Source organism: Mustela lutreola, chromosome 3, assembly GCF_030435805.1.
Source record: "Mustela lutreola isolate mMusLut2 chromosome 3, mMusLut2.pri, whole genome shotgun sequence".
Lineage (NCBI taxonomy): Eukaryota > Metazoa > Chordata > Mammalia > Carnivora > Mustelidae > Mustela > Mustela lutreola.
Window position 1 is genome coordinate 100,695,669 of NC_081292.1, and position 71,612 is coordinate 100,767,280.

The window sequence follows — 71,612 nt, forward strand, 5'->3', positions numbered from 1 at the left end:
ATTCTGAAAAATTGCCCCACTCTGTTTCCTCTCTTTATAGAAATCTGATTAGATGTATATCAGATCTCCTTACTGAATCCTTTATATATATTTTTTGGGGGTATCTATTTTTCATTTCCTAGATAATTTTCACTCAGTACATTGTAGACAATCCATTGCTTTCTGATTTTCTCAGCTGTTGTTAAGATGTCATCTGCTAGCCCAATTGTTATTCTGTTGGAGGCAATCTTTTTTTCCCATTCTCTGTGATTTTATTAGGATGTGTCAGGGTGTGAACTTACTTTTGCTTATCCTTCTTGGTTCTGAGGACCAGTTGTCTCTGAAAGGCTTTCTAATCTCTGTGTCTCCCTTTCTAGGTGAATGCTTTTATTCTCTATTACTTGGCCAGACTTCTATTACTTGGCCAGATTTTCTATTACTTGGCCAGACCAAGTGTACACAACAAGCTGGTGCCTCTGTCTACCTCTATTCCTTTTCTGACGCCACAGAAACATCTTCCTTGCTTCTGAGGCTGCTTTCTCTCTTTTGGGCTTTACTTTATATTACTATATGATGGATCTAAGGAGGGAATTAACTTGTACCATCTTGATTGGACCATGACTTCTAAAAGTACATAAAAATAATATTAAAAATAAATTAAATGAATTTTCTATGCTGCATGATCTTAGGGCCTTGATTTCCTTGGTCACTTAATCTGAAAAAGGGGTCCAGGCTTATATGCTATAGGTGTTTTTGTGTTGGTGGATGCTAGTGTGTTAGTAGGTGAATGTTAAGAAATTATCCAGGAAGATATGGTGAAACACCCAGGGAACATATTTACATGCTGTTAACTTCTTCTCTGGAGATAAAGTATTCTTCTCAATCCAGAATTTTTAAAAAGTGGTGGGAATTGCATGGTGCAAAAATAATGAATACTATTATGCTGAAAATAAATAAAAAATAAATTTAGGGACGCCTAGGTGGCTCAGTTGGTTAAGCAGCTGCCTTCGGCTCAGGTCATGATCCCAGCGTCCTGGGATCGAGTCCCACATCGGGCTCCTTGCTCCGCGGGGGGCCTGCTTCTCCCTCTGACTCTGCCTGCCTCTCTGTCTGCCTGTGCTCGCTCTCACTCACTGTCTCTCTGACAAAAAAAAAAAAAAAAAAAAAAAAAAAAAAAATCTTAAATAAAAAATAAATTTAAAAAAAAGTGGTGGGAATTTTCATGGATTTGGCTTGTGGAAGGGGAAGAGTCCATCTTGCCCATCTGTCGTGACACTAAAAGTGATATTTCTAAATTTCAAATCTGATCAGGCCTTCCCCGCTCAGAGTCCTCCAGAGTGTCCCACTGATTATTGATCAAAATGTACACTTCAGAGTTTGATCTTCAAAGCTATTAATGAGTATTCTTTTAGGACTCTGCTCATCACCCTTCTCTTTCTGAGATTCTCTTTTGTTAATTCAAATGCTGATAACTCAGTAATTCCTACTTATTCTTTCAGACTAACAAGTAGACCTTTCCTGACCAATTTCTCTCTTCTTTTCTATCCATTTCTTTGCCTTCCCCTTGCTTCTCTCTCCATCACACTCTCTTGGGTCATGTGTGGAAACATCCTGGGGTCCCTTCTGTCTCTGTATTCAGTAAGCTGTGTTGACATTTTCAATTTCCTTTATATTAATGCCTACCTTTGTGACCTCCCTCATTCGTCCCTGTAGATCAAGTGTACACATAGAAGCAGGCACAGAGTAGGTTCTCTGTATGTGTTTTGTGACACAGAATGGAGGCACGTTCTCCTACCATGGTATACAAGTGGTGCTCTGCCTTCGTAGGGCTCCAGGATTTTATTTTGTCATGACCCATGAACAAAGTTCCCTGACGTGGCTCCTGGGCAACATAATTTTCAGAGTTTTCCATTATTCTGAGGATTGAGCATGGCATCCAGGTAGAATGTTTCTGGAAGGCAGTACCCTTCCTTCCTCCAGTGCCCCAACCCCTGCAGACATCCCAGGGAAAGCAGGGATGTCCTGAAGGAACAGATGTCTTGTGGGATATTTCTGAGAATCTGTTTGCCTGGCCTCTAAGAATTTGATTGGGAAAACACTTACCTCAGTTGGAATAATTGCGAGTTCTGTGGATAGAGATGCTGACTTGACTGGGTCAGGGTTGCAGATGAGTCCACTCACCTCATGCCAGACAGAGAGGGTATCTAGGCTACAGCAAATCTCCTGCAGGCTCACAAGCCGCATGTTCCCAGAAACTCAGTGCAGCTCCTTCATTTCAGAATCAACACTTTCTGAAAAACTGTGTGGTGATTAAGTGAATGGGCTGAGGCCTGGGTTCAAATCTGGCTCTCTCTCATGTCATGTTATGCAGTCTGGAGGGCCTCCTTCACATCCCTATATCTCAGTTTCCTTACCTATAAAATGGAGTCCTACCTCAAAGGACTGTTGTGAGGATTAAATGAGTTAATAGATCATACCTAGAACATTTTCAGTGATTAGAAAACTTAGGAAGGTTAGTCATAGCTCAATATAATGTATTGTGTTTTATCCAACAAGGCCTTATCTCATCTCTCCTTAGTGTTCCCATCTGTTCAGTGAGACAGCTGGACTGTATAACCTCATCTGTACCTTCTAGCAACAGGAGCCCCCAAATGTCTTCCGTTTGCTAGCTCCGTGCCCAGTGCTTCCAAACATGGATGGTATGTTCATCGACTAGTATGGCTAGGCATTGATGTAAATCACTTTTCACATGGCCTTGTTTCTGGTTTGGACAATACTCTTGCACTGTGTCTCTGTTTGGCTCTAAAGACTACCCTTTCTGGGGTGATAACCTTCACTAGGGAATTCATACAGGAATTTGTATCCTGAGGGCTCAGGGAGGAGGGTGTTCTGTAGAATACTCTGAATTTTACAGCAGAGCCAATTCATGGCTGAGGTTCATTTAATTTATACTACATTTTCCCGCCCCCTCTGATTGTATATTTTTTGTAGAGGACTTGGAAAAGCACTTGATAGGAAGGAAATAGCAGAAAATGATGACTCATACCTATTACTGTTTGCTGCAGAACCTCTGCTCCTCTGGAGGAGCTGAGATCCTCTGCAGTTGCTGGGATCGAGAAGGTGACGTCTCGTTTGCAGTGTCTCAGTGTGAACTCACTTGCCACAGTGTTAACCCCTTGACAGGAGATACACAGTGGGACAAGGGAGCCTATGAAGGTGCCGTATCCTGAGGGTGAAGAGGGAACGGGCCACAGTGAACCTCTGGTCTCGGCCTCCCTAGGGTGAGTAGTCTCAGAAAAGCTTGCTTGATTCTTGTGGAAACTTCTCTCAATGGTCTTAGTACCCTGAGTGGTTACTGTTCACATGCAGGTGGGCTTTCCAATCTTGCCTGTGCCTTTTTAGCCTGACTGAGTTTGCACTGGGTATATTGTGTAATTTAGTGTTTTTCACTTAACATTCTATCACAAGCATTTCCTGAACTTATTAACAATTCTCTGTAATATCATTTTATTGCTTCAGAATATCTAATTGCAAGTCCACATCATAATTTTCTTAACATTCTCCTAATGATAAACACCTAAGCAGTTTTATATTTTCCTTACTTTAAATAGAGCTATTATGGGCACTTTTTAACTGAAATCCTGATGTGCATTTCAGGATATTTTCTCAGAATAGACTTCTAGAGGTAGAATTTCAGGGTCAAAGAATATGAACATTTATGAGATTCTTGGTACACTGCCAAAGGGACTGCCAAGTCTGTTCCTGCCAGCGTATGCCCATTGCACCCTTGATGGCTTTGGGTAAGCTTCTTTTAGATAATCTCTGCCTTAATTAATAAAATAAAATGGGCATACATATTTCTTTGATTAGTAATTCAGCAGCACATTTTTTCCTCTTAGAATCATTTTTCAATAGCAGGTGATTAATAATAAGTGGGATAAACAAGTTAGAGAACTTCCTTCTACGTCCCTGGGGGAAGCTGCTGCTGGCTGCCAAGAATTCCAGTTCAGCCTGGCTGTTGAAACTCTCTAGCTTTTTTATTTTGAAAAGTGAACATGTCTGTGTGTGTTGGGGGGGGGAATTCTCTATATAAGCAACCCAAACACATTTTTGGCATGGTACATTTCAACAGGGTATTGAAAAGGATGGGAAAAACTCATGGTGGAGGTATTCCAAACATCACACATTAACACCTCGGTCTCAGGACCAGCTAATTCTGACAGCTCCATGAAGAAGGAGGCAAGGACTTTTCTCCTCTTTTTACTAATGAGGAAATATAGGGGCAAAGAGACAAGACTCCTGATTCTGTTCCATGTCAATTCCCAAGAACGAACTCATCTTTCTCAGCTAGTGAAAAACAACTGCAAGGTGCCAGCAATTCACTTCAATTGTCAGACCACATCTGGGTTTGGCTCAGGCTGTGGGAGTGAGGTGTGGAGGTGATGGTGAAGCCAGGCTGGCTCCGGTAGGAGAGCAATTTAATCAGTTAGCAGTACCTGCCAGGGACACAGGGAGTGGGAGGATTTCACAAGTGCCCACTACTGCCCAGGTATCTAGTATTGCCCAGGTATCAGTATTACCTGGATGCTAGAATTGCATCGTTGCTAGTATGGCACGGGTGCTGGTATTTACCAAATATGTGGACCCCACCTCCCTTCGAGTCTCCTAGATCCCATTTTTCCTCTCTCAGGAAAATTAGAAGGTTAAACGTAAGTACACAGATTGGTTTCTGTGACCTTGTCTGGTACATGTCTACTTATTCTGCCTGACTTCGAGCATAACCTCTTTTCTGTATCACAGTCCTATGTGGGCTAGAATGGGGTTCTGACCTGAGAAAGGTCTCAGAGCTGAGCCTTATAGAGTAATGAAGTCAGAAATGTCTTTCTTATCTACCTTCCTGTCTCTGTCCCACCCTGCACTACATAAACATTCCTCAGCACTCCATTCTGCTGTCCCATCTCCAGGCTCTCATGCCTTGCATCTCTGGCCAGAGATAGGATGCACAGAGGATTAGGATTCCCTTTGTTTCCCCCCATGCCTAGAAAGATGTGCATAACAGAGGGCTTTGCAATGCTTCATCCTGAAGAATAAAATTTGAACAATGGAATTTCTGACTTACTCGGGGTTAAAAGTTTAGGTAGAATGCCTTCCCATGGTATCTCAAATGCCATATGGGCAGGCTTTAAGAGCTTTCAGGCTTCTGAATCCATTGCTATTCCCTCTGGGCTTGTAGTCAGTTATTTTTTGTCCCAGAGGAGATACAGGTGTGACTATAGGATGCTGAAGGCTTTCGTTCATTCCATGCAGAATTTAGTGACAAAGATTGATGAACAGTCTACATCTTTAAACCCAACACATCTAGTGTGAACTTCCCCTCCAGGAGCTGTAGGGTTATATATGCATGACATCCCAGAACAAGTACGGGAGTCAGGTGAATTCACAATTGTGTTGAAAGGATTTGGCTTCTATCCCAAGGGATCTGTTATAAGGTGCTTTTCCCTATTCAGGCTTCAACAATTCCTAGGCTATCTTTCTCCCCAGAGTACACCTCTAATTCATCTTCAACATTGGCTACCGATATGATTTGCAAACCAGACATCTGGGTCCCATCCCTTCAAGGGCTTTCCACCACCTACAAGGCAACATCCAGACTCCAAGCATGACAGCCAGGCTCCTCATTACCTGGTTCTTTGCAGTCTGTGGGGTTAGCCTCACCCTTCAGGGCTTCTGCAGACTACATGCCCCAGGAACAGCAGCACACTGAAAATTTCTGGGCTCACCTTTACTTCTCTGCATTTCCCACCCCTATGACTGGTTGACTCCTTTCAAACCAGGCTCAGAGTTCCTTCTCCAAGAATGCTTCCTTGGCCTCCCTACTTTAATGTGCTTCAGTATTCTTCTACTGTGGGCTCTGTGCAACTTGAGCTGTTTTAATGCATTTCCTACTGTGATGAGTGTCCTCCAGAGCAGTGGCAGGGCCTTGCTCACCTTGTCTCTGGCATTGTACTTACCACTTGGGATAAACTCAGAGAACATTTGTGGACTGAACGAAGGTGTTCACTGCCTAGATGCCCAGGTCTGGATGCTCACCATCATTTTGTCCTAATGTCTCCACTTGTCACCCTTAGAGGACAATATCTGATAAACGGCAGCTGTGAACTAACTGGTCCTCCCCTGGAGGAAGGAGTGGTCTGCCCCTGGGGCATCTAAGGGGGACCACAGAGGGCTTTTATCGTCAGAGAACTGAATGTAAAACTTTTTCTTACTTTTTGATGTGGAGAGAAAGAGAAGAATTTCAGCTATTTGAGAAATAAAAGATGGCCAAAGTGTTTGGTTTAAAGTTAAAGACTGGGTGGGGGGTCCACCTCTCTTAAGCATCCTTGGAGATCTATAATGTTGTCAAGAGACACCTCTTGATCACTGGATAACCTTAGAAATAGAAGCTGGAGAATTCCATCTAGCCTTATTGTCAGGGCTCTGGATTTATGAGTTCACCCATGAACTAAGACATTCCCATAGCATATACCTCTATTTGTTCCTGTGACAGTAAACCAATAAAATCCAGAAAATCTGCAGCCATATCTCTCTGGGATTTGCAAAAAGATGGAGAAAAGTTTTCTCCTTTAAACTCTCTCATGTGCCTTAAGAAGCAGAATATGCTTTTTGGTTTGCTGGTGACAAGGTAGAGATACTTTAATGTTCTCCAAGCCCAGCTACTTGGCACATTACTTGGGTTTAATGTATGTACATACTTACTCAACAGATATTGAGCACTCATGGGAAGCAGGCGCTGTTAGGCAGTGTCTACCTTGTTGGGAACAATGCTCCATGGGTCTCTCAAATTTGTCACATCTTGTGAGGAGTGAACTGGGCTATCTTTGCAAGGCTGTTTTTATAGCAAGCAGCTTTGGAGAGTGGAGATAATGCCTTTCTCCAGAGCAGAGAGGCAAGCATGCTTACTGTCCATCAGAAAGACTCTGGTTCTCTTAGCTCAAGTCTCTTTTTCTAGAATTCAACCTACCTTGTGGGCAAGCATCTAGCAGGGACCATCCACATTGCCCACATGGGGTTAGGGGACAAGAAGTGCTGACACAAGTGTGTTGATGTTCATGCCCTAGCTGTGAGCAGTAAAGCCCTCTATCCTGTGTCTTCTGTCAACATCTGTGGAACTGTTATAGGTTTGGCTTACCTCACAAGCAAGCAAAATCTCAGCACCTTTATATTTCCTGACCAGCTTATATCCTTACTGAATTTCATATTCAAAAAACCCCCAAATTAAAATATCTTTATTTCATTTCATGGATTAGAACTGAAGCAGAGAAGTTAACTCTTCCTAGGTCACAGAGCTAGTTAGCGGTAGAGAGGAGATAATTGCTCAAGTCTGTCCAGTTCCAGAACCATGACTTTCCATAATATTTTGGTTCAATTGCAGATGTGAAGGTGCCTATAGTTCTATGTGTGGTACTCTTCCCTCTATTCCCTAACCCCTTGGCCACTAAATGAGCTCTGTTGCTATAATGATAAAAAAGCTCAAGCAAGGAGTGGAAACCAATCGAGCAGCATCTTCTCCAAAGGAACATAAACAAGGTATGATCAGGAGTGACTTCCATGAAAGAAGTTCTCCAATATTTACCTAACAGTTGGCTCAAAGCTCTACTTACTGCCCTTTCTTCTGATGCGCAGATGAGATCAATTTCCCCATGAGCAGGATGGGCTGAGTCATGTGAATTTCATACAAAATGATGTGTAGCTGGAGTAATGGGCGTGCTCTAGGATGACAGATGTCTCCAGCCCCTTCGCAGGGTCCAAAACTTGATAAGCGTATAGAAGCTCCCTTGTACATTTCCACAGTGCATTTTCATCTGTGCCATTTAATTTGATCATTGCCTTATCCTTATGATAGTGACCTGCTTCTCTGGTGGCTCCATATGGTCTGTGGCACAAAGCCCCATTTCTTAGTCTAAGGGCCCAAGATTTTCTGTGGTCCAGCCCTAGTCTACTCTGTGGCCAAACAAAGTTTCCTTTCCCCTCAGAAGCCTTCCTAATCCATTCCATACCTTCGGTGGAACTGGCTTCTCCTTCCATGGTGCTCACAGTTACCTGTATCTCTTCACTCACAGCATCTGTAACTGTGGGCTGAATACACTGACATGTTCATCTTCTCCTTCAAGCCATGGGCCTTTGAGGCAAGGCTGGCGATATCTAGATAAACCACCCATGTCACACAGAATCTATCTCTAGGTTTGAAATTTCATCATTAAATCCTCTTATTTGGGGCTTAAAAACTTTTTTAAAGCCACAAATCATCCCAGGAGTAAGTAGTACAGATGTTTTGCACATGTTTTGACATGATTTAACCTATCTGATCATTTTCTTCCTTGATAAGCGTGACCTGGTGGTAAGATTCATGGGTGTTAGTACATGAATGAGATGTGATCAACCTGAAAGTACTTACTGTCTTTATCTTGCTAATCATCCTGCAGGGGGCCAACAGTTCAGGATTCCACTTGGTCACTGACTCGCACCATTGAGAGCTACCTCTGTCCCAGGCCAGCCCTTGCCAGGGATGGAGATGTTGGCATAAGAGCCCTGGTCATTGTTGGCAGGAGCCAGGCCTGGAGTGCTCTGACCCCAGCACTGGGTCACTTCGGGGTCCTTGAGTCCTGGTACCACCTGCTCCACTCCCATGAAGAGCTCTTGCTGATGCTCCTCAACCTGCAGAAGGAAGGAGCCTCCTATCTCTAGCCTGCTAGTCAGACAGGCCTGGGTTCAAACGCTCCGGTAGCCATTAGAAGCTGTGTGACCTCCAGAGATCACTCCAAGCTTTCTGAGCCTGTTTCTACAGGGCTGAAAGGTGGATAAGGCCACTGGCCTGCAAGGACTGTGGTGAGGACAAGAAGAGCACATGCAAAGCAGCTGGCATTTCATACAGAGTGTGCTAGCTCCCCCTCCCTCTTCTTCTAGCCCTCCTCTCCACTTCTCTCCCTTTTCTCTCCCCTTTCTGCCTTTCCTCTCCACTTCCATCTGTTCTCAAGAGCTTTTGAAGAACTGGTGCATGCATCTGTGCACATTTGCCCCCATCTGCATTTGTGGCAGACATGCTACCTTGTGACTCTATGCACCATCCTTTGGGGGAGGGATCAAAGATAAAGAAAGTGTGCTCCCTTCTCAGATGGTGCACCATTTATTTGCATACCAGTGTGTTTTAGATGCCCGAGGGAATGTGTGCATGCCTGTGCTCACTGGCCTGGTGCTCTGCAGTTAGCCTGTGACAGCTTCCTCCTCCTGGGGGCATCTGGATAGGCCACCTTGGATGAATCAGCTGGCAGCATCCATATCACCCCTGTGCCTGGTTCTGGCTAGGCCTGAGGGCTGAGACTAAGCTGTGCTTCAATACAGTCTTCTAGGACATTGGATCGGCACGGGGGGCAAGGACCAGGGGAAGGAGGTGCCAGTTCTCAGAGAGTAGTCAACACAGGTGGCTCTGGGGCTTTTGCAGAGGATGTGGGGAGGACATCTGTTGTGGCATCAGGGGGCCCAGGTACTCTGGGTTCATCCTTTTCCTGGAGACTTTTTTAAAGCAAGACATGCCTGTGTATGGGTTCAGGGAGCCTCCTCTGTGCCCACTGGGCAGTGACCTGTGCTCACAGTCCTTCAAGATGAGGCCATATGCCCACATTTTCTCAAAACCCTGAAGTGATGTCACAACAGGAAGGGATGTTGGTAGTTGGTTAGTTCAGTGTTTCCCAAATATGTTCTGGGGACTCTTGGCCCACAAGCATGTAAAAGGTGTCTGGGGAAGAAATCGGGTCTCTGGAAACATACATTTGAGGAATGCTGCATTCAACCTCCTACCCTCCCATACTCCAAGAGTCACTGCACACATTAGAACACTAAGGATGCCTGAAGCTTTGCACAGCTTTAACTTTGCTTAACATGTCATTTACACATTTATTTGCACAAGGGACATCCTTTTTGTTTGGGCTGTTTATCACTATTTTGCCAGGCTGTTACTTTATAGGTTAGAGTTTGGGACACATGGATGGTTGTAGCTAAATGCTTGATTTTATAGATGAAGTGTGGTGGGCCAGCGAACTCAGGTTACTCAGGGGAAGGTCTCACCTTTTGGCTATCATTAACTTCTTTTCTTCTATTTCTCCCCCAACACCCATGACAACCCTAGAACATCCAGCTATTTTGCTTGGTGGCAATTTGGGACAGAACTTGGATCCTGCTCTTCTCCTAGGGGGAATGGTGGAGGACCTTTTTGCTGACTCCTGGTAGTAGAAGGTGCAGCCTCAAGAGATCTGAGTCACAGAGGGTTCCTGGCAGCCTGGGCTGTAGTCTTAAACCTGGACTTGCTGATCTCTGAGTGACTGCTGAGTTGCTGGGAGTCTTAGAAAGACCCTTAAAAAGGACGATGGTTAGTAAGTTCATCTTCTCTTCCTGTTACTCATTTTAAATGACAGTTCCTCTTCTTCTGGAAATGTTTAGAAGTGGTGCAGTAAGGAAATTCCATTATCTATACATATGTACTGCGTATCTAGCACCAATTATTGACTCTGGATGGCAGCACTGAGCGCCTGATACACTTGTTCTTACTACCAACCCTGAGACTTGGTACTGCAGGGGTTCAGAATGAGTCCCTCAGCATGGACCACTTTGGCACACAGATTATTTTGAGCTGGAAAGAATCAAGACCCAAAAGACTCAGAAGAATCTCTTACCTTCCCCTTAACTGCCCAAAAGAATTGAGACAGAGGACCTGCTCCAGGAAGGGAACTATCACCATAGATAACTATGTTATGATATAACCAGAGGAGGTGGACAGGGAAGAGTTTAGCAAAGTCTGTGTTAAAATTCCTCTCTGTGTCCTATTGTTCCTGAGGGGCCCAGCCAACCTTTCTTTACCAAGCATTTACTCTTTTCCACATTCCTATGAATGGACCTTCCTTCCCTTCAAAATCCCATCCACCGACCCTCTTCCCCTTAGTCAGGATGGCAGATATACCTCATCTTGCCTGACTGTTTTTGGAATCCCATGTTTATGTGGATTCTCAGGAATTATGAGATTAAATTTGATTTTTCCAGTCTGTTTCATGTCAACTTGATTCTTAGACCAGCCAGAAGGATCTTGAAGAGCAGAATAAAATTTTTCCTTCTCAACACTACCATGGAATCATGTCCATTTGAGGGATAAGAACACGGAAGCCAGAAAGGTCAAGTAAGTTGCCCAAGTTCCCAGGACCAGGCAAGGGGATCCAGGGCCCAAACCCAGAGGGATGGCACTCTGCAGTCTATGCCCTAGCCACTGTTATTAAGGGAAGGATTGGTTCACTCATAGTTATTTAACAGGTGTAGTTTTCCTAATATCACACATTAAAAAAATCAATGCTTCAGCCAGTGTCCTGTCAGCTGGTAAGCCCATTATTTCTACGGGAACATTCCACTCTTACATTTATTTCATGAAGCTGGTGCCTGCAGAGGGAGAAAAAGAAATCTTGTCACTGGGCCCTCCTTCCCTCAGGGCCTCAGGAACCCTCTCCACTGTCTATGTTGAGGACAGGACAATGGGGCTGGAAGTGGATGGTTCCAGCCCCACGCATGCAGATTTAGCGGATAACACAAAGTCGCACCTGTGAAATGCAAGGTCTGGGTGGTGGTTATCTTTCCCTAGACAATTGCAGTAATGCTGTTTGATTCTGAATGCTTGGTTACATTTCAAATTTATTTCCAATCATTTAGAGCTGGATCAATGGGAGACAAAGGTGCCTTTTAGCTCTGGCACCTGCTGTTCCCCCCAAATGTCAAGGACTGACATTTGATGCCATTATCCCCAGTCAGCTTACAGATGACTCACTTCCTTGCTTCCCCAGCCCTCAGGCCCACCCGCCCAGCAAGGACTTTCACACCATGCTGATAACAAACTGCACTGTCCAGGAGAACCCAGACTTTCTCCCTCTGGCAGAGCAAAGGCAGAACTCCTGGGTGGCCACTGCATCCCTGGGTGCCTGGGAGAGGCCGCTTGTGGCTCAGTTCCTTCTTCCCTCTCTCTCCCCAGGCTAACACCTAGTGTTCCCAGGCCAGGTGCATATCTTGGGATGAGGTGGGCACTCTCATGATCTGTCTGGTGGTACAGATAGCAGGTGGGGTTGTGGGGTGCATCTTCTCTCATGGAGTTGAAGGAGGCACTGGGGGAGGTGAGGCCTGGTGTTCCTCAGATGAAGTACTCCTTTCTGCTGTTGTCACCTGTGTCCTGGAGGGAGGGGTCGTCCTGCAGGGCTGCGTCTGCACTCTCAGCAAACTCTGTGCCCTTGGCCTCATTGGTGTGGTACGTCCCCTTGTGTCTGTACATGTAGCGTAGCATGACGATGAGGAGGCAGATCAGGACGATGGCTACAGCAGCGATCACGCCTGCAGGAGGGAAGCAGTGCATGGTTCTGTCTGAGACAGGCTTGTGGGAGGGGGTCAGGACACACAGGGCTTGTGGCAGAACAGACACTCTGCTGCAATAAACACCACCCCCAGACAGGCTGGCTCATTCCTGCCCAGTGTGCACTCACCCTTATCTGTGCCCATTGAGTTACCCCTCTCTCACTTCCTGCTCCCTCTCCCTCCACTCACTGTGGTGCAGACTGAGGCTGGAAGAGGATTCCAGAACTGAGCCTCACTCAGGGAAGCTCAGTCTACTGAGGAAGACAGACCTCTGTGCATAACTTGCAGAATGAACTATGTGAGTTTATCCAAAACTGAGGGGCTCATGAACCTCAGGACTTTCAGTTTTAAAACCAGAACAATCCCAACTGAGAAGTGCCCTGGGGCATGAGACTTGGTGCTGAAACCAGGAGAGTGGCCAGAAGGCTGGGCCCTGGTGGGTGCCCCCTGTGTACTACTGGGGGTCCAGAACAGGGCCATGGGAAACCCTTGAGACAGGTTGGATGGAGTGGGGTTCACTGCTTATCACCCTACCTGAGCTCCAGCACATTCTCCAGAGGTGAGAGCTGCATGAGTCTGGCTGGGGAGCAGTGACCAGGCAAGCAAAGGACTAAAGGGGGAGAGGATTCTGGAGGACGCCACGTAAAGGCATCCTTGTAAGGCATCCATGTGAAGGGTGGAAGTCAGCCCTTCATTTCTGTTGGGGCTCATGCGCAGTTGGGAGAAGAGACTTGAAATCTGGGCAGTAGGGCCCAGGTCACTCAGAGCCTGGGAGTGCTGGGGCGAGGAGGACGCTGGCAAGCTTTAGAGGGGCTTAGGCTCCTCATGCAGCCTCACCCTCATTCAGGCATTTGCTCTGAAGCCTCAGGCGGGTTCTCCCTGGGGAGTTCCCTCGACCCCTCCTGGCTTGGAGTCCCAGAACAGCTCACCTGCAATGATGGCGATGTTCGCCCCCAGAGAGGGGAAAAGTGGGCCAGGGTCGAGTTCTGCAAACAGAAGAGAAAAGCCTTAGTGGGGAGAGAAAATCTTCCCATACTTGGCAGCACCCCAGCCTTGCCTGCACCCCCTGCTCACAGGTGCACAGCTCTTGAGCAGGCCGAGTGGACAGGAGGCAGCGTGTGCCTGGCCAGGCTTCTGGCTCTGCCTCGTCACTGGCAGGTCTGGAGAGAACGTGTGAACCGCAATGGAAAGGACCCAGTTCTGGTGTCTCTGCAACCCTGCGAGTGGGATGAGGGATGGGCTCCTGCACTGGGCAGACCCTGGGTAGACATGCCTGGTGGTGGACATGAAGGTGGGAATATGCCTGGTGCCAGCACCACCGGACTTTGGGCCTCAGCTTTTCTCACCATAATGGCCAAAACAGAGCATTTGTGAAGTGTCCCCACATGTGGAGGGTCTATACATGCCAGGTGTTGGTTTAGCTGCCTTTCACCCATCCCGTCATTTGGTCTTCGCAGCCGTCCCATGAGGTGTGTGGTATTACTGGCCATTTCACAGGTGTGACCCTGAGCATCAGAGAACGACATGCCCAGAGTCACACAGCTCGCCAAGTGGTGGGCCTGAACTTAGCTCACACTTTCACCTCTGGGGTGTACTTTCTCTTTTCTCTCTTGAAGATGCCCCTCCAAGGGGGGCTCCTGTCTGGAGGCTCCTCCCAGAGTCCCCTCTGTGGTCTCTGATCGGCTCTTCTGTGGGAAGGGCCACCTGGGGTGCTACCAAATTATTGAGTGTGTTTTCCCATAGGGCTCTGGTCTGGCCGCAGGGCTAGCATCTCAAGGACAGCAGGCACCTGCACATCACCTCCAGTGGCTTCACAGAGTGTCTCCTCTCTCCTCTGGGAGATGAGTGAGAGGAAGGATTTATTAGACCGCAGAAATATCAATGTTAACATGGAAATCCCATGTTCCCATTACAACGGCTATGCATATTAAAACAGAGAAGGCTACTTCATAATAGTCCTTTCCGCTCAGATAATCACTTTAATTATAGTCGGATGAGGTCATTCTCCCCAGCGCAGCTTCCAGATGCCTTTTTCTGATAAGAAACCAGCTGTGGTGCCAGAAAGGACAGTGCGGGGAGCCAAGCAAAGGCTCCAGGCTGGAGACAGAGGAGGAGAAGAACAGCCTGGGGGGTGGAAAGAGGTTAAAAGAGGTCCTCAGGTCAGCAAGGAGAGAAGGCACAAGCAGGAGTCAGGGCAGCAGGGGGAGGGGAAGGCAAGAGGAGCAGTCAGGTCAGCTTCTAGGTGCTTCACCGCAGTGAGAACTGAGGCTGGAGGGGCAGGAAGTTAAAGTAGCATCGGACACTGAGATCTAGGGTGGACAGGAGCAAGCTAGAATTTAGTATGAAGTCCACAGAAGGTGCTCCATGGACACGCACTGAATGATACCGCAGAAAGAAATGCCTGTACGTGTGTATACACCCACACAAGTGAGCGGATTCAGACGCTAGCCTTGTAGACCTTCCTCAATCACGAAGCACTTCATGCTTCAGTAAGAAGAAAGAGTGGCCTCTTCCTTAAGTCTGTGTGGACAGTCACAGAAGTTCAAATATCCAGAATTGCCACTTGGAATGTTCCAGGCCAAGACCAACATTTCTTATGCCAGTTTATCCAACCCAGTCAGGGATAGAAGGGACTCCTGTTCCGTTTTCTTTTAAAAACAATTCACAGTTGATCACCACGTGCCAGGTACTGTCCTCAGCATTTACCAGATTTTAACTCATTTAGTCCCCACGGCAGTCCCATTCAGAAGCAGTCACTATTTTTCCCATTGTACAGATCTGGAAGCTGAGCCCCAGAAAAGCATTACTGTTTTTCCTGAATCATACAGCTAAGAGAGTTAGGAGTCCACCAACTCAGGCCAAGGCTACTCGGAGTCAGTGTGCTTTCCCCTGCAGGCACTGCCCAGGGAGGGGGTCCGGGTTGGCAGCTTAAGGAATAGTTGAGGTATTTGGCTTGAATCCCTTGGGGTGAACTTCTTAGCTTGTGTTTGGAACCCTGTACCCAAACCCATATACCAGAACACCGGAAGCCCTCCCAGCAGGCCAGTGGTCTGGGGGCATGAGGGACCTCCGGCCTTTGAGGGGTCATTAGTTGAGCCCCTAGCAGGGCTCCCTCTGAACTCATGCACACTCAGGAGCACAGTGGGCAGGGATGCCTGATCTCCATGCCCCAGCCCTCCAGCTGTGTGGAGCTGAATTTGCACACTGTGAGCGCCCCCAGACACTTCAGCATGACAAGAACGGCCACAGAGGTCAGAATCGACACAGAAGAGGCAGCTCAGGCCTGTCTGGGAAGATGGGGATGGTATAAGAAGCGGTTCTCAAAGTGTGGTCCTGGGGCCAGCAGCATTTCCTAGGAGTCTGCTAGAAAGGCAAATTCTTGGGCCTCATCTCAGACCTGTGGAATCAGGGGAGGGTGCCCCGCAATCTGTGGTCACAGGCCTTTAGGTGGTTTGATGATTGTTCCGTGTTGAGAACTGCGGGTGGCGAGAAAGCTCCCAGAGGGAAGTCCTTACGATTGGCCCTTGAAAGATGATTGAGAGTTTCTGCACAGACAGGAGTGTAAGCATTCCGAGCAGAGATCGCAGCACCCAGAACAGCGCTCATCTCTCCCGAGCCCTCACTTTCTCCCTGAATGTCCGCTCACCGTCCATGGTGCTGAGGCTCTGGAAGGCTGTGCTTTGATCTCTCACTTCTGGAGATGGTGGGGTGAGGACCATCATTGGCTCTGCTCCCTTGTCCTGCTTCCTTTTAGCGAGTAGCAATGATAAGGGACATTTGAAAAGGCTAGCTGGAGTGAGCTCCATTCTGTCCAGGAAAGTGGCAGGTTAGTGTGCAAGCAGATTGCAACCCTGGAATGAAAGCCCACCTCTAGCTGGGGTTGAAGGGTGAGTATGTGATTGGAGTTAGCATCATTCTGAGCCCAGGAACTGGGGTAAGGGGTTAATGGGTAGCCTTAGTGGGTGCATTTATGGCAGAGCAAGGTGTTACTTACGTCTAGGCATGGGACTGAGATCAGAAGTAATCCATTGTGTAGCCCTCAGATTGGACAGGCATAGGAGCCCTCCACCCTTCTGTAGAGATCCAGGGTATGCTGTGATTTTCCTTCTTGGCTCCCCTCAAGGTTGTAATGCTCCCCACCAGAGAGAATACAAGCCCCAGAAGCACAGTGACCCCAGTGTGCACAAGCCCCAGAGACACACTGGCTACAGCTCTATGCTCCACATCTAGCTATGCTCCTGGGACCCAAGAACAGTTGTTGAATGGTATTTGTAAGCCTGGTCCCTTCGGGGGAACAGAGAGTCAAACTGCACTTTGCATTGTCCACCTTATTGTGAGGACAGCTTTTGGTTCAAGTCTTGGCGTGAGTTTTGCAGCAGTGTATTCAGCAAAGTACTTGTTATTGACTGGCTTTAGCTTCTTTGTATGTAAAACAAGATTAGCAATACCCACCCTGTGGTAGGGATTAGAAATGACATGCCCACACATGATAAATATTATATATGTTTACTGAGTTGTAGTCACTGTTGTTTTTTTTTTTTTTTTTTTTTTTTTAAAGAAAGGCAGACTGCCACATGTGGCACCTCATTTGGACGTGTCTGGAGTCTTGGAAGCTTGACCACCCTACATTCCCCTAAAAATAGTCCTCGAGAGCTTGACTGAAGGTTCTAGCAGGGGAACTCAGCTACTCATATACCTTCAACTGAAGAATCGCCCTCCTCTATCAGGGAAGGTCGTCCTCTTCTACCAAGGGCGTGGCTTTGGGAGGGAAGCACAGGGAGCCTTGAGGAAGGAAGGGGACACCGTCTCGATAGCCAGATCCACTGAATCAACCCTGGTGATCAGCAGGGTGATAGATGTTGCAGCGAGATTGCCCTCACATCCTGTCACCACTAGTTTGATCTCATTCTTATTATTACTCTGCTTTGCACATAATTCAGGGCCAGTGAACTAAGCAACCTGCTAACAGATGCTGCGAGTCCAGGCAGAGGATGGATGCTGGTCATGGATTCCCAGTGCAGTCTTGGCTGACAGTCAATCACCATCTGGGTGCTGAGTGTCTCTGTGCTCCCAGCAATACCATAGGGACGGAGGAGATTCCAGGAAACAAAATGAGTCTCGAACCTCAGGGGGCTTATGGTCTCCCTGGGAGATTTGACAGTGACATACAACTTATTTAAGTTAGTGTTGTCAAACAGTAAATCCCAACCCACTGGTGGTCCCAACTAGAGGGAGTAGGGTGGGGAGAGAGAGAGAAGTAGAGGAAGAGAGAGAGAGAGAAAGAAGGAATGGGTGGGTGGGGGGGGGGAGAGATGTTCAGAAACCATCAAGCCCTATCAGAGGCAGCCAGGGGAAATACTGTTTGGTGGGGCTTTGATTTCATTTGTGCGCATACAACAAAAGCATCCACCATACTGTTTGGAGGCCTTGGCTTAAACCACGGCACTATAAGAGAGAATAAAACAAATCCCTAGTCCTGCAGTGCTGGTTCAAGTAAGCCCAACTACAAACAGGCAGATAGCCAAGAAAGCACGGCTTCACCCTGACAAAAGCTGGTATGGTTACGGCAGTAAGGTGGCCATGTTGTGTGACAGCTCTGGGCTTCTGAACCCCTGATATGGCCAGCCATAGTCCTCACCACAAGGCTAGGGCCTGGGTCATGTGCCAAGTGCAGGGATAACAGATGCTTCCTGTGAGCTGAGCTGGTAAATCTTCAGAGGGAGAGGAAAAGGAAGGGCTGTTATAGCCCCAAACTCCTGTTCAGGGAAACTGCCCTCCCACGGGGGAAGGGGTAGGATGGTGAGTGGGAGAAATGCTCCCTGATTATGGAGATGAGACTGCATAGCCTGGGGTTCAGCCTTGTGAGCCTCTGGAGGAGGAGAAACACTCTGCAGGTTCTCTGTGCATAGAAACTCTGGGCAAAGTTTCTGTGGAAGCTACCGCATTTAATCCTGCAGCAAGCCTGCAAAAGGGGAGTTTCCTCCCTCTTTTAACTCACAGATAATCAACGCATGCCTAAAGAAGTCAAATAACATGTTAAAAATCTCACTGCCAACAAAAAGCAGAACCTGTGTTCAAAGCCAGGATTCCGTAGTCCCAGAATGTGTGCCCTTCAAAGCACTGGCACTGGCTTTTCTCCTGTGAAATCTACAACCTGGCTGTGGCCACACACGTGCTGATTCTACATGTGGTCCACAGGGTGGCCAGCTGCCTCTCCTCTGGTCGAGGGCAGCAGGGAACACAGGTGCTGCCCCTTGTTAAAGGTGACATTCCCAGTTCCAGCTGGCAGTTGGGCACAGCCAACAGGGTGCAGGACATTAGCAGCAGCTGGACCCTGGAGGTTCTCAGATGTTGACAGAGAGCAGTGGTCAGGTGCTGGCTCCAGAGACACAGGTCGACCCTCTGGGACCACCAAGAATTTTTCTTCTTCCATGTTTTCTGATGAAGCTGTGCCAGGAGTTCTCTTCTTTTGGGCAAGGTTTTGTCTTTACACCTCTTGCCCACCTCTAATGGATTTTCCTTGTGCCTCAGGAGTTATGGAGGAAGAGCCTGCTCCCAGTTTCCCATGTCCACCTGGACCAACAAAATCACAAGAATTCTGGCCAGGGCAGAGCCCTCTGGGGAAGTCAGTTACTTAGAGTCGAGAGGGAGAATGCCTTTGAACCAGGGTGCCTAAGTGTTGTGGGAAGAGGAATATTATTTCAGTTTTAAAACCATGAAGGGGAATAGAGGTTTGTCGTGTAGTCCTCAGAGAGATCCCACCATAACAACCGTGTGGATAACAGCAACACAAAGGGGTCCACACTGTTGCCTGATGATTTGCCAAGCTCCAGGCTGCTTACCCAGAGCATTCCATTTCAAAGAAACTACAGATCTGGTTAGAAAAGTCACTCTCCAGTGGCCATGACTTTGCGTGAGTCTGATTTGGGTTCAGGAGGAGGACAGCTATTGGGGGAGGGAGAGGAAACTACATGGCCACAGAAATTTCTCCTTGGCTCCCACTGGAGTTTCTTCTTCCTGTGCTAGATTCTTGCCTCCAAGTTCTTATGCCGGTCAAGCAGAAAGCAGCTGACAACTGAAGTTTATTAACTGACTTTTCTTTTTGGGTAGGAAAAAGGTCAACCACGTTTCCTTTTCTTTGATGGTTTGTTGTTATCAGACTCTGAAAGGATATAGCATTTAAGCTACAACTGGGGAAGAATTGGTCTCAGGATAGTAGTGCTACAAAATAATAAATGGATAGCTTATTATTCACTGTCTATCCATCTCTCTTGCAAGCCATCAATGTTGGCTGAGCAGGTAGCATTTACCTAGCCTGGGATGTGGAGAAGATGGGGTGTGCCCCCAGGGAGCTTATGACTTGGTTGAGGAGATTTAATATATTTATGTGAAAAGAGACTGCCAACACTGTCTGTGTGGTAAAGTGTCAAAATGAGCAATAAAGATATGCCTAGGGGTGTGGCAGAGGGGACTCAACTATCAGACTCAGCCCCAGGATTCCCAGGCTCTCTGAAAATGCGGGTGGTCATGATTCTCTTTGTTTATTTCTGTGTCCTCAGCCACATTTCTCTAGCACCTACTGTTTTGCAGCAATGTGCTCTCTACTTAAGCCAGGAACCTTACCTGGAAGGAGCTTACTGTGTAATAGAGACAAAGGCATGCACATAAGTTTAGAAAGATTAGCTCTCTGATGTTTTCAGGAATGGGTTCCTGGAGGAAGAGGGGGCTCCCAAGAGGGACCTACTAAGACGGTGTACTGGGCAATACCAGCAGGGGGAGCTGGGCGCAGTGGTGAGAGGATGCGGGGTGCAAGTCCATAGCAGAGTGGTCATGACTTCTACGTGGGGCAGGAGGACCGCTGTGTGGGCCCAACTGCTGTGGTGTCTGGTCATTGTATGTCAGATACAAAGCCCCATGACATAGAACTACACCTAGGCCGGAGGGCAGAACTTCTCTGGCAACTTAGCTCACTTCTTGGAGCTTCCTTTTACTTCCTTTAGAGAGTAAAACCTCTTCCTGATAGGGCTAGAGGGGGCTGATCGTGGGTTCTCAGTCTGAGTGTGCATCAGTATTTCCTGGGGGATTTGTGACACCACAGATCACTGCACCCACCTCGGATTCTGACTCAGCACACCAAGAGCGGGCCGAGAATTTGCATTGTTAATTATGTTCCCAGGTGCTGCTGATGCTGCTGGTCCAAGGAGCCTGTCTTTGAGAACCACTGAGCTTGTGACAGTGAGAGTGGCTTACAGATCGCGTGCTCAGTTCCAATGCTTTCACACACCTCCTCTTTGCAAGGAGGTGATATAAGGCTTCAGTAAATGGAAGTTGTAGGAGGATGGTCCTCTCTTAGCAATGAAAATAAGAAGTCATACTCTCAGCTGCCTAGCATCTGAGCGACTCTGAGCTTAGTGTCCTTTCTTTCAGGAGCCAGCTGCTGTAGTTTCAGACCTGGCATAGTGGTTACTGTGAGAATTTGTCACCTGTGCTGGCTTCCTTGCCTGCCCCCATGACTGGAGTTGGGTGAGAGGACAGAGGGCCCCATGCCAGCATCTGGTAGGTGCACTTGGCCTCTGATCAATGCCAGATCAGAAGACTAGTCTCCTGTGCCTTGTTCTTTGGAAACTTTTAAAGTCTCAACTGCCCGTTGGATATCCATCTGTATACTGAGTGCCTGCAGTGAGACCTACGGAATACAAACAACCTCTGTCGATATTTTTCAGTATCCCTGGGCTCTGATGATGCATCAAGGAAGTGATTCTCCAAAAAAAGGTGTTTGGGGCACCAAAGTGGCAAAGGGAATAGATGCTTGCAGAAATTTTGAGAAACCAAGAGGGGACAGTGTATCCCAATCAGTATTTGCCTGACTTCCTAGCTCTGAGCTTGGGCAGAAGTGACTGGAGCACAGAAGGCCCTGGATACACTGATTCCAGCCCCAGCTCCGTCCAGACTGGGGGAGAGTGAGGGCACAGAAAGCCTCTGCCCGCCAGGCTCGTGGCGGGGTGCCTGCTTCCCTGCATACCTGTGAGGTGTGCACCTTGGCTGTGTCAGCCAGGCTTGGGAGTGAACAGGTGAAGGAGTGAGGTCCAGAGGCAAGGGGCAGTCCCTCAGCACGACTGAGCTCCTGCCTAGACCACACCTGGACCGTCCTGGGGAGTGCTGTGGCCTTTCTAACCTCACCTTCCTCACACGTGAAATGTGATGGCACAGCTATGTAGGCTCCTTGTCAGCTAGTGTGTGGTGAGCACCTGGGGCAGTGGCCAGTACAGGCTGGCTGTTGGATTATCACCATTGTCACCAGGATCACCACTGTCAACAATGTCAAAAGAGTCCCCAAGTGAGATTTTCAAAAATGGTCACCTTTAATTCTCTTGTATACTGTTTGGCAAATGTGTCACCCTGAGAATCAAAAATTCCATTTCTAGTATGATCCTAGTGAAATAGTCTGAAAAGGGAGCAAAAATTCATGCTTAGGAAAGTATACTGCAATTTGGTATAAAATAGAAAATAAAAGAGAGAGAACAATCTAAATGTTCTACATTAGGGAATTGGTCATGTAAATTCAGATATGCTTATATCATAGAATATTATGCAGTTATTGAAGTGATGCATGGAAATCCTCAGTGACAGGAGGAAAATGCTTACAGTATGATTTAAGAGGAGAAAAAGGACCCTGTAAATATAAATTACATTAAATATTAAAAAAAAAAACTATGAAAAAGGAATCAAAGGAAATAGCATGTAGGGGTAGTGGCTTTTGGGTGATCGGTGGGGTTTAGGAATGGTATTATTTTCTCCTAATATACAGTTTTCTACATTTTCCAAATCATCTATGATAAACATGATACTTTTAAGGTCAGGAATTGGAAGTGGATCTATAGACCCAGCTATCATCACAGAATCTTCAAAGTTCCCTCCAACTTTACTCATCTGCCTGCCCCACCCTAAACCCCATGGGATGTCTGCGTCCTTTCGCAGTGTTCCCCACAAAAGCCACTGTGGGCCATCACTGGACAGTAGGACTATGACTGTGCTTTCTCAATGATCTAAGTCTTGTGTCCACATATCCTTTGCTTGACCTGGTAGACATTTTCCCTTCCAATAAAGAGGTGCATGCTGGGGAAAGCTGCAAGTGTATTCAATGCCCCCAGCTCATCTTGCCTTTTCCATGGGCTGTAGATGTGGATGGAGGAGTTCCAGGTGTGGCTTGAGTCCGAAAGTCCTCACAGACATCCTTGTTTCTGCAGGTGGAAACAAAGGTACTGGCCCTCTCCAGAAATGAGTCAGAGCCTGGATATGGGAAATTCTGCAGCTTCTAGACTACAGGTTTTGTTTTTGTCTAAAGGAGTGCTATCCAGAGCAAGGAGCAGTCCCGCAGCACAACTGAGCTCCTGCCTAGACCACACCTGGACTGTCCTGGGGAGTGCTCTGGCTTCCTCACATGTGAAATGTGATGGCACAGGTGCATTGCTTCTGCTTGGTTTCCTCAGAGAAGCTGCATAACTTCTCTTGAGTCATTGTGGGTGTTCTACTCAGCTGAGCTCTCAAGGATTCCTGGATTTGAGCATCTTCCTAAAGACACTGAAGGGTCCCTCTCACTTCCTAGACTGGTTGAGAGCCTTCTTTGAAGGGAGGCCTCAGTTATCCTTCTAATCTCAGTCTCAGGGGAAGTAACCTTATAATGGAATGCACAGACTCAGTTTCGCCTCTTGGCTTCATCTCCCTCCATCTCTTCCTTTTTTCCTTATCACTGTGGCCATCTTCAGTCACTTCATGCTCATCCATATTTCTTGTGTTTTTTTTTTCCCCCCAAGTACAGTGAATCTTCCATCAATGATTTTACCCCTTCACTTTTGGAGTCTGTATCTATCCTTAGCACCTGGAGGTGATGACTTCTAGTTTGCCTGGCAGAAAGGCACCTTAGTTGTGTGGGTGTCAGAGAGCTCAATTGGAGAAGATTCTTGTAGTCCCTGAAAGCCAACCATTGTAACCTCAGGAGAGCTGGTATTATACCTCAAGGTCACAGAATGCCTCATCTTTCAAAATGTCTGTGGGAAGGGTGTTGGAGGAGTTCGTGTCATCTAGTATAGACATTGTAGTGAGCATGTACGTATCAGTTGCTTGGTTCCCAGCAGCTTTGGGTTGGAAATGACCCTGAATGCTCATCCTGGTCAGCTTTGGATTAGAAATGAACTTGAATGCTCCTCCTGGTCAGCTTTTGGGTAGAAATAACCTTGAATGCTCATCCTGGCCACCATTGTCTTGTTCTTCATTGGTCTAAAGCCTTTTTGACCACAACACCTATACTGCATCCACAGCTTCCTGGGGTTATCAACCCAGCCCTGGATTCTACCTCTTTCCACCTGAGCTAAGTGGTCAGCTAGCCCCAAGACAAGCTTTCCACTTGGGCTTGTCTTGTTACCTGATCTGTTCAGGAGAGCTCCGTGAGCTGGCATTGGGTTGCCATCACTACGTCATGTTGTTTTGTGGGGGAAACAAGATACACATGGGCAATGGCTATGCTTTGTCAGCAAGTTTATACATTCTCTCATCCAGTTAAGCCCATGGATAGTCAACGCAACTACTCAGTCACAATGTAAATTTCTTTCTGGTCTCCTACAGGTAATGCCTGCTGCGGGCAGGCCCTGAGTTGAACAGGTGTGGGAGGAGGGCACTGTGGTGTAGGAGAGGCAGGCAGGGGAAGGATCGGGCTGTACAATGGGGACACAGCTTCTGTCCCCCCTCTAAACTGTCAGAACATGCTCTGTGTAGCTGCTCTTGGCCGGGGACTGCATCGTGGGTCGATTCTTTAACTTTCCAGTCCCTCCCAGGGGAATCCAGTCCACAACAAAAGCTTTGGTCTCATACCCATTTTAAAAGTCCTAAGTGAAATAAGCTAGTCCTAGAAACACAGATACTGCATGATTCCACTTACATGAGGAAACTAAAATAGTCAAATTCATAGAATCCAAGCATGGAATGGTGGTTGCTAGGTCCTGGGGTTAAAGGGGACTTGCTAATCAATGAACATAGTTTCAGAAAAGGAAGGTGGAAAGCTCTAGAGCTGTGTCATATGATACTGTGTCCACAATCAACTGCTTGGTACCCTGGAACATTGGTTAAGTGGGTAGGTCTCATAGTAAGTGTTCATACCATAATAAGATAAAATGTTTTTTAAAAAGCTCTCACTATGCTCAGCTTGCCCAGCAGGGGAAAGGGGGCCTGGCCTTCTCTCATTAATTCCTCTCTCCTCACCAGTTCTGAGTTTGGCCCCTCCAGAGCTGCAGTGGGAAGGAGATATGAGGCCAGGAGGAACCACCTTTCTACCCCCTAATGGGCGACATGGGTTGTTTGGTGTTGGTGGGGAGCTCTGGACTGGGAAGGCTCTTTCTGAGGGTAGAGTGATGGCCACTGGGATGAACTGAGGAAGGTGTGTCCACCCCTGACCCTGGTGGGCCTTGAGCTGATGGACCCTTCAGCAGGCCCCTGTCCGGACTGGATGGAGCTCCTGTGAGTGGGCTGCTTTGAGGATGTTCACACCCAACTCCTCTGGGCCTTGTCCTGCAGAGCAGGGGAGATTTAGGATGTGCTGCCGCTGCCCCTATTGCACAGATGGATGCAGAGCCAGCTTCTCTGTGGCATCAGCTCTGCATGCTCTGGGGACTCTCTCAGGTTCTCTTCACTTGGCCAGAGGTGGAGAGATGCTGAAGGCCACTTAGAGAGATAAGGACAATGCAGTGTTGTATTCTCCCACAACTGCCCTCAAGGATGCTCTGGGTGGCTATCTAGCTTCTCTGAAACCACAATTTATGGGTGACCATGCTTGTCCCAGTGTGGACTCCACTTAGGATATGTCTAGTGTCTGTTTAGAATGTAAGTGTTCTACTGTTCCCTTTCCTCGATTTTGACTCTTTATGGAAATTCCTGTATTATTTTTATTAAATATTTTATTTATTTATTTGAGAGGGGGAGAGAGGGAGAGAGAGCACACACATGAGCAGGGAGAGGGAGAAGCAGATTCCCTGCTGAGCAGGAAGCCCAATATGGGGCTTGATCCCAGGACCCTGGGATCATCTGAGATGAGGGCAGACGCTTAATCGACTGAACAAACCAAGGCACCCAAAATTCCTGTATTATATTACACACAAGTGCACAGACACAAACACAGCCCTTCAGGATGTGCAGTCCTATAGGGCCCCTCTTCGAGCTGATGCAGCTGCTTCTCTAAGGCATGGTCCCTACCACTGATGGTGGGTTGTGAGCTTCCCAGCTATTATCTGTTCTAGCCCAAGGTCAAGCACATGGATGATAAGCAAGATCCATAATGGGGAAAATAATTCTGTAAGTAGCTCTCAGTGAGGCATGAGGCTCAGAATGACAGTGCATCCGGGAAGTGAGCCAGTGATAAGTCTTCCCAATCCTGATTTCAGGCACAGGGACCTAGGGAGGACCTCATCTTTTCAGCTTAGGAAATAACAGAGGCTGGTGTTATAAAGCCTTTCTCTGCAGTCACCCTGCCTCAGAAGCTTTTCTGAAGACAAGGTCACCTTCTCAGACTTCCCCAAACCTTCATGGGTCTGCTTGGCCTTTGTGTGCTCTCTCTTTCACACCCTGAGGCCTAGGTTTCCTGTCTTGCCTCCACATCCTCTACTTCCCCAGGAATCCTGATTGCCCAAGGCTCTCTTTTCCTGCTTGAAACTCTCCTTTCCTGATGTGGATAATGATGCCATTGCCACCACTTGGGGCTCATTTTATAATTGATTGATTATAATTTTATAATCATTGAATCGGATGTTATAATGCCTATTACTTCACAGTTAAAGAAACTGAGGCTCAGAGATGTTGGGTAACTTGCCCAAGTTTAAACAATGGATAAGTTCTGGGATTGGAATCCAGGTCTAATTCCAAAGCTCATTCCAGAATCATTCATCCAACGAAAGTCTCTGAATGGCTACTGTGTTCCTGTCCTAGAGGCTGAGGATTTCACAGTGCACAGCACAAAACCTGTCCTCAGCATCTTCCATTCTAGAGGAGGGAGCAACCGATAGCTCATGAAAGATGTGGATCCATGCTACAGGGCCTGGTGGTGATAGATGCTATGAGGCATAAAAAGGGAGAAGAGAGAGAGAGTAATCAGAGAGGCCTTTCAGAGGAAATGCTTTTGGGTTGTGCTAGAGACCGAATATTTGCATCCTCCCAAAATTCATATGTTGAAAGCCCTCACTGGGATGGCATTAGGAGGTCGGGCCTTTGGGAGGTGGAGCCATCATAAATGGGGTTAGTGCCTTAATAAAAAGACTCTGAGAGCTCCCTCACCCCTCCTGCCATGTGACGACCCAGAGAGAAGATGGTCACCTATGAACTGGGAAGCAGGCAGGCTCTCACCAGATACAGGATCTGTCAGTGCCTTGATCTTGGGTTCCCAGTCTCTAAAACCCTGAGTAAATGTCTGCTGTTGAAGTCCTCCAGGCCACAGCACAGTGCTCTGTGGTAGCAGCCCGATCCCATTAATACAGTGTGAAGCAGGGAGAGAATGAGCCTTGCTCATTCTGAGTCTGAAAGAGGAGTGTTCCAGCTGGACATTGGCCAGTGTGAAGGCCGGGGGCAGGCTAGCTTGGTGAGCTCTGGGGTGAGCCAGAGACTGTGGGCCTAGAAGGTGTGGCACACTACTGTAGAAAGAAGTATGGCTTTCATCTGTGAGGGGTGGGAGGCCAGGGAGGGTCTCCCGCAGGACTGTTTGCGAAGTTTCTATCTGAGCAGTGTCACCATGGCTGCCGTGCTGAGGAGAGATGTTGGGGTGAGGATGGGACCCCTACAGTTGGGGTCCAGAGAAGTGCTTAGGCCTGCACAGCGGTGGTGCTGGTGAGAAAGAATGGAGGTATTTTGGACACGTCTGGAATTGGAGTCAATAGGAGTTGCTGCTGGATTAGATGTAAAATGAACAAATTAAAGAAGGAAGGAAAGAAAGAGAAACTAAGAAAGAAAGAAAGAAAGAAAGAAAGAAAGAAAGAAAGAAAAAAACAAACAAGAGAGGAGTAAGAGTCAAGGGTTTGGCCCCAGCAAGAGGGCTGGGCTGCATTCACTATGGGCAGGGGGTGAGTGGGGGATCACTGGGGTTGGGGGGGGGTTGTTGCTATGCCCAGAGAGACTTCAGGTTGCAGCATAGGCACAAGGTAGGCCACTGTGCACAGGGCCTGGGGTTCAGGGGAGAGGTAAGGGCTGGAGCCCCAGCTGGGGCTTCCAGGGCCTCGATGGCATTAACAGCCAAGGGCAGGGAGAAGAGGAAAAGAGCTGAGCCAGGGGATTTCCACAGGGCATCCTGGGAGGGATCAGGAGAGGACTAGGAGGAAAGCAGGGAGCACCATATCAGGAACATCTCAGCTTTCCATCTGATGCTGTCCAGGGCTGTCTGGGCTCCCTACCACTACACCTTTGTGTGTGTACTAGACCCATCTCTTACTGGACTCTGCTGAGATCCTCCCTTCTCCCCTGCATCACTGAATCAGTCCCTCCACCCGATCACTTCTGGCAGCATGACCATCCCAAATTTAAGAGAAGGAAAACCTTCCCTGATACCCTGTCTCCCTCTTGCTCCTGGCCCCTTTCTCTGTGCCCTTCGTGGCAAAGCTCCACTAAAACATTCCTATACATGCTTTTGGTATTTGAAGTGTTTTTTCTTTTTTGTTTCCCAGTGAGATAAACTGAAACAGAACCTTCTACAGAATGTGGGAAGCTGGAGAGAGTGGAGGCAGGGAGAGGGGATGGATTGCTGGGCAGCACGCTGGGGCTCTGGTTGAAGCGCTGAGGTGGGGCTGGTCAGTGTGAGTGTGTGTGAGTGGGAAAGTGTGTAAGCATGTGTTTGTGTGTGAGTTAGTAGGGTGTGCTTGCAGCCATGGGCATGTTTGGATGCAGGCATGCAGCACGAAGGAGATGGATCATCTAGACTGAGCCAACAGGAGAAAATGAGAAAAGACGAGAAGAGCATTTGGCCCGAACCAGCTGGGTGACAGCAGTGGACAAACAGCTCAGAGATCTGGTCCTCCTGGAGTTCATGTTCTAGGGAAGAAATGCAGATGATGCAAAGGAGAAATTAATAAGCTCTATAGTGTGCTAGATGGTGCTAATAGAAACAATGAAGCAGAAAAAAAGGGTGGGGCTCCGGGGGAGGGGGGTGCTGCAAGTTTAAACAGTGCAGCTGGGAGGGCATCAGGAAACAGGTGGCATGTGGCTGAGGTCTGACCCAGGCTATGAAGGCAGGATGAGAGTATCTGGGGAACAGTGCTGTACACAGAGGGAGCAGCTTTGCATATTTCAGGAACACCCAGATGGCCAGTGTGGCCGTGGTGAAATGAGCTGTAGAAGACAGGGTTGGAGCATGAACTGGGGCCACGTAGGGCCTTGAGATCCCGGGATGGCCACTAGGTCTCACCCTGAGGTAGATGGGAGCCATGGGAGGATTCTGAGAAAAGGAATGACATGAACTGAGACGTTGACAGGATTACACTGTGCAAGGGAAGGGGACCATGGTAGGCTGTGGTAAAACCCAGGGTGGAGAGAATGGTGGCTTGGACCCTAGTGGAAGAGGTGAGAAGTAGTGGGCTTGAACATACTTCCTAGCAATTACTGGCAGGAGTTGAGGACATACAACAAAAGCCACAGCAATGGGCCGCAGAATCTGAGCTGTGGAAGGGAGGTGAGAAAGGAAGAGAGGTGGCCAGGCTGCAGGGCCCGGGGAGCTTCTGGGCTGAGGAATTGCCTGAGTGGAGATATGGAATGGATATGGGCAGGAGCTAGGAGTACCAGGGGCTTTGGAGGGCAGGGTGACTGAAATGGAGACTGGGGTCATTCTTAGTATCCCTTGTCAGTGAGTGACTGTAGGAGCTAGTGGCTGATGCCAGTTGCAGTTGAGGTAAGTCACCTTTGAGGGTGAACGGCATTAAGAATGACAGTGGCCATGTGTGTGAGAGAGGCAGCAGAGGCAAGGGCTTCAGAGAACAGATGTGTGCTTTTTAGAAGCAAGGAAGTAACAGTACTTTGGAAGTAACCTTTGTTTCCACACTGCCCAGTGGCACAAGAACATGGGAGAGAAACACAATGTCCTCCAGAAGCCAGGCTGATCTTCCTCCAAGGGAGAAGAAGCTGAGGGAAGGGGGCTTGGTGATGCAGTCTGGAGGCTTAGGAACAGAGATGCCAGGCAGTGCTGAGGACCTGGTCAGGGGGAAAGCCCTGAGCCACAGAGAAGAGGGCTAGGAAACTTCGTGTCCTTGGTGTCTGTGTGTGGGAGGTCAGGGGCCCTCGTAGAGCTGTGTGTCTGTGTGTGTCTCTCTCTTCCATGCAGCTGCTCTTCTCTCCCCAGTCACTCAGTCCCAAGAGGGACCCTGTGATGATTCAGAGCTAAGTCTATGGCCTCTAGGCTAGAAGGGGCCTGAGAAGCTGAGTCATCTGTCCCTTCCCTCTGACTGATGTTGGGGCATGTTAGTGTGTCTGGGCAAATGCCTGTTGGTTCTTCTGCTGAATATCCAGTCCAAGTTCTACTGTCTGACATTTCAGAACTTCTGGATGCCTACAGCCCTTATTTCAGTTAGAAATCCTCTCGATTTGTCCTTAATCTTTGTTTTTCATGTTCCAGCCGCCAGGCTGGAAGGGAGCTCCTGGGAGGCCTGAGTGCTGCGCCAAGTCTCAGGGCCTTTCCAAACTCCAGTTCTGCAAACAGGTTTAGATCATGTCACCTTCTCTGGGAAGCCTTTTGTGACTTCTGCAAAGGGCTGTGTGCTCCTTCCTCTATCCCTGCAGAAGGTAGCAAACTTTCTCATAAATATTTTAGGCTATACATAGACCACATATATTCTTCTTTGTTTGTCCTATTCATTGGTTTGTTTGTCTGCTTTTTTACAATATTTTAAAAATGTAAAAACCATGACTCTATCAAAACAGGCCAGAGGCTGGGTTTAAGCCTGAAGGCTGCAGTTTGCTGAACAACTTGTTCAAATCACCATTAACCTGCTTTGCAGTTGTCTGTCTCCACACTGAGGGCAAGGACTGTATTTTATATACCTCAATGTCTGACACAATGCTACGTGAATGAGTAAGTAATGTTGCGTAAAATATCCTCTGACATGTCCCAGCTGACTCTTTTATCATTTTTCTGCACACCTGCTTTTCTCATGTTAAATAAATTACCTCCTTAAGAGTCTCCAAGTCAGTCATTAAACAATCCCTCCACAGATGCACACTAAGCTTTCAATGATATTAATGGATGTCATTTATTAAGCTCCTGGTATGCAGCAGGCCAGTGTGGAGTCCTGGGAACACAGAAGTGAAGCCAACAGACTGTGTGTGTGTGTGTGTGTGTGCTCACACAAGTGACTCAGGTACAGGTCACTCAGTCTCTGCACAGCCCAGGGTCACACTGACGTGCTCTCTACTGTCCCTGCTCTCTAGCTGGATCATGTGCACTAATCCTTACCACTTCTCTGGAGGAGTTAATTCACTTAAAAAAAATCATATAATTGCATTTTCAGCATAATTAGGTACCTAATTACATGACTAAATGTCCTCAATCAGGCTGCATGTGTAAATAATGATGATTTAGTTAGCCATGCTTTGTTATTGGCTTTCCAGAAGGCTCATCAGTTGGCGAACAGGATGGAGAAAATGTTTTTCTCTTTCCTTCACCAGGTTTGACAGGCAGGAGCAGCAGAGCTCTTTCCTATTAGGAGAGGAGCTGGGTGGCAAGGAGAATAGGAGGTAGAGGGGACTCCTGCTGCTTGGGGATCTTGGTTCAAAGCCTCAGGGAAATCCTGTCAGATGAGGGCATGAGTGCCCACATTCTAAAGACAGACAAGACCACTTGCCCCCAAGAACTGCCATGGGAGGCCCAAGTGGCCCTGAGACAGTAGAACCTCCAGATTCCAGACCAGAAGGGTAGAGCTGTGGTGAGGATTCTAGAAGGAAGGAAAGCCACAGGAGTAAGAGGCATGCATGGCTCCTCTTCCATTCCCTGGAATAGTTCTCCTCCTCTTAAGTCAGTGAGGGCATCTACACCAAAAGATGCAGCTTTCTCCCGATCCTGGGTTGAGGTGTGCTGAGGCTCACTGTTCCTACCTATGCAGTGGATCATGAGAGAACTTACCTCAGAGGAAAGTTGTGAGAATGACATGAGATGATGCATATAGATGGCACAGTATGATTTAATATGTAACACCTGTTAGCTAGTATTGTGAATGATACTGTGGTGCTTCATTTTTTTAAGCTGGACTAGTGTTTGAAAGGGAGGGTACATTTTGACCTAGATATTGGGCGTATATTGCTTGGGGGCAGTGACGAAGAGAAGGGCAAACGTACATCAACACAGTGCTCTATAGAAGTTATCTTTTTTTTTTTTTTTTTTTTATTTTTTATAAACATATATTTTTTATATACATATATTTTTATCCCCAGGTCTGTGAATCACCAGGTTTACACACTTCACAGCACTCACCAAATCACATACCCTCCCCAATGTCCATAATCCCACCCCCTTCTCCCCAACCCCCTCCCCCCGGCAACCCTCAGTTTGTTTTGTGAGATTATAGAAGTTATCTTAAAGTGATTGAAGGGGGCGTTGTGATGCACAGCACAGGGAGTGTGGATTGTGGCACCAGAAAGGTACGGCTATAGGTACCTGAGTCCCACCTGCATATGACTGTCTCTAATGCTCAGCTAAGGTGCCTCCTTAGTGCAGTAGGCAGCACGTCAGTCTCATAATCTAATGCTCAGCTAACTCAACAATACAGAAGGATGTACCTTCATGGCACCAAGAGAGGCACTTCCCAATACAAGCAAGCTCTTCTTATCATTCCCATTTATTTGAGTATAGCTCCTGCACATGTGTGTTCACACATATGGCCCCTGGATGCAGGGCCCCTGTGGGGAAGCAGAGCGATACAGTGCTTATGACTTGAGGAGTAGGGAGTCCTTGTTTATCTCCTGGGATAGCTGGGCTTCCAGATGCTTCCCACTATGCTGTTAGCCCTCCTTTGTCCTCTGGGTATTAGAGCAGAAAGGGGGCTTCAGGAAGTCACCAGTTCACCTCATTTTGTACCCAGCACTACAGCCAGGAAGCTGGCTGCCCCCAGTCAAGCCCCTGTGCTGTGTTTGTACTCGGGGAGGAAAAGCTATTTCTCTTCACCACACGTGACCCACCACCCCTCCACTCCATCCTCCCACTGTATTTCTGGCTTATGAAGACACTCTATAATACGTCTCAATCCATCACCCTGGCACTCTCCTGTTCTATCTTCCCAGCCCCCCGATCAGGTCTTGTGATTTATATTTCCCCAACATTAATCTTTTAAAAGCAAAGAAGCTATAAACACATACATAATTCTTCCTCCTGTCAGTTGAAATCCCATGACACAAATCAACTGCCATCTAAATTAAATGTTTCTTTCACAGAAAGTGATAAATGCCCTGGAGACCAATCAAGAAAGCCAACAAACTTAGACTTCGTTTCACTTGGGAATTTTGCAGGTAGTATGGCTAAAGTCCAATAACTGGTTATCTCTCATAACCAACAGGAGTGGTGAATTGGATGTTTTAATACAGCTGTATGGACAGGAGACATTGTGCATCTTTCCTCATTAGGGATCTTAGCTTATCAATTGCAGGGTTGAAATCTAACACATAATCTTAGAGCAAAAGGGTAAATACAGACAAAATATACTATTCTATCAGACCAAGTGACAGAATGAAAACAGAGTTACCAAAAGAGACATCAGCCTGTTACAGAGATGGATCTGTTTAACTAGTTAGGATTCGGGCTCCCAGATATGTCAGATGGTCTAAGAGCAGATTTCAAATAATTTTGTCTTTTTTAGCAGAGATGGTTTCATATTTTTAAAAATGCAGTTTTTAATTCTACACCTTTCACATACCTATTTTTTGGGGAAATATAGAAGTTATGATTTTAGGAGAAGGAAGGAGAAATGAATGGCTAAATCCGGTACATATCTTGGGTTTATTTTCCTCTCTTCTTTTTCCGTGTCTTATTACTTCTTCCACAATCACTACTGGATTCAAAATCATTAATAAACTTCATTATTCATCTCATTATAGGAAGAAAAGAGTCCTTTTTTTTCCCTTTTTGAGATAGAGAGCAGAGCACGAGTGGGGGTGGAGGGGTAGAGGGAGAGGGAAAGAGAGACAATGATAGAGCCAGATGCTGGGCTCGATCTCAGGACCCTGAGATCATGACCTGAGCTGATATCAAGAGTAAATGTTTAACTGCTTGAGCCACTCTGGGGCCCCAGGAAGTAGATAATCTTAAAGGTCAGATTAAAGAAACTATACCTTCTATTGTAGGCCATGAGCAGGTGAAAGATTATGAAAAAGGAGATTCTCTAGATATTCTGAAGTAGTACGGGGAGGGAGAGGAGAGCCTTTTCTCTTCCAAGTTTAGAAGAACACTTAGAAGCCACCAAGAAAAGAAAGGATCAGCATGACACAACGAGAGGCTATCAAGGCTGAGAGTAGTGGACATGAGCAGAGAGGTGTGAGGTGTGTGTGGTGGGGGGGAAGGCCAGCAAGTTACACTTGACAAGGCTAGGCATCTTGAGGGTTAAAGAATTTGAGGTTCTGACAGGAGTGTGATTAGAAGTTAAGTGAAGAAGACGGTGTGATAGAAGAGGTAGGAGGATTATGAACAGTGATTTATTATTTTGTACTAAAATATATACAGTTAATGAATAGGTTCCATAATTATATAATTATGTAAAACAAATGCTTACAAAATACATAAATCTCTTAAAGTATTAAATATCAGGATGTGTTTCAGATCTTCTAATTTATGTAAAAAATAGGTTTTTGACCATTGTGGGAAGCATCCATGTGTGGCTGGGATGAATGAGTCAGAAGGGGATCTTGAAAATGTTTGAAATAAGGATAGTTTTTAAGACTAGGAGTGCTCCATTTACCCAGAGGGCTTTGCACCCAGGCACCTGGCCTGGGAGTTGAGGCACTGAGTATGTGGGTTCTTCCCTCAAAGCAAGAACTTCTTGTTTATGGTTCTCAACTCTGGCTGCACATCAGAATCACATGGAACTCTTTAAAAAACACCCATGCCCAGGTCCCATCCTCCTAGGGTTGCCAGATAAAATGCAGAACACCAGTTAAATTTGAATGTTAGATAAACAACAACAAATTTCTTGGTGAAAGTATGTCCTACATATTGCAAGACAGCTCCAGAGACTATTTGGTTCTTTGTCAGCTCATGATAGACTGGCAGGGGAATGCACCCGGGGGAGAGCTCAGAGCCACAGACACAAGCCAGCCTGAATTTTCACATTATTATTTCATGTGTTCATTTCATGCAGGGTAGTTCATTTCATGCAGGGTAGTAGCAGAGCCCACTGTATGTGGGCCCACTGTATGTCACATGGATTCTAATTCCACTTCATACCTCCTGGCTTTGGGCTTATGCTGTTCCCTCTGCCTGAAGTTCAGTCCACCTGGGGCCTACCTTGTGAATGAATGTCTACACATCAAGGAGGATGTCTCTCCTGACCTCCCAGTGGAAGTGACCTCCTGTTACTATGCACAGACTCATCAAGTATGTGAAAACTACCTTGGGGGTAGGGAGGGCCACGGCATCTTTGTCTCAGTATCCTGGCATTTTTCAAGGTGGCTTACACATAGTAAGTCAGGTCATCAAAAGCTTACTGAGTGAGAGAGAGGTCTTCTCAGCAGACCGGATTGAAATGTAGCAGGAAAAAAATCATATAAAAGAGAGCTTCTGAAAGCAGGAGTTGTATAGTGATTGCTAAAACAATTGCTGAGGACCTACTAGGTGCAGGTGTAAAACCATCTTTTGCATTTATCTCTCCACATTGCACAGAAATTTTATATATACTAATCCTTCGGCTAATGATTAGAGAATGATTACAGTGATGGTTTGGTTGGTTCCAGGGAAGAGATTGGAGGAGGCCTCCTTTGTGTCCCCCCAACCCTGGCTATCCTACTGCTCTTTCCCTTGATCTCTAGCTCTTCAGACTTTGTCAGCCTTGGTGTCTGAGAGCTGCTCATATCTTGATATTCTAGTGATAATCTCCTTGAGCTCAGTCTCCAGGTGAGGGCGCACCACCAGCACAGTCCCAATTTGGGTATCTGTCAAGAGCTGCAACTTGCCCACGAGTCTGCTTTGATGGAGCCATCCTGGCAGGTCGTCTGAAGGCTCAGGCCTCAGGCCTCCCAGAGAACTCGGAGTTGGCTCAATCCATAGATGTAGTCCGGATATCTCCATGGGAGGCACCAGGTCCATTGTCATGTCCATCTCCCCCAAAAGTCTCTACCATCCCCTTCTCCATCAACCCTCCTTGCCAAACATTTACCCCAGTTGCTCCTCATTGGGTCTTGCTGCCTGTGGCCACCAGGAGTCTATCTGGTGCTTAAGAATGGAGAGAAGCTTCCTGGGTCTCACTGTTCCTGTTTCTGAGGGTTTGGGCCCTGGGGATGGGTCTGAGAAAGCAAGTGGTGAACGGCTGGGCCCAGACCCACTTTATCAGCCCCAGGCCCACCAGGCAGGCACCAGATCTCCCTGCAACTCCCTGATAAGAGGCTCAGCTCAGCGCCTCGAGTCTCTTATCAGAGGCAGGCCTGGGTGAAGGTTCCATTTCCTTCAGTGTGAATAAAGGGGAAGGAAAAAGGCTGGGGAAGAAATAGAATGTCTTCGCACTCAGACATAGTCAAGCTGGCTACCTGCCTGTGAGTCTGGGCCCTACTGGTACAAATGGAGAGGGGCTCAGGACAAGGAACCCCAGGCTTCCCTATGTAAGAGTGAGTGGGGAACCTTATACCCACTGGGTCTGAAGCTTACAAAGACCTGAGCCCAGTGAGGGTGCGTGCTGCCTTGCAGCTCTCCTGACTTGGGTGTCTATGTTTATGTGCATGTGTATTGGGGGGAGCAGGGAGTATTTAAGCTTGAAGCATTTTCCCCCTTAGAACTGTGGCACATAAAACACATGGTGTTATAGACAGGGGTGCACTGCCTGCCTACCCATGAACCTGGCGAGTTGCAGAGGTTGTGTGATCAAGTTATACCTGAATCCTAGTGCGGACTCCACCATGTGCTATGGGTGTGCCCTTGAGACAGACTTTACATCTACCCCAGGAACACTCAGGATACTGAGCTGTGTGAGAACCCTAAGTTCCTCATCTAGGCAGGTGTGTAATAGTGCCGTCCTTCCCGGTGGGCACATGAACAGCCTGCCCTGGCACGCAGGCACAGAGAGAGTTCAATAAATGCTAATGTCCTGTCCACCCCTCCCTCCTCCGCAGTACCAGGCTGGGTGAGGACAGAGTGAGATAGGAAGTGTGAATGGCTTTGCTATGTGCCAGTGATTCCAAGCACAAACAGTTGCTCAGGAGGCGTGATTTCCAACAGGGCCCTCAGGTGGAGATGAGAAGCCAGTCACTCCCATAGAAGCTGGATTCTCATGCTGGGATCATATTCTCTGAGGGGAGGAGGCATACAGGATGAATTTGTATGTATGTGTTTAAGTGGCTTTGGTCACTTAACTGAATTGCTGTTTGGACTGCTTATCAGACTAAACAGAAAAGTGTGCAAATATAAAGCAGGTGCAAACAACCTCTTAACATCTTTCCCATGCTTATGACCCTGACTATTAATGTGGCTGGCCTGCGGGGAGAATTGCATGAATTTCTATCTTGCATATGGGTGGTGGGGTGGTGGGGAGAGAGCCTGAGGTGGTGGAATCCTGGGCTCTAACCTAAGCTGTCTGAACCTGAGCTGGTCTCTTCAGTTCTCTGATTTCCAGAAGGAGCCTGCATTTCTGGTCTGTGCTTTCATTATGCCAGCGAAAACGAGGTGAGGCTGAATATGGCATGAGGACCTCCTTCCCCAGCAAGGTGGCAACTTGAACATCAGGAACAGCAGGGTGGACCTCCTTTGTCCACACTCTTTCATGGTTCTCTCTTCACCCCCTTCTAGGCCAGACCCTCCACTGCAGGGGAGAAGGTTGCTGCTCTGTGCTCTCTGCCGGGTCGGTACCCACAGAGCTTCCATGTACCCAGAGCTGCAGGTGAGGGGCTGATTCACATCCCTTTTGCTCCCAACTTCCCTGTGAACTGCAGGTACTTGGGGCTCTGGGCCCTGCACTCACACTTAGTCCTTGCAGAAAACCTTCAGACCCAGAAGATGCAACTAGCAATATCAGAAAGGCTTCTGGAAGCTGGCCTCTGTGTGTACACACACCTGTGCACTCAACTAAAGCATCTCTCAGGATGGCTGAGGACAAATGGGGGGTCTTGGTATTACAGTACCCCACGTCTCCCATTCCCCTGCATTTCAGGCACTCCTCCAGAATTCCCTAGCTTCTTCTCCCCTCCCAGTCATTCTCACCGGATGCCATGGCTCCAGGTCTTCGCTCTTAGTCTTTTGCTGGAGCATTAGCTGAATGCTCAAGGGTTCCTCTCGTAGGGGCAGAAGCGTTCTACCAAGAGGTTTGGAAGTCCCCAAACTTGGGAGGATTGTGGAATTCCACAACAGGTGCTGGGAGATAGTCCCATTGTCTTTCTGCTACCTCCCCTGTTGGTCTTTGTCTCTTTCTTACTATTTTCCACCATTCTCTTCTAGTCACACTGCCTCCTCAGTGTTCCTTGATCAGACCAGGTCTCCTCCTACCTCAGGGCCTTTGTACCTGCTATGCTCTCTGCTTATTTTGTACTCTCTCAGATATTCCTTTTTGACTCCCTGCTTCCTTTCAAACATTATCTCTCCCAATGAAGACTTCTTTGGCCATGCTCTCTAAAATGATATCTCCCTCATCTCCCTCACATCTCTGGGTTCAGACCTAGTTTGCTGCAACATGGCTAAATCTTCCAAGAATGTCAGAATTGTGGGTAAACATAGGACCCTTTATGGAGCTTCCCTCAGGAAAAAGAAGACTGAAATGAGCTGGTATGCCATCTACACTTGTTCTTTCTGTGGCAAGGTGTCACCTTGATGAAAAGGCAAGCTGTGGGATCTGGCATTGTGGCTCCTGCATGGGATCCATGGCTGGTGGTGCCTGGACCTACGATCCCATTTCTGCTGTCACAGTAAAGTCTGCCATCAGAAGACTGAAGAAGTGGGGTGCCTGGGTAGCTCAATTGGTTAAATCTTCAGTTTGGGTTGTGATCCCGGGGTCCTGGGATCAAGCCCCACATCAATTTCCCTGCTCAGCGGGGAGCCTGTTTCTCTCTCTCTCTCTCTCGCCTGCTTGTGCTCTCCCCTTCTCACTCTCTCTCAAATAAATAAATAATATCTTAAAAGCAAAACAAAACAAAACAAAACAAAAAAAGAAGATGAAGGAGTTGAAAGACCAGTAGAAGTTCCACCATTTGAAACACTGCTGGCCTATAATAAAGGAGTTAGTTTATGTAACAAAACAAAACAAAATTAAATAAAATGGTACCTCCCTCACCCCTGGCCTTCCTTATCTCCTTTCTTGACTTGATTGTCTTCTCTAGCACTTGGCACTATCTGATGTATTGAGCATTATCCCCATACGTCTAGTATCTATCTGTCCAAATCCCACAGAATATAAGTTCCTTTTTGTGATCACTGTTAGTTTGTTCATTGTCATATCCCCAAAACCTCACACAGTTGGTCCTCAATTTATGGTCATGGAATGTGATTCATGGCCTACCAGCCAACTGGTGTTGGTGGCATAGGCAAAGAACATGGATGTATACTCAGGGACCCTAAGACTGAATTCGGATCCACCATTTTATAACTGGTCAAATGCAGACACACTTCTGAGTATCCAGCTCCAAATCTGAAAAGAGAGGTAATAACCTCCTGAGGGGTAAGAGGTTTCAGTAAGGTCTGGGCAATGCACCTGGCCCAACACCTGTCATGTGGAGAGTTACCCCTCTTCCTTACTTGGGCAGTGGGTGAGAAGCACTGTTTTCTGAACTTGGGAGGTAAGCTGGCAGGCCCCGTAGCTGTAATCCCAGGGGGAGCCTGTGTGTTGCCTTTCCTCCCACCCCTGTCATGTTGAGATGAGGATTTTCTGCAGGGTAGTAACAGAGCCCCTAGGGCCTATACTGACAGACGGGTGGCTAGAAGACAAGAGACAGTGAAGACTACAAGAGGAGCCCTCTCCTTGGTGGCCTGGACACTAGCAGATCAAGTAATGGGAACAAAGGCACTTTGTGTATCCATAGTCTGGCCCATTTGGGCCTCCCTGGTTGATGTCTGGTTCTTGATCTTGACTGCAGGTCTTTCCTCCATGGCTTCTTATTCATCAGGGGTGGTGGTATCCCCAGAGAGAGTCTATGGGCCCCACATGGGCTCTAGGCCTGGAAGTTGAGCCATTAGAGATTCTCCTGTTGGTTTAAGTCAGGAATCAAGAAACTTTTTTGATAAAGGGCCACATGGTAAATAGTGTAGGCTTTGAGGGCCATGTGGTCTCTGTTACAAAAACCAGTCATAGACAAATGAATGAGTGCAGCTGTGTTCCAATAAAACTTTATTTATAAAAACATATGGCAGACTGGATTTGAGGTGTGGGCCTCAGTTTGCAGACCCCTGGTTCAAGTCTCTATACCACTGAGTCTCTCTCTTCCTGCTCAGACTAATATTTACTAAATATTTCCCCCGTGCTAAGCCTGGGCCTTTTCCTATAATCTTCTCATTTTCTCCCACAGGGAGGAAGCCACTGAATGGCCGAGCTGCACCTTGAACCCAGTTCTGTCACACTGGAGGCCTGAAATCTTACCTGTGCAATGCACAACTGTTGGAATGCAGGCACGCCGTCCACTGCCCTGGTCACTTTCTACAGATTACCAGTCTGGTGGCATGTGGGGCTCATTGGATCCTGGACATATGGTGGGGTGCTGAGTACACAAGCATCAGGGGCATAGAGGCCCAAAGGGTGAGATGACTATCCTGAGGTTGTCCTCACAGCTTAGCAGTGGAGACAACAGTAGCTGGTGAGGTAGCAAGGAGGGGTGGGGTCCTGCCTCTGAGTTAAACCTTGCATAGGGTCAAATCCATCTGTGCCAGTGAGGGCAGTGGGCTGGGCCTCGCTGTCTTGGCTCTGCGAACCTTCTCTGGCCAATTACACTGATTGTCCAGGCCCTGTCACAGAGGGACTTCCTGGGGAATCTTGAGCCCTTGGGGCCTTGGGTCCCAAAATAGGATAAATGGCCACAGCTGGTTACCATGTAAGGGCTTGGTGCAGGGAGGCCAGAGGTGGTCTGGGAAATACGCTGCTGCAGTCTAAGCATCCCTGAGGGAGGCACAAGTGGCTCAGAAGGAGATACCACAATTTGAGGTGGAGGAGAATGCCACCCTACACTCATTCCCCCTTGGGGAGGACCCTCTCATGGGAGCTCAAAGGAGAACCATGGGGGACCTTGGAGGCAGGAGGCAGGATAGTGAGAGGTCAGCCTTTTATCTGCCCAGACAGTCAGACTTCTGTTCCCACAGCCCCTGGACAAGGAGGGCAAGATAAGGCCAGGAACTCAGATAATTGTGCCTCCAAGGTGGTGCAACTTCAGCATTGGCTTATCCCCAAAGCACCACCCTGGAAACAGAGGGAAGAAAGAACAGTGAAAATAGGCAGGCGGAGACCAAAGCCTCAGGAAATAAATGGCCCAGAAGTGCTCTTGAATGGGAAACACAGCCTCAGGGTGTCTGAACTTTGAAGAAAAACTGTGGATTCTGTCCTCCAAAATGGATTTTGACTTTTTCCAGCATTGCTTGTTTTCTCAGTGAGTGACAAATATCATTTCACTCAAATACGTCCTTTAAAAGCAGCATGTTCCAAAAGGTCTTTTCGGAAGCTCCATGATTCTTTTTTTTTTTTTAAGATTTCATTTATTTATGACAAAGAGATAGCGAGAGAAGGAACACAAACACAGGGGAGCTGGAGAGGGAGAAGCAGGCTTCCCGTGGAGCAGGGAGCCTGTATGGGGCACATTCCCAGGACCCTGGGACCATGACCCAAGCCAAAGGCAGACGGTTAATGACTGAGCCACAGAGGAGCCCTGGAAGCTACATAGTTCTTAAATAGGAAATGTCCTAGGGGTAATTACCAGAGCCTGATATAAGGAAATGGACTTAAAAAGCCCATTTGAACTAACATTCTTTCCCTCCTCCTGTGAAAGAAAACTTTGTTCTTCTTGGAAACTTCTTATATTCTGCACCTATGAATGGTGGTGGTGTGCAGGGGTTAAAAGACAGCCCAGGGTTGGACACCCCCAGCTCAAATCACAGCCCTGCCACTCACAGCAATGTCCTGTGTCCTGAAGATGGAGGTGCCACCCACAGCAACCCCCTCACAGTGAGGGACCCTGGCTACTGATAAGTATGACCAGCAAACATTGGCTCAGCTCTTCAGACAGACCAGATCACCCTGCCTACCGTGTGTACCCTGTACATTTACACGGTATTTTTCCTTTTTACGTCTTTCCATTTGTCTTTACTGAAGTCATTCCCCAAAGTTAGAGCATTCTCAACAATCAACATTGATCACTGACAGCTTATTTCTTCAAGCATAAAATCTTAATCCAAGATAAAATTATATCTAGCTAAGTAGAAATTTACCATAATTTAATATTACCTACCAATATTAGGTAATATTTGGTCATAATTTACATTTGGGGAATTATATTACTTTAAGTTATTCTTTAGATAGCTAGATATCTATTTAGCTTGTTCAGTGAATGATCACAAGACATAGGCAATTTGATCTGCAACCTGAATTCGTGTGATAAGAAATGTCTCCCTAGGAGGATTGTTGCTTTTTTTTTTTTTCTCTGTTATGTAGTGTGTCTTGCTGCTCCAAGAAGCCCAACAATGGTTTGAGGGCATGGATCTTATCTTATACTTTATTTGTCTCTTCCTTAAACCCTAGAACAGATGAGGAAGATGAATATTTCTATTGATGAATCAGGAATGTATATGGTATTGAGTAAAAATTTGTGTATAAATTGCTTTCATAATCAACTCTTCTGTCTAGTTTCCTTTCCTACTTCTCAGATTTTCTTCATGGAGTCTGAGCGTTGGGTTCTGACGTGTGATAAGATATCCTCAGGGAACTAATTGGTAGAGTGATTGACACGTGGGCATACATTACAGTTTGGCTGTAGGCAAACCTTTAGCCACAGTGAGAACATTTTATGGCTTCATGGAATGGAAATGTCTACAACTGAAGGATCCTGAAATCCAGGCTCCCAAGTATCATTGATAACCAACAGTGACTGGATATCAATGAACCATTCTGTCTTAAGCACCAAGCACCAGGTGGAAAGGAGTTTGCAGACTGGGTTACACGAAGCCCTTGGTGTCCAGCGATAACTTAAGAGTAAACCATCACAAGGAGCCTCTGGAGTGTGGTCACCTGCCTCTCATCCTCAACTTGACTACATCAGGTAGGCTTTTATCACTTTTATATTTCCAAACTTCATCTAAGAATTTATTTTGTGGAAGTGTCATTTCTGCTGAAAATAATTGCAATGGAGATTTGTAGCTGTGACACCACTGTGTGTGTGTGTGTGTGTGTGTTTGTGTGTGTTTGGGGGGGAGACCCTAGATGAAAACCTACTTCTTATGGAGTTTCAGGGATACATGACCTTTATTCCAGAGGGGACCTGCAGAGCTGCATGCAGCTGAACCTGGCGTGGCCAGTGGCCTGAAGGGTATTTTTAATTCTTTTGCCCTCTGCTGTTCTTGGGTCTTGCTTCCCAACTAGGCTGAAGATCTTTTGAAGAGAGGTTCTGTGTCCCCTGTATCTTCTGTGTGGTCCCTTGTACACAGGTAGTGCTCATTGGATCAAAATCAAAGTGCATCAGATTGAATTATGGTAATCTGGAGGAGTGCTCTGGACTGGATTCACAAGAAGTAGATAGAAGGCCAAGGGCCCATGGCTTGTGTCACCTGCTTCCCAAGGGGTCCCTGAAGACTTGGGATTTACAAAGGGACCCCAAATGATGTAATAGGCTGGGAGTGATGAGGGGCATGTATAGGGCTCAAATCTGGAAAACAGCCCTGAATCTGGTACATGCAGGTGCTGCATCAGTAACCTGCCAGAGGGAAGGTGGATTTTATTAATGGACTGACTATTAGATTGTTGTCTTTGTTCATACACTCTGAGTGGGCTCAAGGGGGGAAGGCATGAAAGAGGCAATGCTGAGCCCAAACCCCAAATCACCAAAACAACTTTGTGGACTTCTTTCGACCTGTGTGTCCCATGAAGAGGGTGGTTAAGGGGATCTGGCCCGCACATTTCATTGACTTCAGATGAGATCACAGATAGAGGAGGCTTTGAGAAGCAAAGCTGCCGATAGATAGTCAGGTGTTCTGCAGAGATACCAGACGGAGGCAAAGAGATGCGAGCTGTGTCTGAAAACTGGTAGCATAGGAAAAATTTCAAAAGTATGCCCGAGGCCAGAGATGCTGTAGGTTTGTTTTCAGCTCTCTCTGTGAGGTCGGTAGGGCCCAAAGACTAAGTGTCTGTTCACCCTGCCCCAGGCCAAACTAGGACCCAAGAGAGCTCCTCCTTGCCTTGAACCTGGTGGTGACACCAGTCTGTTGCTGAGGACTGAGAGCAAGTGGTAAAGGGCGTTTGTGCATGCATGCTGTGCGCACCTGTGCATGAATATGTGCGTGCGTGCGTGTGTGTGTGTGTATGTGAGCACGTGTATGGGAAGGTACAGGAGAATGTAGCGCCAGTGTCAGTTTCTTCCTTTTGGTGACCCTACAGGTCCAGCATCAGCATCTCAGCATCACCCTCATCCTGTCCCCGCCTTAAGAACCTGAAGAATGAGTTTCTGTGGGACAGAGTGCACTCCCAGAGGAATCAGAGACCTGTGTCCCAATCTTGCTCTACCTACTATCCCTGGCTGCTTGAATTTTTATTAAGTCACACAGCTTCTCTGAGCTTTACTTTATTTTCTCTCAAAGAGGGAGAGTAGTCTCTCTTGAATGAAGATGGGAAATGGATTTAAAAGGACCTAGCAAACTGTAACACACAATACAGTAATGGTCCTGTGGCTTGAAATCTCTGAACAAAAGACAAAGCTGCTAGCCCAGGGGTGGTTGTGTGGTGGAGGCATTCCAGCAATTGTCTGGGAATTGGTGGGGTCTTTATTGTCTCCAGTGTCCTTGCAGTGAACCTGAGAGGCAGCTGCCCACTGCTTCCTCAGGGGAAAGCGAGACTTGTGTGTGGGTGAGCCTTGGCAGGCAGGGCTCTCACAGGCACAACCCTGCCCTTGTGTGCCACTATGGGCATTTCATTAGCAGCTGCTGGGCCAGCAGTTGTGGGCTGGCAGAGGAGGGTAGAGCTGGGCACAAGTGGCCTGGGGTGGGTGGGCAAAGAAAGCCTTTTCTTCCGAGGCAGGAGAGTAACCTCAGGGCTGCATAGGGCCAAGCAGAAGGGCATGGAGTCATGGGCAGCCTCCTCCCAGCATGGGGGATGGATGCTGCATCCCACAGGTGGAGGGATACACACCTAACTCAAAGCAGGACACTGCCAGTGGTATACAGTGAGGGCCTGGGGACAGCATCTCTTGAACCTCATTTTCCATATTTCTAAACTGGAATTAATAGTGTCTGCATTGGTGCAACATCTCCAGGATGAAAACCAGGTACCACGTATATCCTCAGTGGGTATGGAGTAGGACAGAACGGGCACTCACAACTGCTCTTCGCCACCCATTCCTTGCGCCTGTGTGAAGATCCACACCATCTGGAGAGATCCATGCAGCCCCAGGACACTCTTCACGCCCCCACTCTCAGCCCCTGGCGGCCCCCCTTCCTTGGTCCTTATCTTTGCCCAGATCTCTCTACCAAACTGCCTTCCAGCTGTCACCTGCATGCCCCACGAGTATCTCAAAGTTGCCTCTGCTCTAGAGAGAATCTTCCTACCCCTTTCCTCTTGGTCTTGTACATATAATTTGATAGTGAACACAAATTGTTTCTATAATAATGAAACAGGACAAAGAAAACCTGTTTCTTCTAAATTTTTTTTTAAAATAGATTTCATTTATCTATTTGACAGAGATCACAAGTAGGCAGAGAGGCAGGCAGAAAGAGAGGGGGAAGCAGGCTCCCCTCCGAGCACAGAGTCCGATGCTCAATCCCTGGACGCCGAGACCATGACCCTAGCTGAAAGCAGAGGCTTTAACCCACTGGGCCACCTAGGCGCCCCCCCCCCTTTTTTTAAATTTTAAGTGAAGATCAACTTAATTACATGGCTTAAAAAAAGCCAAGAGAGTAAGAGAAAGAGAGAGAGAGAGGGAGAGAGAGTGCGAATGAGTGAGTCCTGGCTCCCCACAAGCATTTACTTTGATGGAATCTCCTGAGGCCAGAGGTAAAGGGCAGGCTCAAAAACAGCCCTGGCAGGGGGCTCGGCAGGATTATGCAGGACTGCTGGGGGAGTGTGAGGATTGCAGGTAGGGCAGCCATGAAAGGTGGTCAGTGTGCTGGCAACAGAACAGAGTCCAGTAGGGAGAATGGCCATGCAGGGACCAGCAGGTACCCAGCCTCTTGGCCTCTGGTGCACTGAGCCAGGCAGGGATGCTGGGTGACCTTCCTGGGCCTGGGTGCTTCATGGATCCCTTCTCCCACAAAATATTAAAAGTCTTATTTTATAGCGGTATTGGTCTAAAGACAAATGTAATGTTTAAAAAGTTTGTGTTTTGTTGTTGTTGTTCCTTTTGATTTTAAAAGACATACACATTTTTTGGTATCTCTAAGAGCACCATGGGTCCTAACTACTTGCCTACCGTGCAGGTTAGCCCTGGCTGAGACCTTCCTAGAAAAACCCCAGTACGCATAAGCATGCGTGTGAGGGGTCCGCTGTGGCTCTCTGCAAGTCACGTTGGTTGCCTCTAGGGTTTTGGTATCATCATATGCAAAACAGAGATAAAAATACCTCCTGTAGGGCAGCTAGAGGGTAAAATGAGATAACTTATGGGACATGAAGCCTACTTTCTACCCTTTGAGTCAGGGAGATAGTCACCACAAGGGAGAGTGGGTCAGGTTAATTTACAGAATTTGTACAAAAGGAAAAGAAAAGTGATTATGAAATTAAAAAAAAAAAAAAAGATTACTCAAGATTTTCAGCCATAGATGAAATTAATTCACTAAAATGAGAATTTTGGTAGAAGCTGAAGGAGAGCTATTCACATGACAAGTCAGTCTCAGGATGTGACTGGAGGAAGCAAAGTCCAGGTTTCCAGCAGAAGTTCAGGCATGGGGTGTAGGCTGGAAAAGAGGGGTAGAGGGAGTCCTCCCAGGAGAGAGGGGACTCCAAGCTTTAAGAAGCACCTGGCAGAGTCTATGCTGTCAACCTGGATGAACAGCAACATGAGGAAAGGAAAGAACTGACCCAGGAGGGAAGGCACTGAAGGGTGCTGGGTGAACCAGGTAGGGGGCTCCATGTGCACACAGGTCAGCATGAACAAGGAGTGCAGGGTAGGATGGGGACAGGCCCGTGCGATGAGCCAAGAGGGGCTCTGAGGCCACTGGGTGGTGTGGGGGTAGGTAGGGGATGTGAATATGGAGACCCATAGCACTCTGTGCAGACAGGCTTGGCTTGCATTAGTTGGACCTCCACATTCACTCATTCTTTCATGCATTCCTTCACTCACTCATTCAGTGTTTTTAAAGAGCCTGAGCTTCCCATGGAGAACAAGACAGCTGAGCCCCCAGTGTTCAGATGAGGCTGGTGTTCAGATAAGTCTAGGGGAACAAGGATGTCCCCCCAAGTACCATGTAAGGAAACTCACTGCAGAGGGGTAAAAAGTTTGCTGGAGCCACAGCTGGTGTGAGAAGTCACAGTGGCCTATGTGTGTTCTGGGCTGCCTCCTTGCCCCCTCACCATACCCTAGAAGCACGAAGAAGCCCATGTCTTAGGGAGCAGCTTGCCTTGCCCTGGCTCTCCAGATCTGGGCAGACTGTGCCATCCCATCCTTGGGTGCTATGCTCAGCAAACAGGGACAGGGACTTGGCAGCAGGAGTGAGCCAGCGTTCACTTTGTACTCAGTAAGTGGCAGAGATGAACATGTACCAGGCACTATACTAGGAATTTTATCTAGAATAATACTTTTAATCCTCAGAACAAACCCCTGAGGTAGAAGTGATTATTATCCCCATTTAGTGGATCAAGACTAGCTGTAAAATTTATGGGACCCAGTACAAAATTAAAACAGGGGCTCCTTTACAAAAATTAAGAATTTCAGGACAGTGATTGCAGAGCATTAACAGAGCACATGTGGGGTCCTCTGAGAGTGGGGTCCTGCATTACTGCATGGGACAAAGTCAGCTCTGCCCTGGAGGATGAGCTGAGATGCAGGAGGCCTGGCACCATGTTCAAGGCCATAGGCAGGTCAGAATGGGTTCAGACTCACACCCAAATCTTTGAATTGTAAATCTCTTCATCTGATGTCTTCATCACTAGCAAATTGGTGCAAAGTGAATTTGAGCTAAATGGTTGCTTTTTTTTTAGCTTAAATTTTTTAAAAAATTATTTATTTATTTGACAGACAGAGATCACAAGTAGGCAGAGAGGCAGGCAGAGAGAGAGGGGGGGAAACAGGCTCCCTGCTGAGCAGAGAGCTGGATGTGGGGCTCGATCCCAAGACCCTGAGATCATGACCTGAGTAGAAAGCAGAGGCTTTAACCCACTGAGCCAGCCAGGTGCCCCAGCTCAATGGTTTTTAAAAAGTAGAAAGGGGAACCTGAATATGAAGCCTGTGGTTGTTGAAGGTGGTGTGCATGGTTTTAGCATTTGGTGAGCCTCTAAAGAAAAAGTACAATTTCATAGCCAGTGGACTTTGCTGCTGGGTGAATACAGAAATTGCAGCCTGGGGCCCAAAAGAAAAGGCAGGCAGACATGACTACATTATCTGGTTTTGATTTAGCTAACCATAATGTCCTTCACCTTAAGACTCTGGTGAGATTATATATGCCCTCAGCTAAGATGTGAAGTTTATCCATTCCAGGGGAGAATATTCCCAAGGGGGAGAAATGACAGTGCTGGGGCCTGGAATTGGGTGGCAGCTACACACTTGAACCCCTCTTAAAAATGTGCACTGTCTGTAGGAGAAGGGGGAGCAAGGGACTCTGACTGTCTGTGCTCTCTACAAGTGATGTGCTAGCCAGAGCTTTACATTCGAAGTGGAAGTAGAAGGCCTCCATCTATGAAGTGTGCAGTAAGATGACTTGGTAGCCTTGCCCAGGGTCTGCCCCCGTGAGTACCCTGAAGGGCCGGCTTCCCCCTTAGGGACCTGGAAAGGATCTGGAGTATGTCCACTTAGCCCCAAATAGTATGTCGCCCACAATGTTTTGACAATAATAAAAAGAAGGTGTGGATTTAACTACAGAAGGACTTTGCTAGAGAACAGAAACAAGAGAGAATATAATACAGTATCTTAACTAGCTATTAATCGTAGTTATTTGAAATTTCCAGCCTGGTAATTCCCTACCATGGCAGGTTCTGATGCTTGCTCTGTCTCTTCAAATTGTATTTTTTGCCTTGTAGTGTGCCTCATAATTTTGTTGACAGCTAGACATGATGTAATGGGTAAAAGGAACTGCAGTGATGTGGCAGGGCGGGGTGGCGGGGAGGGGAGGCGTCCCGTAACCCTGTGAGCAGATCTGTCTTTCCATGAACCTGTGCTTCTGGGCTATGAATTCATGAGGGTTTCTATTCTTTTTTTTTTTTCACCCCTTAGGTGGGACAGGATGGGCTGGAGTTGGGTAAACCCCTTCCTCCAGGTGAGACAGGTTCTGATTATACACGAACAGATTAGGCTCTGGTTAACTCAATTGACTTTGAACAATGTAGGGCATTAGAGGTGCTAGACCTCTTCCTCCCCAACAGCTGAAAATCCATGTGTAACTTGTGACTATTCCCAAAACTTCACTAATAGCCTGCTGTGGACCAGAAGACTTACCAGCAATATAAATAGTCTATCAATATATTTTGTATGTTGTATATATTATATGTTGTTTTCTTATAATGAAGTATGCTGGAGCAAAGAAAATGTTATTAAGAAAATCGTAAGTAAGAGAAAATACAATTACAGCACTGTGCTGTATTTATTTAAAAAAATCCACATATAAGTGGACCCACAGGGTTGACCGTTGTCCAAGTGTCAACTGTAGCTTCCACTGAGGCAGGCCTGGTTCAGAACAGGTGCTCTGGTCTATTTCAAGATGCATCCATTTTCCTTCTCCTGCTAGAATTTTGAGGGGATTTTCCTCTGATAAATACTGTGGAAACAAGGTTGAGCTCTAGGAGGTGAATCTCACAGTATCGGGGGGATCTGCTATGACCCAGTCCCCTTGGAATTTCTAACTCTCAGAGTTGTCCACACTGAGCCTCCAGCAAGTTGGTCAATCTCAGAGTCACTAATGAGAGGCGGTGAAGATGTCAGGTCAGGAGAAAGGGCAGGGCACAGTGCTAGGCAGGTGGGTCCTAAGTCCTACTCTGCTGTTGTAGCCTGAGCAACAAGATGTGGGGTGTGATAACCCTGCACGTTCTCTGGGAGTCATGCAAGGGCCCTGCTGAGCCCACCAGCCTGTGATAGAACCCCATGTCTTGGACTTGGCTCCTGCTGGCACAAGAGGAAACCTTCTCTCATCAGCACGTGACATGCTATGATTTTGCTCACTATTTATACTGGAAGAATGTACAAAAACGAAAATACCTAATAATGAAGGGCAGGAGCCAGCACTCCCTCATAAGTTCACAAGATTACATGGTGATCTCTGGGGGAGAATATGAAATAAGAATCAGTAGGGGAGTGGGAGAGAGCAAGGTAGTGAGTGCTAGGGCCAGCAGCCCTGATTTCAGAGTTTCTTTCATTTTGACTCTCTGTCCCTTTTAGCTTATTATTCACTGACCTCCATGTATGTGCCAAGTTCTGGACACAGCTACTGAGTGTATGATTTTTAAAAGGGGTTTCCAGTGTATGGAATGGACACAGGCCTAGGAGCGTTCACCTCTCTGTGTCAGACCCCAAGGAGGGGGCATGTGGGGTGATGGAGTCCCTTGGGAGGTCAGAATTTCCAGGAAAGTGACAACTCCAGGAATTTGTTGGTGCTGCAGTGTCCTTAGGGCCATGGTGAGTGGTTTTCAGGTGTGCAGGGAGGCCCAGGGAGCTTTGGGGGAATAACCCAAGTCTTAGGGGATGAGCAGGAGTGAGGCAGGCAGTGTGTGTGGGTGTGAACATGCGTGTGTACATGTGCTTGCATATGTGTGGGCAGGACCACCCAGAGAGCACTGGAGGTGAAGCTGGAGAAGCAGAGCCATCCTGGGCATCAGGAAAGGCATAAGAGAAGGTTCTAGAGGACCGCACTAGCAGGCTGTGGAAGGCATGATGAAGGGCAGCTGCTGACCTGGTATGGGTCAGGCCCAACTACAAAACCGTGGGCGGTGGTACACTGAGGTCAGAACACAGGCCTGGCTGAAGAGCCGTCGGGTGGCTGGTAGGTTCTGAGGATCTGTGCCACACCCAGGTCCTCTGTGTGCAAAGCTACAGTACAGTTTCTCAGGCACAGCCCCCATGGTGCCGGGTGGCAAAATGTCATGTCCATATGCAACCTAAGTAGCCCTCAGCTGGCCTCTGCTGGCTCTGGGGTCTGACAGCCTATGTCCACAGCCCTGTGCCCTCAGTGCCTGGGAATCCTGGGGTAAGCCATCCTATGAGCCTCCAGTGTTTCCTATGCAAAATAGTTAAGAAAATGCCCATGGGACCAGGCTGAGGAGAGGTGACCCACGCAAGGCCTTACTAAAGTGTTTGGCATCTAAGTATTGATATTCTTGTTATATTATCAAAAGCAAAAACAGCAGCAGCTGTCTGTAAGGGAGACTCTAGAGATTAGGAACACCCGCAGGCCAGGTTTGCTTTGATAAATTCTGTTAACAACAACAGCCACAGATACCACTATTCCTGGGCAGGATGCCAAGCTCTTATTCTCTTGTTCATCACATGACTCCTGGGAAGTAGCTGTTACTATTCCCACTTCAGATGAGAAAACTGAGGCTCTGACACAGACACTCAAAGCCTGCAAGTGTTGGAGGTGAGTCCAAACTCAGGTCTGACTCCACAGCTCTGACTGTGGGGCTCAAGCCCTGCTCTGCCTCCAGGTCACTATAAGAGAGAGGACACCTCATAAACTTCTTTCCTGGCGGTGGGGAGGCCTTGGAGGAAAGGCCAAGAACAGGTACTTCTCAGAAGAAGAAATACAATATGTTGTGGCAGTATGAAAACATGCCCAACCTCCTCTCTCTCTCAGATAAATAAATAAAATCTTTTATAAAGGTGGGGAAGCACTTGGGTGGCTCAGTCAGTTAAGTGTCTGACTCTTGATTTCAGCTCAGGTCATGATCTCAGGATCCTAAGATGGAGCCCCAGTCCCCAGTGTGGAGCTTGTTTGTTCCTGTCCCTCTACTCCTCCTCCTGCTTGTGCCCTTTCTCTCTTAAACAGATAAATAATATCTTTAAAAAACAAACAAGCAAAAACCATGTACAACCTCACTTATAATTACAGAGGCACATTCAGAAGTGACAACATGTTTTACTTACCAGATTTGCTAAGATGTAAACTGCACAATGTGATGAGGGTGTAAAGAAAGAATGACTTCAATTGGCTACTGGTGGGTGTTAGAGATTCATGTGACCTTTTAGAGGGCAGTTTTTTAGTAACTACCAACATTTTAAATGTCCCAGAAATTAAATCTGTGTGTGTATATTTATCCTAATCATATACAAACACATATATTTACACATATATATGTAAATACATAAACCCTACTTAAAGGGTTGTAATGACAGCACTGTGTCTGGTTTAAAAACAACAACAACAACAAATAATGACTGTCCACAATCTAAATGTCCATTGGTGAAGGAACTGCTTAAATAAAATAATTAATTCATGTATTTATTCATGCAATTCATATGCATACAGCTTTGAGAAGAATGTGTTAGTCTATATATGATGACAAATTCTGATCTTCAGCATATATTCTTATGAGAAAAGGAAGATGAAGTAGAATATATAAAAGAAGTTTTATTTTGTAAAACAAAAAGTAATTGTACATACATACAATAGTTCTAGAAGGCTTCTCATAAATCCATAAATTGCTCTCAAAGTGGGATGGTATCATTTTCTTTCCTATTATTAACTCTTGATTCATTGTTAAGATTTGTTTTTAGTTTGTACTTGTTGGGTCCATTGTACTCACACAGTCTCTGGAAGGTGTTTTGGATGTAGCTGCAAAAGGCCATTTGAAATATGTACCTATATCTGCCGTCCAAAAGAGGAAAACTGATATGGCTTGCCACCTCCCTCTGCTATCTCTTCCTTCTCATTGTATATGGGCTGATGTGCTTCCACTGCAAACACAGAATGCCTCTTATCCTATACCCCTCTGTTTCCCAAGGTGCACTGCAAGCCCCCAGAAATTATTGCCCAACCATGGGCACCCTTGGAAAGGTCCAGCGGCTGATGGTGCCAATGCCATGTGACTCCTACTGCTGTGGATGTCTGGAGGGTTGAGCAATGGACGAGATGGAATTTCATTTGGCACTTAATGTAATCCTTCAGCTTCTGCCAGACACAGTGAAATCTATATAAAGTTGACAAAGCTGACTATCTCCTCACTGACTGTTGACCCCTTCCATCCAAGGGCAAGGCAGTGGATTTCTGCACATGACTCATTTGTAGTACCTGGGGCATTCAGACTTAACAGGAGTTAGCTGAGACCAGAGGGGTAGGCAGGACTGATTGGGCAGGAGCAGAGGGTCTTCTCCATTCCAACCTCTGCTTTTGAGAAGCAGTGATAGAAACTGAGACCGGATATAGACACATCCTGCCTGAATTAGCAGCAAGAAAGAGGGCTCCAGGATTCTCTTATAGCAAAGAGCCTGCTGTAAATCAAATCCTAAGGGTAGTCTAGAATGGTATGCAAGTAAGGGCTGCATCCCTGTGAGCTCTGGAAGGGAAGTGTCTGCAGCCATTGATCAAGGTCAGAAACTTGAATCCTAGAGAACAGCTAGAGAGAGGGGGCAGGGGTAGGGTTCCTAGTGAACAAGCCTGTCCTCTCCAGCCAGGGTAATGGCCGCAGGCCTGCACTTCCTCAGCGCCTCTACCGGAATGATTACAGTGGCTTTGCCTTTCAACCTGGCCCAGACACACACATACTAAGTACACTAGTGTCTGACTTCCACACACTCACAGAAACACACATGTAAGCACTAATGCACATGAGCTTCCGGACCCAGTCTAGTGTAAAATGAAAACAAAAATGCCTGACATTTATCTAGCTCTTAGTATGTGTCAATCTCTATCCTGAACTATTTACAAGCTCTTAATTCTTACAACCCAAGGAAGAATACCCTATTATTCCCATTTTGCAGATGATGAAGCTGGAGCTAAGAGAGGCTAGCTTGCCGCAGGCACCTGGCTAATGGGTGGCACATCTGATCCCACAGCAGGCAGCGGGGCCCTCACTCCAGGACTCTCGTCCTCCTGTAGCACCCAGACTCGCTGAGTACCCTCACCGGCACAAGCGTGGGCAAGCAAACACATGCACCAAGCCACAGTCCACTATGCTCAAGGTCCCCTGGTGAGGCCACACAACCACCTAGATTTAAAAGACTTGTAAACAAGTGTCTCTAGTACCCATATTATTATTATATTAATTACCTAACGTGATTACACTATAGACTCAGGATGTCTCCCCTCTGACAGTTTCTAAGGACCAGATCTAGCCAGGGTGGGGATAGAAGGGATAAACATTCACTGTTTTAAAAAGGAAATTTTAGGTTTTTTTAATTGCAGAAGCCCACTGGCCGAGGAGGGCGTGAGGAGGCCTGACAAAGTTTCCCAACATCCTCACAAAGAAGCTCAGGGTATAGGATTTCCCGTCAGCAGGAAACCATGTGCCGTCTTAAAAAGAAAGAGGAATTACAACCCCCCAAAAGGTCAAGGCGAGCCGATGCCTCCGCCATGTGTGCGTCCCTAGCCGCGCCCAGAGAGTGAGTCAGGGCATCCGCGGAGTTTACTGAAGTTTACTCCGAATCCGCCCCCGCGTCCTGGGCCGCGGAGCAAAGAGCGTACGACGTCCTCTCCCTCCCAGAACGTCCTTCACTTACTAGTCTAGGGGCCAGTTCCTGCGGCACAGACTCGGCGGCCACCGCACAAAGACATGGAGAGCCGGGAGGGGTGGCCGGGCGGCCTCTCCCGGCCCCGGGGCGCGCAGAGCAGGGCCGGGCTCAGGGGCTCGGGGCGCTACCCGGCGATTCCCGGGGTCAGGCTGCGGTCCCGTCTCTGAGCCCGAGCTCCTGGCCCCCGTGGGCCCGGCCAGGAGTGGGGTCCCGGGGACCCCGCGAAGCAGCGGACCCTCACGGGCGGCGGGTACTCACCAAGGCTGGGCCGCGACGTGCCATTGACGCTGTTCATCGCCGACGGGTGCGGGGCGCCGGCGGGACCAGGGGCCGAAGTGACAGCGGAGCGGTGGCGAGGGTCGCGCCGGCCGGCTCCTGACCCTCAGCGGCGGGGAGGAAGCGGCACCTGTGTCACGCTCCTCTGGCTCGGGCCGAGGGGAGGGGCTCCGGCCCGAGATAGGCAGACTTCATTTATTTTTTTTCTGCAGACTTGGCTGGTGGGGTTTCCACCCTTTTCTTTCTTAGTTTCTTTCTTTCTTTCTTTCTTTCTTTCTTTTTTTTTTTTAACACACACTCCCGCCCACGTCTGAACTCTTCTCTGTTCCAACTTTCCTGCGCAAGAATCACATTTTTCTGACTACGTTTCTGTTTCCATCTGTAGTTACCAGACTCAGAGGTTGTGGTGAATTCCCCTGTGTGTGGACTGAAGAACTCCCAGATGTGACAAGAGGGCCTGTCCCAGCACTGTCAGGGCCGGTGACCAAATAGGGGCAGACTTATTTGAATCTTGACTGGCTGCTCGGCCACTCCAGAGCAGGGTGGTTTCTCATCGCTGAGGGTCCTTAAGTGGCCTGGGAAATCCCTGCATGGCTGGCCCCTGAAGGGCGCTGTCCCAGTCCCTGGGCTAGTGTTTGGAAAAGATTCCTAGAAAAAGGGATTGCTTGGACAAAGACCATGTGATTTATTTGGATCACTTCTGTCTTAGGCTTCCAGACATAGTAGAGTTTGTAAAGTCTTCACTTAGGGAAATAAAAACTTGAAGCCAATTTTGACACTCTGGTCAGTTAAATGGAGTCTACCTACATCACCCAGAAAGAATGCTATGTTATATGTAGCATTTTATCTCTTCCCTCTCCATGCTAGAGAGAAGGGCAGGGAATTTGAGACCATGGCACCCCTGTTTGAAATCTCAGACCCAAGAGACACCCTGCACTTCTCATGTCTGCTGGCTGGTCCCTCCTGCCGGGCTTTTCATTGTTTACTTGACATTCCTCCAGTGAACTGCTGACACCCTCCTGGCTTCTCCCATTAAGATTGCTCTGCTGGAGTTCCAGGGCTGCATTCCAGATGTCTGTACAATGTGTGTGCCCTTGGGTATACCATCCAGATTGAAGGCAATGTAAGGTTGCCCCCTGGAGGTGTGCAGCACAGACAACTTTCCCAATTCTGTGTGGGCTGGGCCAACTCCAGGCATTATTATCAGGACTGCCTCTTTGACACAGTGGGCAAGTGTTCATAATTCTCTTTAGTTAGTTAATGAAGAAATTGACACTGCTTGTCAATATTTAGTGAAATTTCCAGGATGGACATATACATGTTGATGTCAAGGGAACTATTCACAGAACTCTCTTGACCAGGTGTGGAAACTTTTGAGTCTCCATTTCTTCGCTTAGAAAATGGGAACAAGAACACTTGAATTCCAGAGTTTTGCAGAAGCAATGTCTATAAGATAACAGTGGGACAGAGGAGGCATTTACTAGAAACTAGCAACAGTTCAGCATTTTGTTTTGTAGTACTTATAGATCCATGTTGGCTAATAGTATCTCCTGTTTCAGAATTCATAAATTAAACAACTTCAATTATCTGAAATGTAACTGGGGAGCTGGAAGGAAGCCAAAAGAGCCAATAGGTAACCAAAGGACATGTCTCCGGGTTATTGCACCTCAGTTATGGGAAGACTTCTCAAGGCTCACTGACAGGCAGCTGGCTTTTAGATATAATCATAAGATGTCTACTTATGTCATTTCTCACGGTAGGTTGGGTTAAAAACACCAGAATATAACAAGAATTCCTTACAAGGAGGAAGCCAAAGAACTAACTAAAGAAAGGTAGAAAATTCCATAAACGATAAGGTCAGATACAAAAACAAAGTAACATTTATTATACAATTAAAGTTTCTTGGATTCAGCCATAAATGGAGGATGTGCTGGATCATGGGCTGGCAAGGAACCAGGGCTTTAGGACTCCATCTCGGTTTGAGTCTTCACTGCCTTCCATGGGGCTGACTGTTGGCATTTTATTTAACTTCTCTGAGCCTCAGTTTTTTCATCTGTGAAACTGGAACAATCTGCAAAGTTAGGTTGTTGTGACTAATACATTAGATAATAATGTGGGGAGTACCTGGGTGGCTCAGTCGGTTAAGCGTCTGCCTTCAGCTCAGGTCATGAGCCGAGGGTCCTGGAATCGAGCCCCATATCGGGTTCCCTGCTCAGTGAGGAGCCTGCTTCTCCCTCTCCTGGTGCCCCCTTGCTTGTGTTCCCTCTCTCACTATCTCTGTCTGTCATAAATAAATAAAACCTTTAAAAAAATAATGTGATAATACAATGTCTTACTCAGCAAATAGCTCAAAGATATTAAGTTTAAGTTATTGGAGAGATTGGTCCTCTTCCCTTGATGGGCACGCTTATAGTAAGGATCCAAAGACATTCTGAAAAGAAGATAAATAGGGTTTAATGGTGAGTGGTTGTTTAGCTTGTAGGGAAACATTTGATATTTTAGAAGATTTAACCATTGAAGTGTTCAATTTTAAGGAAATGAGACACATTTTAAGAAGGCAAAATAAGTATATGAAAAATTATATTATATGGTAAAAGGCTGATGTTAAGTCACAGAAATGCAGTGTTTCTTCCTGTGTTGGATACTTATTAATGGAGTAGCAAGAACTCAGCTATATCTTATAACAATAAAACTGTTAGCTCATTTAATTCCCATAAATACCATCAAAGAGTATATTGCCAAAGGCCCATTTTGAAACTGAGAAAATGGAGGTTGGGAGCAGTGACAAAAATTTGTCTGAGGAAGTGCAGCCAGGGCTGGGACTCAGTTCCAGCAGCCTCAGTAATATGTGCAGGATGTGGCTGGTGTAAGCTACTGAGCTCCCCACAGAGTGACAGGGTGTGATGGAGTCCCAGATGGGAATTTCTATTTCCTTCCCAGAACTACATCCAGCAAGGGTTGCTCATGAGAGGGGCATCCCTGCCCACTTTATCCACACCTAAACAAACACATACTCAGTCCTTGTTCCTTCTTGAAGGGGCCCTACTGCAATCCCTGTCTGTGAGCTCTTACACATAGAGGCAGGCAGATTTTCCTTGGATCTTATAAAATCTCTAATTAAAAGTTTTGCCCTGTATCAAAGTGATAGATTTTTTTTTTTTTTAAAGTGACGGAAATGTGAAAACAACAAAAAAAGAATCCCAAACTCTATCAACTGCTCATAATATCTAGCACATTCAGGTACATTTTTTTCTAGTCTCTTACACACTTGTGGACATTTGCTTTATACCTCTGAGATGTTACTGAATATGTGATTTTAAATGCTGAGTTTTCACTACCAAACATTATACCATGATCATTTTCCCATATAAAAGTACAAAAGCTCTTTAATTTGTTTTAATTACTAAGTTGCTTCCTTTTCTTTGCTATGATAAACCATATGAACATAAATATATGCCTTTCATATTTTTACCTTAGTTTATATTCCAGTAATGGAACAACTGGATCAAAGGTTATGAGACTATGTTTCAGGCTTCTGATACATTCATGAGTTGTGGCTGTAACAATTTATATTCTCCCCAACCAAGTGTTCATCTCAGAGCCTCTTGCCAGAATCAAGCATTAGATTTTAAATATTGATAATTCTGTAGATAGGAAATATGTAATTATTTGACTTTGCTTTTTCTTGATTACTAGTGGGATTCAATGTACTGTCATATGCTTATTTAGAAATTGCATGTTCTTTTGGGTGAATATTTTGTTCATGCTGTTTCTCATTCAGAAGGGTGGTTAATGTTTTTCTTATTGATTTATTTGAGCTCTTTATACAACAACACTTTTTCATGTGTATTGCAAATATTTTCTCCTTGGGCCTTTTTCTGGTTCTTTCTCATTAGCGCAGAAACATGGCTTAACTTAACTGATTGGCAAGTTGGAAGCATTTAAGAAAACCAAACTGTGGCTCTGCATATTTTAAGAGGAGAGGATAGAGGAAGCAGGGGTTTGGTTGGTTAAGGCTCCTGCAAGCTGCGAGTAATGAGGAGCATGGGGTAGGAATGGGGAGGGGGGTTCCTGAGAGATCAGTGAAAACAAACTGTGCAGCCGTGGCCAGGAGCCTCTCCCCTTTCCCAGGGACACAAAGATCTTGAGAAGAATCCATAAATGAGGAGGTTTGAAAGCTGAGAGAGGAGACTCAATGCTTCCTCCTAGGACTGAGGTGCTAGGACCTCTTCTGTCTAGACTTTGCTAAAGGCTGGCTCTCGACATGCCAGGTAGAAAACAGCACCCAGGGTCAGTGAGGTTGTGGACTCAGGTTAGACCCAGAACTGCAGCCTAGGCCCCTAACTTAAAGTGGTACCTCATCTTGGGGTAGATATTAAGGATTCAGAATAACCTGCCTCTGGATGCTTTCTAACAGTATCTTTAAGAGAAGAGGGACTGCAGAGAAACCCAGCAAGAGCACCAAGTGGTCTGGGATCGTTTGAAGTGACCATAAGCAAAATCTCATGTGTTGGTGACAGGTCTGAAAGTCCAGCTGTATGGACTATGGTTAAGAAAAGTGAGAAAGCTTAAAAGTAAGGGTTGGGGCACTGGAGGAAGGAAAAGGAGAGAGAGAGAGAATGAATAGAAAGCCCAGAGATGTCAGGATGGGGTTGGCTTGAATCTTGGGCAGAGAAAAGTCAGTAAAAAGGACAGAGCATATAAGTTAGCCTGGGTGGTTCTGATGCTTTTGTAGATTTAATGACTTCCCAGAGAAACACATCCCAGCAGACATAGGAATGTACAAGCAGTAAAAATCCTCTGAGCACCTAGAATGGGCCAGAACTGGTGCTATGTTGGGTCCTCCTATATGAGGGTATTGCTATGTCACAGCACCCTTACAGGGTGGATGGTACCTTGTTTTAGTCATTTTTTTAAAAGAATTTATTTATTTATTTGACACAGAGAGATCACAAATAGACAGAGAGGCAGGCAGAGAGAGAGGAGGAAATAGGCTCCCCACTTAGCAGAGAACCTGATGCGGTACTCGATCCCAGGACCCTGAGATCATGACCTGAGCCGAGGCAGAGGCTTAACACACTGAGCCACCCAGGTGCCCTGTTTTAGTCTTTCCCCCCCCTTTCCTTCTTTTTCATTTTACAGAAATGGAAACTGAGGACCAGAGAGGTGTGGTAACTATTCAAGTTCACACAGGTACACAGGGACAGCTAGAAATTGAATGAGGACTGTCTGGCCCTCAATCTCTGCTGTAAGGGAGATGTTACTAGTTCAGTCTCTTTGGCACCCATCCTTTGTAACCCAGTGTCCCTAGAAAACCCCAGTGTCTGGTGTTACTGCTCAGCTTGATGCGGCTTTTGCTGGAGGCCCTGAGACACAAGGAAAGGAGACATGGAGTTCCTGAATGAATTTCCAACAATTCCCATCAGAACATCAGGAAATTAGTATCTCCCAGCAAGTAGAGAGTGAATTACTAATATTCAGAGAGCCCTCTTGGGGTCACAGCCCTTTCCCTTCATGTATAAGTTGTTGGTGTGAACCTGGACTAAAATAATTTGCATCTCCAGCTCCTCCCAGCTGAGGCCTGGGGCCCTCTAAGAGAAGAGCCAGTTTCTTCCTTAGACCCTTTGTTGTGGCTTTTATTCTCTTTGACTAAGAGAAGGGAGAGATTTGGGGTATGTTGCTGTGATGAAGAAGGGAGAACCAGAATGGTAATTATATTTGCCAGACTTCTGCTATGAATGCTACATATTTCATCTCATTTAATCCCCAGAACAATTTCATGAGCAAAGAAAGAACAGGATTTGGGGACACCTGGGTGGCTCAGTCGTTAAGCATCTGCCTTTGGTTCAGGTCATGATCCCAGGGTCCTGGGATCAAGCCCCACATCAGGTTCCCTGCTCAACAGGAAGCCTGCTTCTCTCTTTCCTAATGCCCCTGCTTGCTTTCCCTCTCTTGCTGTGTCTCTCTCTGTCAAATAAATAAATAAAATCTTAAAAAAAAAAAAAACACACACAAAAAAACAGGATTTGAAATGTAGCAGATATGGCTTTTCATTTCTGACTCAGCACTTGCAACTTTACTAAGTGACTTTGCCTCCAAATTTTCTCACGTCACAGTGGGGTTAATGACACTTACATCTGATGTGCTCTGATGGGTTCTTCTTGGAGGCTCACACATTTATCAAGAAGATAAAGACAGAGACTTCACAGCACTAAAGAAAAAAGTCAAAATATCATGTTAATACACAGAGAGACATAGATATATAACTTATGCTCACTTACAAATGGAAACAGTCATGCCAAGGCCACAGGGACAAAGGAGACTGTGTATCTATTTATCTCATTAAAAGTTCCTTCAACTGTATAGCTCAATGACAATAGATTTAGCATATTTTGTACTCTTTTTTTTTTCCATTGCCACCAGCAGTGTAAGGAGCTGTCAAACACTTGGTATTTTGAGCCTTAAATTTACTTACTTTGATATGTAGGAGTATTTCATTGTGTTCTTAACAAATAAATACATCAGATAAAACGATCAGTGAAGTTGAATGCCACAAGAAATTGGAAAGAGCCCATGGGCAGTGTGTGGGCTTCTAGAATGGTCTTGATATCTATCTTTGGCATGCTCTTAGTAACACTGCACAAGATACTTAATAACAATGCACGAGATCTCTTTGATCTGTAGCTTTCTTGTATGTGATATGTATAGCATATGTATAACAACTCTTTCTTTGTAGATGTGTGGTGAGAATTACAAATGATACATATACAGTGACTGAAATGTCATGGGTACTCCATAAATAGTTACTCTTTTTCTCATTATCTTTACTCATTGGGTGATAAAAGCCACCAAAGCATAAAAAGCAGACAGTTCCAGGAAATTATGAGGAAGCAGCAGGGGCCTCGAGACTTAACCATTTTTTTTTTTTTTAAAGATTCAATTTATTTATTTGAGAGAGAAAGGATGAACAGGGGTGGAACAGAAGGCGTGGGACAAGCACACTCCAGGCTGAGCATGAAGCACAATGTAGGGCTTGATCCCACAACCCTGAGAGATCTTGACCTGTGCTGAAACCAGGAGTCTGATGCTCAACCGGCTGAGCCACCCAGGTATACCAAGAGTTAGCTTTGGAATGACTCCCTGTGATAGTTTGTATTATTATTCAGTAAATATTTACTTTTCCCTTCCCCAGAAAAATATACTTCCCCTGTATAGTGCCTCACCCTATGGATATTGGGTTTGGTCACAAGATTTATTTTGGCCAATGGAATGTGAATGGACATGACCTAAGCCATATCCCAGTGGAGGCTTGGAATGTGTTTGCATGGTTTGGCCTGACTTCTTGTCCTCTGGACCTCTACCATGGGAAGAGCATGTGCCTGGTAGCTGCTGCTGCTTCAGTCTGAGTCCTGCTTTGGAATCCCCACTGGCTCTTACTATGCCATTCTAACGTCTTGATTCATCTGTGAGTGATTGTGTTGAGAATTGCTGACAGTGGGATGCCTGGGTGGCTCAGTGGGTTGGAGCCTTTGCCTTCGGCTCAGGTTATGGTCCCGGGGTCCTGGGATCGAGTCCCGCATCGGGCTCTCTGCTCAGCGGGGAGCCTGCTTCTCCGCCTCTCTCTGCCTGCCTCTCTGCCTGCTTGTGATCTCTGTCTGTCAAATAAATAAATAAAAATCTTAAAAAAAAAAAAAAAGAATTGCTGACAATGGTGACAGTCTGAATCATATCACAATTTCATTGTATATGGCAACAATAAAAAATAATAAACATGAAATAGATTATCTTGGCAGACAGGAATTAATATGACAGTGGACAGATACTCTAATATTCATCCCTGAAGCTGTTAGTGCTTGTTTTCTCAGAAACATGAACAATAAATACAAGGATCTTCCTGCTTTGAAAAGAGGGAAAAAAAAATCTAAAGGAAGCGGCACTAATTTACTTATAGCTTTCTCTGTGCTAATGAAACTTACAGGGTGGAAATAAATTCCAGAGTATCTTGAAGCATGGAAAAAAGATCAGAATATAGGACCATTTTCAGAACAGGACCGTTTTCAGAGCAGTAGACATTAGACATTAGATCTAGTGTGACCCTCTTATCTCTTTGTCATGAGGAAAGGTTGATACTTAGTGTGAGGAATCACTTATCCTCCCACCCGCCCATGCACCCAACTATTCATTCACTCTCCATGGATCCAGTCTTTCACTTATTGAGCTAATTTTCCACTGTGTGCCAGACACTATGTTAGGTATACAGGATACAAGGAGGAGTCAGACATAGAGCTGCCATTAAGAAAAGCAGAGACAAGCATTGGAGAGGGACACTTGACAGAAAACTCTTACAGAGTGCTGTAGATGCTACCAGATACCTGGGTAAGATTCCTTCTCTGGCAGGCTGGAGCAGAGTGCACAGTGTTCCCATGTCGTGTCCAGACTTTCAGAAACAGACTATGTCTTGTCATTCTTTCATAAGTCCTGAAGCAGTTGGCACAGTGGAGCACACAGAGATGGCAGGTGATTGAAATTACGTGGTATGAAGGTAGTAAAACCTTCTCCCACAGTTACCAAATTTTAGGGGTCTGGCTAGTCTACCCCTATGGCTTTGTCCTCCCCTGTGCCTTTATAACCACCTGGTTCCATGTCATTGCCCTATACACACCTGGGCAACACTCTGATGGGTGCCTGATATTTTCCATTCAGCCATTCCTTTTAAAATGCTTGCCTCTTCTACTTAGTGTTTGAGGCAAAAACAAGCACTATATTCCCTTTTTAGCTTTAGTGTCCTATTGCAACTACCATTTAGCCTGGGAAATATCTACTGCCTCTATGTCATCTTGACAATTATATGAGTTAATACACATAAAATACTAAGAACTATATTTAGCAAATTGTGAGCTCTCAAAAAATGTATTGATATTATTATTAATATTATTATTAGCTAATATATCTTTGTGCTTCTATGGATATTTATGAATGACAGAGCCTTAACAATTGAATTGCTGAATCAAAGGGTAAATAAATTTGAAACATAGAGATACCTGACAGCTAAGTATTTTCATTTCTTCTTCCCTAACTTATGAAAGTCCCAGCTTTACCACCATGGATCAATGGTGTATTAATTTGTAACTTTTAATATAATGTATGAAAAATACCTTTTATTGCTTTTTAATTTTAATTTTTTGATTAAAAGTGAATCTGCACATTATTAGACTTATTCTTGTATGGCTTATTTGTGTTCTCTGTGAATTGCCTGTTTAGAAATTTTGTCCATTTTTTCCTTGTGGTGATTCTCTTTAATCTTACTGATTTGTTAGAACTCTTTATATATTGTTAATAACTATTGAATCTCATCTGATGGGGGTTGCTGAAGATATACATATGTTAGCACCAGTAGAATGTACATTTAAGATTAGTGCACTTTACTTTACTGTATGTTAGTTATCATAGAGTTAAACACTTTTAAAAATAGGAAATCAACCAATATAAACAGACCTACAGAAAAGTCAGATATTACATTTATTAGACATGAACTCTATAATAATATGTTCAAGGAGTAAGCTGACAAAATTTTATCAGGAAACTGACATGAAAAATTTTACAAGGAAACTATAGAAAGTTTATATGAATGCTCTAGTAATAAAAATACAATAATAACCTATATTAATTAAGAACTCAGTAAAGGAGTTTCACAACAGATTGGACAGACTTGCAACAAATTAGTAAGCTGGAAATCTGGTCACTAGAAAATAGACTGAAGCATGGAGAGAAAAAAAAAAACATGCAAAATACAGAAAAAGAATATGAGACAGATGGAGCATGGTGAAAATATATGACAATGAGTTACTGGAGTGTTGGGGGTAGGGAGTAGAAAAGAGAATGAAATGGGGTAGAATCTATACTTGAAAAAAAATCATGGACAATAATTATACCTAAATCACAAAAGACATCAAGTTATAGTTTCAAGTGCTTCAGACTTTAAGCAAAATAAGTGCTACAAATAAACCTATGCTTAAACACATCACAGGAAAACTGATGAGAAATAAGACATAATTTTTTTTATTTTTTTATTTTTTATAAGCATATAATGTATTTTTATAAGCATGTAATGTATTATTAGCCCCAGGTCTGTGAATCACCAGGTTTACACACTTCACAGTACTCACCATAGCACATACCCTCCCCAATGTCCATAACTCCACCACCCTCTCTCACCCCCCCCTCCCCCAGCTACCCTCAGTTTGTTTTGTGACATTAAGAGTCTCTTATGGGGCACCTGGGTGGCTCAGTGGGTTAAGCCGCTGCCTTCAGCTCAGGTCATGATCTCAGGGTCCTGGGATCGAGGCCCGCATCGGGCTCTCTGCTCAGCAGGGAGCCTGCTTCCGTCTCTCTCTCTCTCTCTCTCTGCCTGCCTCTCCATCTACTTGTGATTTCTCTCTGTCAAATAAATAAATAAAATCTTAAAAAAAAAAAAAGAGTCTCTTATGGTTTGTCTCCCTCCCGATCCCATCTTATTTCATCCATTCTTTTCCTATACACCAAGCCCCCCACGTTGCATCTCCACTTCCTCATAATCAGAGAGATCATATGATAGTTGTTTTCTCTGCTTGACTTATTTCACTAAGCATAATACCCTCTAGTTCCATCCACATCATCGCAAATGGCAAGATATCATTTCTTTTGATGGCTACATAGTATTCCATTATATATATATATATATATATATATATATATATATATATATATATACCACCTCTTCTTTATCCTTTATCCATTCATCTGTTGATGGACATCTAGGTTCTTTCTATAGTTTGGCTATTGTGGACATTGCTGCTATAAACATTCAGGTGCACATGCCCCTTTAGATCACTACGTTTGTATTTTTACGGTAAATACTCAGTAGTGCAATTGCTGGGTCATAAGGTAGCTCTGTTTTCAACTTTTTGAGGAACCTCCATGCTGTTTTCCAGAGTGGTTGGACCAGCTTGCATTACTACCAACAGTGTAGGAGGGTTCCTCTTTCTCCGCATCCTCGCCAGCATCTGTCATTTTCTGACTTGTTAATTTTAGCCATTCTGCCTGGTGTGGGGTGGTATCTCATTGTGGTTTTGGTTTGTATTTCCCAAGACAGGGAATCTTAAAGGCAGCTGAGAAAAGGGGCACTTTATTTTCAAAGAAGCAATGCTTAGACTGAAAGCAGACTTCTTTTTTTCCTACTGGCAGTGGGATTAAACTGGATTTTCTTTTTGTCTGTACATATTTGAAATGATAAGCATAAAAATAATATGAAGGTATTTGTATTTAGGGGAAATTCCCTATATAGCAATTACAATTATATGCCAGTGACATAGCCCTTCTTTGAAATGATTTTCCATCTCATCTCAACTTTGCAAATTATCTGTAGATTTAATCAGTTCTCTTTTTCTTTAAAAGAATAAAAAAAATTATATAATCAGTTATACTGTTTGTTAAAGGTTCAGAAAACCTGCTCCTCTTTCAAGGCAAAGCCTCTTAGAAAGGAGGCCTGTCAATGCAGAAGGCATAAAAGGACACCCTGTAAGTCTAACAGCAGCTTATTTGAAAACTAGAATAAGTGCCAAGCTTCAAAGGCAACTATTTTGAAGGGGAAAAATGCTTACTAGACAAAAATGCTATAAAATGTGAAATTTAAAAAAAAATTATTTTCAGCGTAATAGTAGTCATTGTTTTTGCACCACACCCAGTGCTCTATGCAATCTGTGCCCTCTCCAATACCCACCACCTGGTTCCCCCAACCTCCCACCTCCTGCCCCTTCAAAACCCTCAGATTGATTTTCAGAGTCCATAGTCTCTCATGGTTCACCTCCCCTTCCAATTTCCCTCAACTCTCTTCTCCTCTCCATCTCCCCTTGTCCTCCATGCTATTTGTTATGCTCCACAAATAAGTTAAACCATATGATAATTGACTCTCTGCTTGACTTATTTCACTCAGCATAATCTCTCACAGTTCCGTCCATGTTGCTACACAAGTTGGGTATTCATCCTTTCTGATGGAGGCAAATACTCCATAGTATATGGACCACATCTTCCTTATCCATTTGTCCATTGAAGGGTCCTTTCTTTCTTTCTTTTTTTTCTCTCTTTCCTTCTTTCTTTCTCTCTCTCTCTTTTTCTTTCTTTCTTTCTTGGTTCTTTCCACAGATTGGTGACTATGGCCATTGCTGCTATAAATACTGGGGTACAGATGGCCCTTCTTTTCACTACATCTGTATCTTTGGGGTAAATACCCAGTAGTGCAATTGCAGGGTCATAGGGAAGCTCTATTTTTAATTTCTTGAGGAATCTCCACTGTTCTACAAAGTGGCTGCACGAACTTGCATTCCCACCAACAGTGTAAGAGGGTTCCCCTTTCTCCACATCCCCTCCAAAACATGTTGTTTCCTGTCTTGCTAATTTTGGCCATTCTAACTGGTGTAAGCTGGTATCTCAATGTGGTTTTAATTTGAATCTACCTGATGGCTAGTGATGATGAACATTTTTTTTATGTGTCTGATAGCCATTTGTATGTCTTCATTGGAGAAGTGTCTGTTCATATCTTCTGTCCATTTTTTGATATGATAATCTGTTTTTTGTGTGTTGAGTTTGAGTTCTTTATAGATCCTGGATATTAACCTTTTGTCTGTACTGTCATTTGCAAATATCTTCTCCCATTCCGTGGGTTGCCTCTTTGTTTTGTAGACTGTTTTCCTTTTCTGTGCAGAAGTTTTTGATTTTGATGAAGTCCCAAAAGTTCATTTTTGCTTTTGTTTCCTTTGCTTTTGGAGACATATCTTGAAAGAAGTTGCTGTGGCTGATATCGAAGAGGTTACTGCCTATATTCTCCTCTAGAATTCTGATGGATTCCTGTCTCTCATTGAGGTCTTTTATCCATTTCAAGTTTATCTTTGTGTACGGTGTAAGAGAATGGTCGAGTTTTATTCTTCTACATATAGCTGTCCAGTTTTTGCAGCGCCATTTATTGAAGAGACTTTCTTTTTTCCACTGTATATTTTTTCCTGTTTTGTTGAAGATTATTTGACCATAGAGTTGAGAGTCCATATCTGAGCTCTCTACTCTGTTCCACTGGTCTATGTGTCTGTTTTTATGCCAGTACCATGCTGTTCTGGTGATCACAGATTTGTAGTAAAGCTTGAAATCAGGTAATGTGATGCCCCCAGTTTTATTTTTGTTTTTCAACATTTCCTTAGCGATTCGGGGTCTCTTCTGATTCCATACAAATTTTTGGATTATTTGCTCCAGCTCTTTGAGAAATACTGGTGGAATTTCGATCGGAATGGCATTAAAAGTATAAATTGCTCTAGGCAGTATAGACATTTTAACAATGTTTATTCTTCTGATCCAAGAGCATGGAATGGTCTTCCATCTTTTTGTGTCTTCTTCAATTTCTTTCATGAATGTTCTGTAGTTCCTTGAGTACAGATCCTTTACTTCTTTGGTTAGGTTTATTCCCAGGTATTTTATGATTCTTGGTGCTATAGTAAATGGAGTTGACTCTTTAATTTCCCTTTCTGTATTGTCATTGTTAGTGTATAAGAAAGCCACTGATTTCTGTACATTGACTTTGTATCCTGCCACGTTACTGAATAGCTGTATGAGTTCTAGTAGTTTGGGGGTGGAGTCTTTTGGGTTTTCCATATAAAGAATCATGTCATCTGCAAAGAGAGAGAGTTTGACTTCTTCATTGCCAATTTGGATACCTTTTATTTCTCTTTGTTGTCTGATTCCTGTTGCTAGGACTTCTAATACTATGTTGAACAAGATTGGTGAGAGTGGGCATCCTTGTCAGTGGGAAGCCTGTGAGATTTTTCCCATTGAGGATGATATTTGCTGTTGGTCTTTCATAGATAGATTTTATGAAGTTCAGGAAAGTTCTCTCTATCCCTATACTTTGAAGAGTTTAATCAGGAATGGATGCTGGATTCTGTCGAATGCTTTTTCTGCATCAATTGAGAGGATCATGTGGTTCTTCTCTCTTCTCTTATTGATTTGTTCTATCACACTGATTGATTTGTGAATGTTGAACCATCCTTGTAGACCAGGAATGAATCCCACCTGGTCATGGTGGATAATCTTTTTAATGTGCTGTTGGATCCTGTTTGCTAGGATCTTGTTGAGAATCTTAGCATCCATATTTATCAGTGATATTGGTCTGAAATTCTCCTTTTTGGTAGGGTCTTTGCCTGCTTTGGGGATCAAGGTAATGCTGGTTTCATAGAAAGAGTCTGGAAATTTTCCTTCTGCTTCAATTTTTTGGAAACAGCTTCAGGAGAATAGGTGTTATTTCTTCTTTGAATGTTTGGTAGAATTCCCCAGGGAATCCATCAGGTCCGGGGCTCTTGTTTTTTGGGAGGTTTTTGATCACTGCTTCAATCTTGTTACTAGATATCGGTCTATTCACATTGTCAGTTTCTTCCTGGTTCAATTTTGGGAGTTTATAGTTTTCCAGGAATGCATCCATTTCATCTAGGTTGCTTAGCTTATTGGCATATAACTGTTGATAATAGCTTCTGATGATTGTTTCTACTTCATTTGTGTTATTGTGATTTCTCCCTTTTCATTCATAGTTTTATGAATTTGGGCTTTCGCTCTTTTCTTTTGGATTAGTGTGGCCAATGGTTTATTGATCTTATTGATTCTTTTAAAAAACCAGCTTCTAGTTTCATTGATACGTTCTACTGTCTCTGGTTTCTACCTCATTGATCTCAGTTCTAATCTTATTTCCCTTCTTATGTGTGGAGTTGGTTTGATTTGTTGTTGATTCTCCAGTTCTTTAAGGTGTAGAGACAGCTGCTCTATTCTGGATTTTTCAATTTTTTTGAGGGAGGCTTGGATGGCTATGTATTTCCCCCTTAGGAGTGCCTTTGCTGTATCCCATAGGTTTTGGGCCAAAGTGTCTTCATTCTCATTGGTTTCCATGAATTGTTTCAGTTCTTCTTTGATCTCCTGGTTGATCCAAGCATTCTTAAGCAAGGTGGTCTTTAGCTTCCAGGTGTTTTAGTTCCTTCAAAAATTTTCCTTGTGATTGAGCTCCAGTTTCAAAGCATTGTGATCTGAGAATATGCAGGGAATAATCTCAGTCTTTTGGTATCAGTTGAGACCTGATTTGTGACCCAGTATGTGCTCTATTCTGGAGAAGGTTCCATGTGCACTTGAGGAGAATGAGTGTTCTGTTGTTTTAGGGTGTAATGTTCTGTATATATCTTTGGGGTCCATCTGGTCCAATGTGTCATTCAATGCTCTTGTTTCTTTATTGATTTTCTGCTTCGATGATCTTTCTATTTCTGAGAGAGGCATGTTAAGGTCTCCTACTATTAATGTATTCATATCAATATGACTATCTTGATTAACAGTTTTCTTATGTAATTGGCTGCTTCCATATTGGGGGCATAGATATTTACAATTGTTAGATCATCTTGGTGGATAGTACCTTTAAGAATGATGTAATGTCCTTCTGTATCTCTGACTACAGTCTTTAGTTTAAAATCTAATTTGTCTGATAGGAGAATTGCTACTCTGGCCTTCTTTTGAGGCCTGTTGGCATGAAAGATGCTTCTCCATCCCTTCTCTTTCAGTCTGCGTGTATCTTTAGGTTCAAAATGGGTCTCTTGTAGACAACATATGGATGGGTCCCGTCGTTTTATCCAATCTGCAACCCTGTGCCATTTTATGGGTGCATTTAGGCCATTCACATTGAGATTGATTATTGATAGATAATTTTTTTTTGTTGTTTTGTTTTTTTTTTTTTTGATAGATAAGTTTTTATTGACATCGTGTTACCTTTGAAGTCTTTCTTTCTGTAGATTATCTATATATTTCTGTTCAATGCTATTCTTAGGATTTTTCCTCTTTTATAGAACCCCCCTTAATATTTCCTGCAGTGTCGGCTTGGTGGTTGCGTAGTCTTTTAAGCCTTGCCGGTCTTGGAAACTCTTTATCTCTCCATCCATTTTGAATGTCAGTATTGTTGGATAAAGTATTCTTGGCTGCATGTTCTTCTCATTTAGTGCCCTGAATATATCTTGCCAGCCCTTTCTGGCTTGCCAGGTCTCTGTGGACAGGTCTGACGTTATTCTGATGGACTTTGCTCTATAAGTAAGGAGCCTCTTTGTCCTAGCTGCTTTCAAGAGATTATATCTACAATTATGATTCCTCTATTTGACTATCAGGTGCCTTGATGTTTTTCTGGAATCTATAATCTTGGGGAGACCATTCGGCCTCTTGTACATGAACGCTGGTTCCATTCACGAGATTGGGAAAATTTTCATGAAGAACTTGTTCCACTATATGTTCTAAACTTCTTTCTTTCTCCTCCCCTTCAGGGATTCCGATAATTCTGATGTTGGTACATTTCATGGCATCGTTTATTTTCCTGATTCTGTTTTTGTGGCTTCTAAGCTGTTTGTTCCAGGCTTCCTCCTGATCCTTTCTCTCTATCTGTTTGTCCTCCAGATCACTAATTCTATCTTCTGTCTCAGTTACCCTAGTTTTGAGAGAATTTAGATTAGATTGGAACTCATTGAGAGCATTGTGAAGCTCATCTCTGGTAGCTTTCAGCTCTGCCCTAACATTGTAAACATCATCTCTGGTCGCTTTCAGTTCAGCCCTAATCAATTCTGTTTGGTCATCCATGGCTTTCTCCAACCTAGCTATTGCCTGGATAAGTGTTAGCCTGAATTCTCTTTCCGACATATTGTCTATGTTGATAGCCATTAACTCTG

General features: G+C 45.6%; 1 protein-coding gene and 1 pseudogene across 1 annotated transcript; one reads left to right on the forward strand and one right to left on the reverse strand.

Moving 5' to 3' along the window:
- Positions 1 to 11,689: 11,689 nt before the first annotated feature.
- GYPC (glycophorin C (Gerbich blood group)) lies at positions 11,690 to 55,425 on the reverse strand. Its single transcript, XM_059166594.1, has 3 exons — positions 54,838 to 55,425; positions 13,344 to 13,400; positions 11,690 to 12,393 (listed from the first exon to the last, which is right to left on the reverse strand). The coding sequence occupies exons 1-3, from the start codon at positions 54,872 to 54,874 to the stop codon at positions 12,197 to 12,199; spliced, it is 291 nt and encodes a 96-aa protein (XP_059022577.1). The 5' UTR covers positions 54,875 to 55,425; the 3' UTR covers positions 11,690 to 12,196.
- LOC131827704 (large ribosomal subunit protein eL43-like) lies at positions 38,277 to 44,210 on the forward strand (annotated as a pseudogene).
- Positions 55,426 to 71,612: the final 16,187 nt, after the last annotated feature.

What these genes read in the sequence shown, in the direction of transcription:
- GYPC (XM_059166594.1), bottom strand. Translation starts at nt 54,874, where the DNA reads ATGAACAGCGTCAATGGCACGTCGCGGCCCAGCCTTG. An exon ending in CACGTCGCGGCCCAGCCTTG is followed by an intron (nt 13,401 to 54,837) that starts GTGAGTACCCGC and finishes TTCTGTTTGCAG; the next exon opens with AACTCGACCCTGGCCCACTT. An exon ending in GAACATCGCCATCATTGCAG is followed by an intron (nt 12,394 to 13,343) that starts GTGAGCTGTTCT and finishes TCCCTCCTGCAG; the next exon opens with GCGTGATCGCTGCTGTAGCC.